The sequence below is a fragment of the Strix aluco genome, chromosome 10 (genome assembly GCF_031877795.1).
Source record: "Strix aluco isolate bStrAlu1 chromosome 10, bStrAlu1.hap1, whole genome shotgun sequence".
Lineage (NCBI taxonomy): Eukaryota > Metazoa > Chordata > Aves > Strigiformes > Strigidae > Strix > Strix aluco.
Genome location: NC_133940.1, coordinates 26,925,662 through 26,993,504, shown reverse-complemented (window position 1 = coordinate 26,993,504; position 67,843 = coordinate 26,925,662). Strand labels below are relative to the sequence as shown.

Genomic DNA, 67,843 nt, shown 5'->3' with positions numbered 1-67,843 from the left:
TTAATTCTTCTCAGTAAGTATTTCAACTGGAAATTAATCACTGTGTCACCATTGTAAAATGATAAATGAATTGGGCTGTTACCTGCTCTGCAGTTTTCCTCTGGTAAGGAAAACTCTTGCACTGTGACTGAGTACAGTTTGACACTCCTGCAGGTCAGGGTTTGCAATTGTGAAATCCAAAATCGAGCAACAAACTCTATTTATATCATTGTAAGCTTTGTGATGCATGCTGATGTGCTAGGTAAATCCTCCTGTTGCGTTCCTCGCTGCGTAGGGGTGGGATGAGTTCTAAAGCAGAGCTTCTCCGTGAAACTTGCTATGAAACAACTACCATAAACCAAAACCTTCATCTTTGAGACACATCTCTTGAACTCTGATGCATAATGTGCATTTTTAAAATCTTTTTCAAGCCTCTAAGAGAATACGAGGGATCTTGTGATCTCTGGGTAATAGTACATCGAATGCGAACATGTTTGTGTTTGTAAATCAAGGCCTTGACATCTGATCAGTCTCTTTGAAGAGATCAGAGTTGTTGGTTGGGTTTTGTTGGGGTGGTTTTGGTTTTTTTTAAAATCCAGTATCTAGTTGTTGGGCTGCTTTTAAAATCACCTCTGAGCTGGCATTGATAATGAGAATATCAGTAGGCTTGAAAGAATGCCTGGGAACATCGAGAGGGTCTGAGCTCACAAGGGATTCACCTTGAAGCTCTTAAGTAATGTAGCTTATTAATTAGTTGCTTTTACTGTAACAGAAACTGTATGCTGGGGCTTAGAGTTAAAATTGTGCCTGTTTTGGCCTATACACAGAAGGAAATTTGCAAAACTGGACTCTTAATAAGCTGGGCTTATGTAAAGTCTGAACCTCTGTGGCACGGGGCTGCTTTTGAAGGAGGAAGAGGAGGACGTGACTGCCTCTGTGGGCGTTATTGTATGTGGCAGCGTGCGAAATGGAAAGGGAACATGTTGCTTAAGATATTTTTCTGATGCCTTGTGATGTCTTTTAGGATTGGTGGAAGTTAATGGCAGCGCGGGGCTCAGTGACTGTGTGCAGGTGGCTGGCGCGTGGCTTTAATGTGGTCTGTATATTGGAATTAAACCTCAAAGGTCTAAAATAAAACGCAGAACAAGTAGTTGGCCAATGAAGCTGCTCGGTCAGATGGATCGTCTGAACGAGCCCATCTGAGCATCGAGCCAATTCGGCATCTGAGCAGAGGGAATACCCCTGGTTTTGAGGTGTTTCCCAGCTTTTTATACACTTTGATCTTGCAGCTGTAGGAAGATGGTCACTCTGCTTCTCTTCACCTGACTCGAGAGCTGGGTATTGATTTCCCTCAGCTGCCTTTGAAAATCCTGTTCCTGCTCTTTGTTTCTTGCCTTGAATGCCCAACTTGCAGTCTTTTATGTTATTTTTGCAGACAGTCTGCAATCTGAGGTAGACTTTTCCATGAGCGCGTTGTGGTAAAATGGGGATTTTCACACGGATGAAGGAAAAGAGAGATTGCTGTCGTTTGGTGACAGGCAGGATTGAGAAGAAGCTGCTCCTGTGTGAAAAGTGATCTGGGTGACCGAAGTAAGAACCTCTCTATCCTGATTAAAATGACAGGCAAAGACAATTCTGGCTGAGTATGTAGGAAATAATTAAATAAAATTGGGCTCATACGTGTCCAAGACCTAGGTGAGTGTTTCTCGCCTGATCAGAACTTCCAGTGACCGTAGTGGTGCAAGGAGGATAAGTGACACTGGAACTAGTCCCTGTTTTCTAAGAGGGTGATGGGAAAGGATGCTTTGCTTTTATGATCGTTGCCCTAATTACACGTGTGTCTCATTAATATGCCCCTCAGCATTCAAAATTGAGTCAGGAGTCCTTTGGAAGAGGCCAGAGGACTTAGTTCAATTCTGGAGGAGTCCAGAGCGGGCAGCGCTCTGAAGTCTTCCCTGACAGCGGTGCAGAGAAGGAGTTAACGGAGGGTGAGAGGGAAAACACTCCAAAGGGCATCAGTAACCAAAGGGTTTGCAATTAACCTTAGAAAAAAGCACTCTGTGGCATTTGTGCTGCCTCGCCCCAGCCTTTGATTTCCCCTGGGATGTATTTATAGTTCAAACCAACATCCTGAAAGAAGTTAATTGCGCAAGGTTCTTCCTCAGGAAATGTGGAAGTCAGAGTTTAAAGCTGAGGTCCAAACTCTGGTCGTTTTTCTGTCCTTCCCAGCCCTGGGAAAAGCGTTAGAGGAGGCCAGTTCTCTCCTGCTATAACCCCAGAACCCAAGCCCTGGCTGTTAAAGCTGGCTGCAGTTTCCACATTGATGTTAACAGAAGCTGCTGAGCATCGTCAGCTGCTACAGTGGGAGAAACCCTGATGGACCTGCTTCTCCCATCACCGTTAAGAGAAACAGAGTGGCAGAAGAGAATATGGAAATTAATATCCAGTATTTGACAGAATTTGAGGTTATCGTGAAGCTGTGCCCATCCCACCCCTTTTCAGGACTGGTTTCAGAGCCCAGAGTTGGTTTTATCAAATATGTGGACAATTTTAGCCAGAATGAAAAGAAAACACAACAAGCAGCATTATGAGCAAAGCTTGTTACCTGTAGCCTTTATGACAATTACAGCCCGTGTTACAGCCTGATGGCGGCGGGGAGCATGCTCTATAATTCAGGATAGCAGCTCCGCTGAAACCAGCCGTATTATGGATGCAGATGAAGCGAGGGTGTGTCTAGCACCTGGAAGGATAATACTCAACTTTACTGCAGGCATGCTTTTGGGTTTCGTTTTTTGAATAGAAAAGCGTAAGATGACTCAGTTTTTAGAATTTTAATAAATGAACAGTTTGGAGGAGGGAAAGGGAAAATGAGTTTTCAGCTAATTTATGTAGCTGCTTAGCGCAATAATGCATGTTTCAGCAACACAAATGATGTAGGTAAATGCACATTGTTAATGTATAGTAGCACAGACTGTATTTTGTTACTGATGCTATGCAGTTTTGCCCATGGAAAAGTATCATCTATATACTTTTTCTACCTAGTATATGTTACTCTGGTTTAATCAAAAATTTAAATAACTTCTCAAAATTAACTTCATAGGAAGAAAGATACCTTGGTGTTGCTACAGAATACATTTTAGGAGCAAAATCTGGTAATTTCTGGAAAGATGAGACAAATACATTTATTGTTAATTCAGATACTATTTTTAGTTCAGTTTTACTTTAATTGACATGTTTCAATCTATGCCATCCTTTGGATTTACTTATATTTGGAAGACACCGAGTCATATTCTGAATTTAAGTGAGGAAAACTCCCATCAGCTGCACTGGAGCTGTGCCCATTTTCACCAGCAGGAGAAATGGCTCAGTGAACTCAAACTACACAGGGAGAATCACTTAAAGGTGTGCTGCTCCAGGCTGCTGGGGGACAGCAGATGTGATTTATTACAAATAAAAGCAGCACCACCTTTAAAGTTCAGACACATACAGCCAAACTCTGGCTGGCAGTTACGTTTATCCATGTGCCATGAAAATCTGAAATGGAAGGAGAAATACCAGCGGGGAATTTTTGCTTTCATTTCCAGTTCTTGTTCCATGTTCGTCAGGTACTGGGACCAGGACCCTGGAGTAAGCTGAGCTCTGAGTTAAACTGAGGCCTGTAGTTTGATGTCATTCCCCAGCCTGATCTCTGGGGGATATGAGCCCCTATAGAAGGTGACTTTACCTGGGTGTGTAATAGGGATTTTTACATGCCAGATCAACATTAACGATTTTTCTGATATCTATTAAATACCAAATGATGGTATCTAGTGGTGGTGTCCTTCAGTACTTTTTAGTTCAGGATTTCCACAGATTAACAACCATTTTGCAAATCTCAAAATCCACCTCTCTTCAGAGGGAGAATTATTTCCAACAAAAAAAGTGACCAGGTGTGCAGAATAAGTGTCCATCAATTGATGTTTTTATATTCTGCAGGTTAAAATCTGGAAAGATGCTAATCTTAGTTTATAAGTTTATACATGAAATTGCACTACTGTGTTTTTTTTCTATTTTGCTCCTGTTTTACATATAGGTTTTCAAAATTTAGCTATTTGATTGTAATTAACCTAATTTTCTTTATCAGAAGAACCTCACCACTTAATTCCTGCCTGCATCTCCTTTGAGTTAATTTACTTGTGATAACCCCATCAATCTACTGGGCATATAAATCAGCTGTGAGATCAGCAGCCACTGGGTAAATGAGTGCCCAGCTGCTAACAAACTTTGCCGTGTGCTACCTCCCAGCTGCCTGCAGGCTTTGAAGTGGAAATAAAAGTGTTTAGTATTGACCTATGAATCCCAAGAGGCCAAAGACCTTCCTCCTTCTCCATCCTGCCCCACGTAGGGATTGCGGATACCCTCCCCTCTCCCCTTCACTTGAGGGCTCTGCTCTGGGGAAGGCAAAAAGGCTGGAGGAATATTTGATGCAGTGGAAGAAGCCAGGGTGTGGGGGGATTTGTGCATCAATCAGCAGCAGAGCTGAATCAATCTAGAGCTGAATTACTGAAATTTGCACAAAATGGGTTGGGGCTTTTTTGTGGACTGTCTGTCAGGACTTTATTTTGCTTGGGATGCTTATTTGGGGCTCTTTCAGGGAGAACGTTTGGCACAATCTTGTTAAATTGCTGTTTCTTGGAAGCAATCTGGCATCTTACCACTTTTCCTGGGGCTGTATTTGTTCACATCTGTTTAAGTGCTGAAAGACAGGTAAGCAGGAGGCTGAGGGACTTCACCTGGCAACTGGTAACTGCAGGAGACCAGAAGATCTGTGTCTAAGACCAGCTGCAGAAGAAGCACTAAGACTTGCAGGGGTTTTCCACGTCTCATTAACGCTGCCCCTCTGTGAGGGTAAGTGGAAACAGCATCTTTCCTAAATATAGCTCCAGTTATGTGAAATTGCAATACGTGGCTCTGAACTCTGTGAGGCTGCAAGTTAACCAGCGCAGGCTTACGTGTTTGTTTTGGTAGTGTCACTGCAGTTGAATTAACCCTGAAGAGGGCTACTGGCTTTAATTTCCCTCTGCTGTTTCCACAGGACTGGAAACACTGGCTTTGCTGTGAATGTGGAGTTTTATTCAATGAAAGCTGAAGTTCTTCACTTTATATTAAGTACATGGTATGGCTCCTAATTCACTTCTCATGCTTTTGTATCAGGCTTTTCTGCAAACTCTCAGGTCCCACTGTACCCAGCTGGAGGGAGCCCCAGACAGGTTTCCCAAGATCTAAGGCACAGCATATGCTTGGAGTTCCCTGTGGTAGAAATGCACCCACAGAACATTGCTGACGGGTAAGCTCTGACTTACTATTTAGGGGTCCTTGACGCTCCTCAAAAAATTTCTTGTTTTGTGCAATAATTTCTTAATATGCTCAGTTGATATTTTTTGTTCTCATTCCCCATCTGTAGTGACCACACACTTCTGCTTTGCGTTTTTAAGACATGCTGAGCATTTATTTACTTGCTCTGCCCATTGCTCAACCATATAAAGTTGGTGTTTCAACAATTAATTACTGCTTTGAGATGTAACAAAAGTTAACGAAGAAGAGTGAGAGAAAACCCAGACTCATGCCTGCTCTCTCACTCTTTTTGTGTACATAAGCTATATTACTCCGTTGTTTCAAATAAATAACATTTGTGAGTTTAATGGAACAGGGAGCATAACTGCAAACTAATTTCCAAAAAATCTTGGCTTGTAGTTTTACATTAACAGATTCTGCTCATTCTTCCTCTTTCCTGTGAGTTGAACTACAAAAAACCTTTCCTGGAACAGAGAATGAAAACTTCAATGTTGCATATGCGAAAATTGTGCGAGTTAGACTGTAAAATAATATACCTGGATATTTGCACAGATGGTGTTTGAATGCTCAGAAAGGAAGCTGGCACAGCTCTGATTCCCTTTGCTAGCCATTTGCCACTCGAGCCCAGCTATTAAACATAAAGTCCAGGTCACTGATCACAGGCAGTGCCATCGCACTGAAATGGCGCTCGGACAAATTTGTTGAATATTTTTATATAACAAATACATCCTAGGAAGTAGCCACCTGCTTGTGTTTGTGCCATGAAAAGAAACCAGAGGCTGCTTTCGGCAGATAAAGGACTTCAGAGGAAGTTCACATCTCCTACGAGTGCCCCTCCAGCCTGCCTCAGGGTACGCTGCAGTACGTGGGACAGTGTGTGCTTGGAGAGCCAATAAATGGGGACTGAGCTCCACACCCTGAATTAAACCATCCATGATATCACTGATAAATATACAAGCTTCAGGAGGCGTAACATGCTCACACCTCTGAGGTGAAGAATTATTGCGCTCATGTATATTGGATCTGCTACAACTTTTTTACAAGACATTTACAGTCACAAGTTTAATGCAGGTGGCACTGCAGCTTGCCTGCTGTAGTCACTTATGCTGATTCCCAGGTTTCGTTTTCCTCGTTGGCTCTTGCTTTATTTTGGGATTATAGAACTATCATGACATCATGCACCATGACAACAGTCATATTCAGCGTTTGGCTTGTCCAGGCTGGTGTGTTTTCCCAGTGGGTGGTTAGCAGTTTGGTCGGGGGACAGGAAGAGTTGAGTAAACTGGCAGAAAATGGTGAATAAAAATAACTTCTTCCATCCTTCTTAGCAACTGAGGCTGTGTGTGAGGGAAAGCACCAAGAGCAGCTGCTATCCCTTGCCCTTCCCAGCAGCCAGACCACAGCTGAAGAAAGGATGGAGGTTTGCAAAGACGTTGACATGACCCATGGGCATGACCTGTGCTCCTCCTGCCAGGGCAGGCTCCTGCAGGAGTTTGTTTCTTGCACCATGAAATACCTTCCAGACTTGTTCTGTCTAATACCCAAGGCCTGAGCAGGAAAAATCTTCAGCTCTGCTGTCATGAGGAGGACTGGAAGGATATGTGGAAGTCATATTGGTTTGGGCCCCTAATTAATGAGAAACAACTCCCATGTCATGGTTGACTCCTCTGGTTGGACTCAGCCTCTGGGTCTCTTAGACTGACCCACTCACTATACAGCACCATGGCCTGGAGATTTTTTGCAGATATTTAAGGACTTTAGTTTGATCATATAAAAAGTAATGGGTATATTAAAAGTATTATTTAATGGAAGAAATCTCATACCGCTGCTTGAATATGAATGCAGTTTGCGATTGTGTGACTTCTGGATGTGTCTCTGGGAATTAAAGGTTTGGAGTTTAAATCAGAAAAATAGTTCCTAGATTACCAAAAAGGACAAATATTAGTTGTTTTATTGAGGCCACAGTTACAGGCTTCTCCAGTTACAGTGATGAAGAAAAATATTAAAGTCCATTTTACAAGTCATTTAAGCAATTGCTCAAAGTGCTCAAGCAAAAGCAGAATCCAAACAGAAGTCAGCCTCAAAATGATTAAAGTGGTACTCAGCCTGGAATTGCCCTACAGGAGTTCTTTAAGACCAGGTTAATTAGGCAGTTGTTAAACGTCCAGCTGTAATGCAGCCGGTTTGCAGATCTGCTGCCTGAATGCTGCGTGGGGGAGCGTGACCAGGTTGTGTTTGCAGTGAGAGCAGTATGGAAACTATATGGGAGCTGTATGGGAAAAAGGTAGGTGCAAGGCAAGGAGAATATGGATCTTTTGGATCTTCCTAATATTGATATGGGAGGGACTATTTGTCAAGCTCGCTCCGTTTAGGCAAGATAAACCCAGCAGTGATAAATCTGCATTTTACAAGTTGGTGAAATGTTAAGCAATGAACCACAAAATTTGCATCTATTGTTGTATACATCCTCTGCAGCTTCCTGATGGTGAGAGTGTGGGCAAAGAGAATGTCTTGTTCTTTTGATTATTCTTCTTTGCTCATTTCTTATTAATATTGCATTCGCTCAATGTCATTTTGTTCAAATTCTTGTTAAAACCAGATTTTTTGAGTGAAGTCACTGATGTTAAATTAAATATACATTCTTGCCTGGGCTCTGTGGGGTGCACATGAGTTCAGCAGCACATCAATTCATCCAGCTCACTGCAACACAAAGTTCATTTCTCAATATATTCATGGCCTGTGATATGCTGAGAAAAACCCTTGCCATGACTTTGAATTTTAGGGGTTTTCCATCCTTGCTGTCCAGAATAACTGCGAGTGCGATCCTTCCTGGCAAGGGAAGTGTGATGAGGGGCTTGGTCTTAATTTCAGTTCCGATTAAATCTTCTTGCTAAACTGCCTGTCTGCTTTACGTGTTTGCTGTGTTTGCTCGCAGGCTTGCGTATGGATGGAAATAACATACTCTTCTGTCCCAGCTTCTTCGGAAAGAAGATCAGTATTTTACACACAGTCTTCACTGTGTGTATTAAAATGTAATGGAAACTGTAGGCAATGTGGAGGAGAAGCTGAAAAATAAGGTGATTATATGTGAAAATATGAGCAGTTTCCATTCTGATGGGGGAAAAAGATTTTGCACATTCTTAAATGAGAATGGCTTTCTCCAAATTTTAGACAATGTATGTAAAGAAACGGCCGTTCTGATGTTCGTGAGAAAAATCATATTTACATACCAAATGTAGATATCATTGACACTTATATTTTATCTTTTCACAATGAGCTGATTCGATGGAGTGACCAGGTAACTTTTTAGGAGCTTTTCTATTTGTGTTCCACAGCTTTTGTCAGAGAGCTGTATCTGTTACAGCACAAAACCAGCTCAAATGAGGATGTATATCTGAATTTTTGCTGGGGGTGGCGGGCGGGGAGGGAACCAAACTGCCATCCTGGTTTAACTTTTTTGGAGATGCTCCTCAGTATTAATTTGCTTGTGGAGCAGAATGCTTTTAATGTAATCTGTTGGCTGCTTTCTGCAAAAAGGTTTTTTAGGGTAAGCTGGAAAAAAGGTTTACTTCAGAAAAAGGAAGAAAATAAAGGTGGTAACACTAAAATGTCATCTGGGTCATCAGCGTTGTCCTTTAAGAGAAAACAAAACCATATTAAGAAAAGACACAATGTATCTGCATTTAAATAATTTCTGGAAATATTAAACTTTCATAGTAATAGAAATAGAAAAAGAAGCCTTAACCTTTCTGAGGTCAGTAAACACCAGCAATATTTATTTGAAAATCTCTTTATTCTTGTCACAGATCACAAAACCGCAGGTAGAACTGCTGTGGCCAAAGGTAGCCCTGTCCCGGCTGGCAGCAGCTGGCCCTGGGGTTCCTGCTTTCCTGGGATGCTGCAGATCTGGCAGTTTCTATGAAATAAGAAATATTTTCTTCTATGAAAGAAGAAATAATTCTACTAGGATTACCTGAATTGCACTGAAAACTGGAAATCAGTGGGAAATCGTGCAGTCCCTTTGCAGTGAGAGAGAGGATGTCCGATGAGTTTTGAGCCGGGCACATCTTTTGGGAGGATTACACTCGGTGATTCTTTGTGCTGGATGTTTCTGGGAGACCCCAATGCAGTGTACGATTTTCACATGTTATAAGCCATAAGCTATGAAACTTTGAGTGCTTGTAGTTGAGTAAATGCTTAAATGATTTCCTGACTTAAGGCCCAAATAATATGGAAAGTCTTTGTGGTACCATAGCTAAAAGGTGCTTTTTTTCTTTCCCCCTATATGAGGCATGAGCTTATTCAAAGTTCTTTTTTATAATTTTCAGCAGCTGATCTATGAATTTCAGGAGGTGATAGAAATTGAGATTTAATTTATAATATTTAGATTTTGTTGTTAAATGATACATGCATTTATGGTGAAAAAGAAGAGTTGGAGTATCCTTAGAAGTAATTACACATCAGGAAGGTAAGATAAAAGATTTCACATCTTTCCTTCTGCTCTCAAAGTAAGTAAAGAAAAATTAATTTACCATAACATTTTCATTGCAGGAGCCTGAATTCCAGTCACTGTTACCATATCACACAATACTCTGTTCTTAGAGTTCTCTTCATTGCAGCAGGAGCAAGGTACCCATCAATACAATTATGGGGATCAGAATCTCGCCTGGAAACCTAAAAATGTGTGAAAGCATGTTACATTAGGAAATAATGCAAGTGTGTCAATAAACATATGATCAAATGGTACTCGTGTTAAAAAGTTGTTCAATAATATCAATAGCCATTACAAGAGGAACAACACGTATTCTGTTATCATAGAACTTTGGAAAAACATTTTGGCTTTGGCTTTTGGTTTATTTATAACCAATATATAATGAACAGGAATACATACAAGAATTTAAGGGAAGTAGCAAGCTCATTTATATAGAACGTCGGGGTAAAACAATGCAAAACAGAAAAATGAGGAGTTTCAAAACTCTAAAGCGAACTTGAAGGTTCTCACTGTAATGAAATATGATGTCCAAAGTATTTTCAAGGAGTCTTTCATTATCCTTGCACAGGTCTAGGTACAGCGAGGCGGTAGTTAGAGGGAGAAGGGAAATGGAGCTTTTAAGGAGATGCTTGAAGCTTTGCAGGAGGAGAGCCAGTTTGCAGAGAGAGGCTGCACTGATGAGTCTGCATGGAGCTTGCTGCAGGGTCATGACCCTTGTCAAAGAAAGGAGCAGAGGAGAAAAAGAGTGAAATAGGTTCGTTAAAAACTCTGCACAGGGTACTGGCTGAGGCTCTTTTCCCCTCTGTTAACATTTGATATCTTTTTTTTTTTTTAAGAACCACAGTGTGTTTTGCTCTGTTCAGAGAGGTTTGGTGAGTAGTTATGGTAAATAAATATGCATGCATGTCTTTTTGCTTCACCTGTTAACCATTGCGTAGTCCTTAAGGTCCTTAACTTATAAATATGGACCATATTTTAATATTATCCTCTCTGTTGACCTTCCTCAGATACTGTCCCAACACTGTTGTTTTTTTCTGGTTCCATTATCAAATAGATATTGATTCTCTGCACTAAAACATTTTCCAGATAGCACTGTTGAACTCCCCGCTGCAGGTCTTTTTTTTTCCCTCCAAGATGCAAACATTTTATTTTTGTCTTAAGGTAGATGTAAGCAAATATTAACTTTCTTGTTCTTTTCCTCAGAGTAGCAAAAATAAAATGGATTGTTTGGGAGTGGAGGGGAATGGGAGGTTGACAAAACTCCTTTTCCTTGCCACCAAATGGAAAGTCTTCAAATTCCCAAATTCAGCACCAAATATTTCAGGAGGAGGAGGAAATATGATGGCTTGGCATGCGAGCCCAGGCTCAGAACTGCTTCCACTGCTCTTAGCTGTAAGTAATTTCTTTCTTACTTCTTAATTGCTGCTAAGAGCACTGTATTCTCCCTCCTTCAGAGTAACAATGGGTCCTGTCTCCTCTCCTCTTCCTCTCCTCCCCATCCCAGACCCTTTGGAATTGAACTATGGAACAAAGATGGAGGAAAACCTTGTGGGATTTCTGTCCTCCAAGTGTCTGTCCTGCAGCTTTCTTTATTTTTTAAACATACAAAGGGCAAAGTGGCACCAAGTTTAAAAAGCTTAGTTTACTAGAAGACGGCTCTAATGAGAGGAGTGTTGCTTTGCTTTCAAGTTAGCAAACATGGTAAAGGCACACTATAAATTCAAATTAACCACGGTAAAGTGGAAAGAAGTCACTCCTTGGGTGTATCACTGCATTTCTCCTATCTTCCAGAGTTTATCCTCCTCCTGCTTTACAAATCCGATCAGAAACAGGGAGCCCACGTGGTACTGAGAAGCCCAGGATCTGTGTCTGCATGAGGTTGGGTTCTGACTTTACAGCAGAAAAGTGGGTCACCGGCTTGTTATTGGCAGCTCAATTCTGGTGTCATTTAGGCAGCTGAAGAGAAACAAATAGGCCATCGATCAATCTAGCAACAGCCCGGGGCCTCTGTATTTTAATTACATGTATTCTTTGGACCAAATTCATCCCTGTTGAAACATTGTCAACTTAAATGAAAGTCCAGAGTGAAGGAATTTGGCCCAGTATGGTTTTTTTCTTCTGTATTACTAATACATCTAACACTGTTGCAAATGACTTTTTATTTTTCTGTCTCTGCAACTTTTCTAAGCACGCTCACTGAGTTTTTGATGCTGCTTTCGAGTAGTGAAGAGAGATGAAGATAACTTTTCCTGTTAGCCCTTATTATAGGAAGAAGCATTAAGCAACTGTTGAAACTTATTCCTCCCGTACAGGTGACCTCTCTCTAGCACAACAGCTCTGTGTTCAGTATGAGAAGGCTGGGTGCTTTGCTTGATTTACCAAGTGGAAACTGGTTATCAGTAGTGTTGCTGCCACGTGTTCTCTCTGTGGGCACTGGAGAAATCCAGTGAAGGCCGCTGTCAGGTGGGTCTATTTCTGTTTTATGTGGGACCTGTTCCATCAAAGCCTGGCTGCTCTAATGGCAGTGAAGATTTTTTTTTTTTTTCTCCACTCCAAGAAGGGTTTCTGAGAGACCAGAAGCCAAAGTATGTCAAGAATTAGGACTAAAATGCAGCTTGTCTCTGTCTCGCATGCACAGATGTGTAGTTGGTCTGAGGGCACACGAGGCATTTCCTCAAGGAAGCATCTGCAGGAGGAGCCTCTGCCTGTTTGTCCACATGGTGCTGAAGGCCACTATTCTCCCACAGGATCTCCCAACTGGAAACTAATGGCCCAGGGAGGAGAGTCAGGGTGAGGCGGGGCGGTTGCTGCTCTCTTTGCAGCTACCCACGCGACGAGGGCGAGCCGAGCTCCCGGCTCTCCAGCAGCACTCCCAACGCTGACCGGGAGCAGACGGCTTCCAGGGCAGAGGCCAGGCTGAAAAGTTACAGCTGCTGTCCCAGCTGGGTCCTTGCTCTCATCCATCCTCCCAGCCACCGGGGTAAGAGCCCTGCGGGGCTCCCCGCCGATGCCGCTGCTGGAGAACATCAGCTGGGCTGCCGAGGAAGCCCAGGGCAACGAATCCTCAGAGCACGCGTTTTTCTCTCTGGATTATCAGCATGTCCAAGTCCCCTTTGAAATCACACTCTGGATTATGCTTGCATCCTTGGCCAAAATAGGTGAGCCCCTGGGAGAGGGTGAGGAAGGCCGGGGGTCTCCGTGGGGTTGGTGTGGGCAGGGGTGGCCTTTGCTTTACCTCTCCTCCACTCTTGGAGCCTGAGATAACACGCCGAGTCCTAAGGATGCACATACTGTGTGCCAGACATACTGCACGCATGGAAAGTCACCACCCAGTTGCATTTTAGGTTGGAAATGAGGGTTTCCCATCTAGAAGTTCACACCTGTGCATGGTGTTGCTGTTAGTAGGAAAATTATCAGGGTTTCCAGGAATTTTATTTAACTGCAGTAGACACCAAGGTGTGCATTCATCTTCATTAGCTTGCCAGCTGCTCTGTGTGCAGGTTGTCCACGGACATCTTCACCTCAAAAGGAAGAGTCCATGGTCTTCAAAAAGGATGTTGCATCTGGCCAGCTGCAAGGAACAATTTAATCCATGTGCAGGGTGTTATACAGCCTAAAATAAAATTTCTCTGCATCAAGGAGGTTGTCTGTGTAATGAGACATAAAATATTACGTTTTGTATAACTTGGTCCTATCTTTTTTTTAATTCCCTGCAAAACTGGGTATAGGAAAGTGGAAATTATATATATATTATTTTTTCTCCAGGAATTGTGATCACTTCTGTTAAATTACTGCTATAAAAGTTATTTTACAGCTTTTTTCTTTTATTTTTTTTCCTTAAAAGGGAGAATTCTCTGAGATTCATTTAGATCAGAACTTCTTTCAGATCAAATGGTCTTTTCATTGTGCTATTCTGTATATTATATGATGAGATCTCAACTCTATTAACATGCTTGAAGAAATGATAATGATTACAGATTTTTTTTTTCTAATTATACCTATTCCAGTTTGGTTTGTTTGAATTTCTTTCTTTCTTTTAATAACTCACCTAGAGTACTTGTAGTGCTCCTCAGCATTTCTCTCTAACATTGGGTGCTGCACAAGGCTGGATTGATTGGTCTTTTTTCAATGTTACCTTTAGCTTTAAGTGTTTATGATTAAATAATATTACAAGTGACATCATTTATAATTAATGATAATGCTTTTTTTGGATGTATGGAATCTGCATTGTGTTTAAAATTAGCAATTGCTATTTATGTTAGTGCTGAAGATGGCATACTAACTAGATTACATCATAAATAATTCCAAAGACTTTTTATTTATGCAGATTTAGTTTTTCTATGTGTGTATTACCTAAAAATATGTCTTTAACCTTATGCTATGATAATGCAACCTGAACCAACAGCAATTTTAGACAGTTTGGTATTTTGAATAATCTTTCAGATTTTCTAGCCAATTTCCTATTGGGTGACTTCACCTTAATTGTGTGCATTTATTACTGCTACTCCACAGCCTGCTAAAGGTGGGAGCATGGGGAACTTCCTCACCCCAGCGAGGAGCTTATTGGTGCTCTTCAGCCGGTTTGGCCTGATGAGATAACGTTGTTTTGTTGTTTTTTTTTTTTTTCTATTCATTCCCTTCCAGGGTTTCATCTGTATAACAAGCTGCCTTCTGTTGTTCCCGAAAGCTGTTTATTGATATTTGTAGGACTCATCATGGGGGGAATCATCTATGGCTTAAATGACAAATCACCACCTGTTATGGACAGCGACATCTTTTTCCTCTACCTCCTGCCACCCATCGTGCTTGACGCAGGTTACTTCATGCCCAGCCGTCCCTTTTTTGAGAACATCGGCACTATCCTCCTCTATGCGGTCGTGGGAACGATCTGGAACGTGTTTGGGATTGGCTTTTCCCTGTACGGGATCTGCCAGGTGAAAGCCTTTCACTTGCAAGATGTGTCGTTGCTCCACAACCTCCTGTTCGGCAGCCTGATCGCCGCCGTGGATCCCGTGGCGGTGTTGGCGGTCTTTGAAGAGATACACGTCAATGAAAAGCTACATATTTTGGTCTTCGGCGAATCGCTCCTGAACGACGCGGTGACAGTGGTAAGGACGAGTCTTTATTTTGAGTATTTAATGTTCAGAGGAAGGATGGGCTGGTGCTGAGGGGTGGGATATGAGATCTGAAGAGGGAAAAGGTATCAACAGCTTCTTCTAGCAGAGGACTTCTGGTCCACTTCTCTGGCCTGAGGTCCTGAGGAGCTTTCAGGTGAACATCTCTTCGTATGTCTGGAGGCAGAAATGCATGTGAGTGCCACAGCACTCCCCTGGTAGGAGCCTGACCTACAGAGAATCGTAGAGTCAGCTTAGAAGGGACCTCAAGGATCATCTGGTCCAACCTTCCTTGGCAAAAGCATGGTCTGGACAAGATGGCCCTGCACTGGCAGAAATCCCAGCAGCATATTTGAGTGTTATTGCTACATATGGCTACGTCTGGTGAATATGTTGTTAATGGTTGTTTTTCTCTTTCATTTTTTCCCCCAGGTGCTCTACAAGCTATTTCGATCTTTCTGTGAAATGCCAACCATCAAAAGTGTGGATGTTTTTGTTGGAGTTGGAAAATTCTTTGTGGTTGGGCTAGGAGGAGTTTTAGTAGGTCTGACTTTTGGGATGACCGCCGCCTTTACCACGCGATTCACCAAGGAAATCCGCGTCATCGAACCGCTCTTTGTCTTCCTGTACAGCTATCTTTCCTACCTCACTGCTGAAATGTTTCACCTTTCGGGGATCATGGCGTAAGTATGTCCCAGCATCTCATCTGTCCAGGAAAGCTTTCTGGCTATATTTAGTGAAAAGTATGAAAAAAAAGTTTTAAAGTCAGTTCGCTTAGATGGAAATCTGTGTGTGGCAGCAGACAGTGAGTATAAAAGCCTGTGGAAGAGCTGAGAGGTGTGACCCTATTTCACACGTTACACAATGACACGTCAGTAGCAATAGCTACAAGTCACAAGCCATCCCGATGGCTACTGCTGGGCAAACTTCCGACGGCTGGTCAGTTTATGTAGGTTATTGAGGCATGTTTATTTGAGCTCCATGGTTTTTGTTTGGAAACCCTTGGACGTTCAAGCAGCAAGGTGTCTAGTTGATTTGACAGAGCCAGAACAGACTTTCTTGGCATATTTTGTTATTTTCTGTGTTCGACCTAGTCAAAACCAACATTTGAAGAGCCGCAAGGAGTATTTAATCAGCTCCTCAGAAAGGTTTGGTCTTGGTTCGCAGCATGTCTGTTGTAGCAGCCTCCTCCTGATCTGCGTGCCCTACGAACCAGTTATCTTTGGGTGGTGGCCCCAGAGGTGTGCTGAGGCAGACATTACACGATGGAGTGGGAGTTGTGTATCCCCCACAGAGCTGAAGCCTGGAAATATTCCTGTTGTTTGGGAGTGGAGGGCTCTAATGGCAACCTCTGCTTCGGAGATTCTGACTTACCACCGGTAGTTCAGACACAGTTTATGAGTTTGGTCTCTGAGTGAGGGTGTCATCCATCATCTCTCTATCTCCAGTAACACTGGAAATCTGCTGACCGATTTCAGCCAAAGATTTCAAAGGTACTAAACCCAAACTGCTTGCAATTTAATACAGCGCAGCCAGGCCTATACACTCTTCAGTCTGAAAACCGCTTCAGAGTACTGGCAGGTTTTCTGTGTGAAGATTTTCTACGAGGGTATAGCAAGATGGAGCAGGCAGGGCCTGCCTGTCTCCGGCGGCTGCGTCCCGCGCTGTACCAGGTACCATCTCATGGATTCCCTTGCAGCTTTTTGGAGCAGCGAAGTGGGAGTCTTTGTTTCTGTAAACTCAGTCATTCACAAATTGTAATTTATAGATGATACAGTTAATTTGTTTTTCTTTTTACGGGGTGTAGGTCTTTCAATAAAAAGAATAATTTTGGGCCAGATCTTTCAGTTTTGAGAGAGGTTATTGAGCTTTGTGCTTACCTCACTGTGCATTTCACTTGCAGAGCAGGTGCTGAGAGAAAAATAGATATAATAATCCCTATGGTCAAAGAAAGCTCACCTTGGAAAGCAGAGACAGATGAAAACCAGTCATTCAGTCCTAGTTTCTGTGAGCTGATATCTGTTGCATTTGGTTCTCCTACCTAAACTAAGCCAGCTGGTGCTGAGGATCATAACCAACTATTTAATATTTCCCAAAAGACTATAAAGTGCACTCAGACTGCATTGATAGCTACAGTGTAAACAACTGTAAATCTGATAATAATGAAGATAAAAAGAAAATAAAAAAATTAAGTCAGGTACCAGCTAGACACAGGAATATCCAGGAGATCTATTTTAAAACTAATGATACTGCTTTGGATATAAACCATTCCTGTATCTTGCAGATTTTGTTTCCTTGAATGGTTAATAGGAACAAAATTCTAGCATTACTGAAAACAATTCTAGCTCTGGGAATAGGTAAGAGAAGGCCTATTTATAGGAGCGTAAGACAGAACAGCGAAATAAATATGCTGCATAATCATCATGGAGCAGAAAACATTCAATCCTAATGGTGTCTACTTCTATCAATCACAATCTACTGTACCCATTATGGAACCCATTTTCTATTCTTTTGAATAATGCATTGTTTCTAAAGCAAAACAATTGCAAAGGCAGCTGATTCCTGCACTGCTGGTCTTGTAATTGCCAAATTATAAATGCCTCTTTTATGTATCTTGATTTCAAACAATTCATTCGTGACCAGGGAATACTGTATTATAAGAAGCAGATCTTGGCAGTTTGTTTCTTTGAAAAATAATTTGATTGCCAAAAAAAATCAATTCTACATAGTCAAAAAAAAAAAAAAATCTGTGAATGCAACCCAATCCGCTAAACAGTTCTGCAAATATTTTTTAGTTTGATTTCCCCCCGCCCCTTGCTCTAGTGCCAGTGTCCCTCTTTGAAGCTGTGACAGGACAGGTCAAGTTTATTCCCTGTCTGTGAATCTGGTGTGAATCCGTTCTCCAATAAATGTTCCCAAACCATGGCTCTGGAAGTCAATTGCCCATAAGTACTTGTTGGGTTTCTTAGTTCCTAACTGGAACTATTTTACTAACTACTTATTGAGGAAGAAACAGAAGAATTTATTATTTTCTTTTTAGCCTGTGGTTCAATCCCTGTTATTCTTTCTGGCTCAGTGCTTTAAGCAAAATGGGTCAGTCTAAAAAGGACAAATCAAAAAAGACCAATTTCAGGATATTTTTAAGAATTGGTACATTTTCTTAGGAGATGAAAGATGTGAACTCAAGCAGCATTAGATGAATTTATAAAAGTGCATTTGAAAAAGTATGGTTTTTTTCTTCTAACTTCTTATTTGCTGTTCCAACCAAATATCTGATAAGTATTTTCCCATAATAGTGTTGCTGATTTTCTTAGTGCTTTAAGTAAAGCAGAAATGAATGTAGCTGCTGTCCATTCCTTTGTCTTGGTCCAGCAATAGATGCCAAGTTGTGGCAGTGAAGATGTTCAAGAGATTCACTGCTGAGCCAGAAGGAAAGTGGCCCTTGCTCTGCCTTTGTTAACAGTGGTGCAGATTAGGAGCAGCAATGCAGTGGTCGACAGTATCTTCCTGAAATAAATAAATAGCTGTGGAGGAGAGAAACGGGGTCTCTGGTTTCATAGAGGTTATAAAACCACAACCAGAGCACAGTCAGCTCGGCCCATCTGCAAACTGTCCTGTTTACTGGGGCCAGGGGGCAACCCTGGGTTTTTTCCACCAAAGCCCAAATAATGCAAAGAATCTCCTTTGTGATATTCTGGGGTTAAATGTGATGTTTTCGCTGCAAAGCAGTAGCTGCATGGCTGTTTTCTGAATAGTTCTTAACTGAGAGGATACATTATGGATAATGTGCTGCAGAGGCCACCACCTATCTTAACACCTATTTGCACCCATATGGGTCACTTACCTGTCCTGGTCACAGCTGGTGTTTAAAGTCAGTCTGCCAGACCCAAGTGTGCTTCTGCAAGCCGAGGATCTGCTTCTCTGTGGGCTTGTCTGTGTGTGATGTAATGGAAAGAGAGTTACCACGATAGCCCCTGTGAAAGGAATTTTGAATGCAATAAAACTCCATGTGGATGGCCTCACCAAATACCAGTGGAAATCAAATCCCAGTAATGTAAAGCTGTTTTGCTCTTGCTGGCACAACATTTAAAACAAAATTTCTGTCCAGGTTAAAATATAAAAAATGGAGCTTTGATTCTTTAAGCATTCAATTGTTTTGACCTTCTAAGATTGCTGGCCTGAAAACGTATTGATTTGAAAAGCTGAATGAATTAGGCTAACCACACGTACCTTGTAACTTGAAGAACCAATTATCCATGAAAAATTGCAAGGCAGAAGTTTTAATTGGTGCTGCACACTTCTGAAGTGACCTTGGATATGCGATACCCGAGGAGGGCAGATGTTCCGACTATAGCAACAGCATTTCTTGGCTCATTGTGCAGCGTGCTTGAGTGTTTTATTGTCTCTTGGTTGCATGGAGTCAATGGCTTCCTAGCTGTGCCCAAAAAACTTACAGTGCAAGCCAGGTCAGGCTTAGAAATACACAGTGTGAGGTATGTTGTATGCTTGAGTCTCTCCAACTTTAGATTAACTTTGGTCCCTTGGGTGAAGAAGCACAGCATCCGGGCTGCTCTTGAACTACACTGATTCTGAGTCCTACAAGAATCTGCTGTAGTGACCAGATATCAGCCGAACTCACAGGAGTCCTATTTACACATTTCTCATGTTGAGAAAAAAGTCTCCTGTTCCCTCTTTCATCCAGGCAAAATAGGTGATGTGGGCTCCGAAACATGAAACTCTTCAGCCCGGGTGGTTAGAATTTGGCAAAGTTAGAGCTGAAGACAATGATGGGAAGAGTTGGGTGTAGTTAGTTAGGTATTGCTTTGTGGCTGTGATAAATACAATAGATGGTGAGCTGTTTATCTGTTAGAAACCAGATTCAGACAGTCTGGTCAACCTATATAGTATCTTATTGGTCCTCCTGATATTATTGGACTGATGTAGGAAGCGAATCGCTACCCAGTGAGATGTCTACAAACCCCTAAGCCTTGATGAAGCTTATTTTTTTACAAACGACAATGTGTTGATTTCATGTGCTTAAGTAGAAAAAATTATTGGTTTGTTTTCATCTTCTCAGCATCATTGTTTGTGCCATGGGCATGAAACGTTACGTGGAGGCCAACATCTCTCTGAAGTCTCACACCACAGTAAAATACTTCATGAAGATGTGGAGCAGTGTTAGCGATACCCTCATCTTCATTTTTCTTGGAGTTTCCACCATTGGAGAAAATCATGAGTGGAACTGGCCATACATTTGCTTCACTGTCATTTTCTGTCTCATTTGGAGAGCACTAGGTATGGTAAAATTATAGATTTTTTAAATATGTATATATTATTCTTTATGGGAGTGAAAAATGTGATTCCTTTAAATGAATGTTCCTGCCCCCCATCATCCTCTCCTGCTCACTCTGTGTGTGCTATCCCAGATGTCAATGCAAGGACTGAAGCGGGACACCCCAGCTGATGCTTCCCTCCTCCTCCACCACTTGCTCAATAGCAACTCTTGCATTTTACTGCAGTTTACTACTCTGTGCACTCACCATAGACAGAACTGGTACTAAATAGAATTTCTCGTGACGTCTATTTTATTGGTATCTCTGTCTTAGACCCTCTGATTGCCATGATCTCCTTTTCCATTTCAGTGTATCTTAGTCCCTTGGTATCTGCACAATAGGAGGGAGATTGTAAGTACATAGCTTGGGTTCAGAGAGCCATGTAAAACCGTGGGGCCTCTGACTGCATGTTCTGCATTGCAGAGATTTAAAGGATTTAATTCATAACGAGTCTGTGTACAGCAGCATCCTTAAATGGGGAACTGGAGGAACCTTCAAACAGCTGTCTCTGGAGAAGCTCTTCTGTAAAGCTTACTGCTGGGTACATGAGAATTAGGAGCTAAAAAGTGGGGATGCTTCTGCTCCTACTTGAGAACTTCAGATCAGGACTGAGAGTGACAGAATTGCACAGTCAGGGAATTGCTGAGGTTGGCAGGGACCTCTCGAGATCATCTGGTCCAACCCCCTGCTTAAGCAGGGTCAGCTAGGCAGGACTGTGTCCAGTTGGCTTTTGATTATCTCCATGGACAGAGACTCTACAACCTCTCTGGGAAACCTATTGCAGTGTTTGACCAACCTCCATTAAAAAAGTGACCAAGACTTAGTGATAACAAGAGGAAGAGAGCTATGAATGAAAATGCTCTCCTGATAATTGTGGCTAAAGTTAATCTTCTTGAGATCAGTTACGATGAAAACCTAAGTCCTGGTCCCAGAATACTCTGAGATCCCATTTTCCTGCATTGTAAATGACCAGAAAAATATAGATGCACTGTTTTACCATGTCCCCAGCTGTATCTTGTGTTGATTTGGTGTTCAGAGGCTGATTCTCCTTTGCCTCTTACAGTGTGCAGTTACTGTCACCTAAGTGAGTGCAAAGTGCCTACCTTCTCATTTATGAATGTTTTTGTATATTAACTGTATCTGCAAATATAACAGAGCACACATTTTGGCAAGGAATTCAAGAGCTAAAAGCATTCAACAGGATTTATGTTTACAAACCACAAAGTCAAACAGAGTGAACTCAAATTTGATAGACACTTCAAGAAATTGCTTAAATAGGATAGGCCATGATTAGCAAAACATGGCAGAGTGGGTTTTATTAGCTGTTAATACATGCCAAGGTTTGTTTTAATAACTATGCACCATAAATCCACTTGGAAACATGTTTTTTAGTCAGTTATGTGTACATTCAAATGTTTTATTACAATTAAGTGGTTTTCTCTTAAATTATTTGCTCAAATGAAAAGAAGTTCTGAGTGTTTGACTTTTTTTTAGTTTAAAAATTCTTCATTGCAAGATGTAAAGAACATAGTAACATTGCAAAAGCACACCAAAAATCCTCTGGCTCTCTAAACACAGCTCGTCTGATTGCATTCTCAAATTATGCAGCATGTTATTAGAGATGGGCTCAGCACTGCAGTGAGGAAAGAAAACCCTCTTTATATTCAACATTTCCCTTGAATGAAATCAGAACATACAAACCAGGGCTGGAAATCATCTTGCACATCTGATCCTGAATGGGGTGTCCCTTTTCTGCAGCTGGGCAGGGTGCTGCACGAAGCCGGGCTGGCAAACTCCAGCCTTGGAGGTGGTGGTTGAGGTCAGACCCTGACCTGCTCAGCCCCCTCCAGCAGCTCTGGATGTGCTCGAGGCACTGAGCCAGAAATGGGAGGCACCCGTGGGGTTTGTTTGCATGGATTGGGGACTTTGGGGTTGACAGTGCTGGGGGTAGTATGTAAAGTGTATTCTGGTCCTTTTACTGGACCCTCCCAGTGCTCTTACATGAGAAATGATTATGCTGAAGCCTGGGGACTGGAATTACTTTGATATGAGAGGTCATCTACAAAGCAAAATGCATTAATTGCATGATAGCACTACTATTCTACTGTTATCTGAGCACTGGGGAGATTTCCTTCTGCTCTTTTTCAAGGTATATCTCCAGAAGAAAATATATTCTGCTCAAAATGATTAATTGTATGTCATGTCTTGGAGCAAACTGGCCTTGAATTAGTTTAGGGAATGCTAATAATAATTTATGACAAAGGATTAAATTAAGACAAAGGCCTCGATATCAGCTCAAGTAAATTTTGTTCTTTTAAATCATCAGCACTGCCTGAGCTTACAGTAGCTGAGCATGTGATCTCAGGTATGCTTTATTTTATTAAGTTACGAAGCACCTTGAAACCAAAGTACTTCCTATCTGCTGGTCTGGGCACCAGCGCCACGGTGCTTTGGGGATGGGGAAGGCATTGCAATGTTCAGTTGATCGAGTTCCCTATTTCTGAACATCCCCACCTTTTTGTTTTCTTCAAGCCGGTCTGATCTCCAATCAGAGTTTGGATATTTTTTGTTGTATGTGTGCAGGAAGATGTTTGATATGTGCATTACAAGTGTACTGTCTTTGAAGTTTATTTCTTCAGTGATGCTTTACAAACACCCCTTAGAAAAACAATAGTGATGTGGATCCTGCTAATTCCTAGGAAAATGACAGTCTGTGGCATCGGTTCTCAAAATGGCCATTAATCTTCAGGAAATAAAATGTTTATCATATCCATTGGTATTAAGATCATGGCTTACTGATTTAAGGCCTGACTTCTTGTACCTTTCTGCATCTGTTTATGTATTTGCAAATGACTATAAATTACATCAATTGCTGCATCACCTTACATAGTCTTAAATTCATACACTATAAATCTTTGAGTGAAAGATTTGTGAAGAAACAAGGTTAATGCTGGCAGAGTATACATCAAATATTTAGAGTGCCTTGGCTACTACTTGGAAACTTTTGGAAGTTGGAGGGTAACTTGTGGATAAATTATTTCTGATGGTTTGTCTTGAGAGAAATTATAATCCAAGTAATTCAATCATTTGTTATCACCAAATAGAATAGATCAATTAATATTTCAGTTCTCAGAATCTGGCTCTGTATCATTATACCAGTTGATGTAAAATTTCAGCTGGCACATGACCACAGAATTGGCCTAAAAACTTTCATTAACTACCATCAAAATGAATGTGCTAATACATTCTATGTTGCCAATAGTTACTGTTTGGTCACTATTTAGCTGATGCTTAACACCAAATCACCAGGTAAATGGTATGTTCTGGGAATCTGCAGGCATGGGACTGGGGTGACACTAAAACTCCCCTGCAGAGCTCAGAGTCTTTCTGAAGGAAACTCTGGTTTCCCAGCTGGACTGCGATGAGCACAAGGCTGAGTCAAAAAACAGGAGAATTTGCTACAAGATGAGCTACCTAAAATTTTACAGTCCTCCAAACCCCCAGAACTGTGGCCAGTCAATGGTGTTTGCAATCCCCCAAATCAGGAATGTGTTGGGGATTAATTTTTATCTGGACAAATCAGATACAAACTTGTTGGACCAGGCTGGAAGAAAAGCGCTTCTCCAGTGGCATGTTGGGGAATATATCACCTTGGGCCCTGGCCAGTTCCTCGTGATTGGTGTTTACCAGTTCAGTGATGTTTTACGTAAGATAATGAGTTTTATCTAATCGCTCTTTTTGTTTGATGTGCTCCCATCTTCTTTCCTGCCTTTCAGGGGTTCTTGTGCTGACTTTCTTTGTGAACAGATTTCACGTGAACACCATCACCAGCAAAGACCAATTCATTATAGCGTACGGGGGTCTCCGCGGAGCCATTTGTTTCTCTTTGGTTTTCTTGCTTCCTGACTTTCACAGAAAGAAGCTCTTCATTGCAGCAACAACTGTTGTCATCCTCTTCACCGTGTTCGTACAGGTAAAAAAACAATCTTGGTGTCACCAGCAGATGTAAAGAATTACCTTGATTTTTTTTTTTTCCAGACGAATAACTAGTACTAGACCATTAGATGGATACAAGGATTTACCAGTCATTAAAACTTTCCCTCCATTGAGTGGTCAGGCATGTAAGAATATAAAATTATTACTGAAAGAGGCAGAAGGTGTGAGAATATATCACACGTTTGTGAGGGCAGCTAGCAGTTACTGGCTTACAACATGTGCTGTAGCATTTTCCATGATAACTTGTCCCTTCTTTGATCTGGTCCATCCATACTGGGGTAGCAGTGGTGAAAATTGTGAAGAATGATGCTGGCATAGGTTTCCTCTCTGAAGTAGTGCTTTTAGGTGTTTTATGCGAGAGCAAAGCCAACACAAATCAACCTCTACAATTAGTTTGCTGTTTGAGCAAGGTAAGAACCATTTGTTATTGTAGGCCTTGTCATGAAATGAAATGCTGCCTGAGCCATGCAGTAATGAAGGTCAGTTTTCCTGATCCCAAAGGTGAGGAGATGGAAGATACTGGAGATACTCCAAACTCTGAACATGGGCAGCAAAAATTTTAAAAGAGGTTTATGGTTTGGTCACCTCAGTTTTGATAGTTCACAAGTGGGACAATTTAAAGGGACCTAATTTTGAGGGAGTGACTACTTAACATTTTCTGAGAAGGAGTTCCATTTTATTGGAACATCCAACAGCTGAAGCAATAACAGTCATTAGTGGTTTATCAAAATATTTTGTATGTATATCTGAGGTGTTTTCACATTCATGCAGCAAAGCAGCTCAGTTATTTTATGATGATGCAGCAGGAACGGGATTGCTTTAACTCTTCCACTGGGGAAAAAAAATGGGTGTGTAACTTGTTAGAAAAGCAAGGAAAATCAGAAGCAGATAAAAAAGTCATAGCACGTTTGATTTATTTGCCTCTAATTTTTCTTTTATAATTGATCCCTAAGCCCTGTTGCTACCTCCTTTCTCTTTCTGCCCTAGTGATTCTTGGGTTGTTTCCTACACAGTGGGGAAGCTTCTGTAAGAGAGTGCAACCTGCCCACGTCCCGGGGTGGCTGCGGACGTGTTCACCCCCGCTGCCAGGGTAGGAGGGGGAGGTGGACCCTCACAGCACTGGTTGCTCTGAGATACTGAGTTTATTGTTTAAAGCATGAATGTACGATTTTTTTTCTTTCTTTTTTAACGACTGATTTCTGCTGCGGGTGTGTTTTTGCAAAGCCTCAATGCTATAGAAATGCTGTAGGAATATCTTCAGCTTGGGCTGTGCTCGGGGAGCATATGGGAGGTGCCACATCTGTCCCCTGCACACAGTGGGCAAGGACCCAGGCTGGTCAGCCTGCAGCTGGAGCAGAACTTGGTGCTGGTACTGCTCTCCTTACTAATATGCTTTTATTTTTCACGGAAGCTTAATTAGCACCCCTTCAGCTGTATGGTGGGGATGGGTTTCCTCTCCCTTAGGCCCAGTCTGAGGTTGTAAGGAGTTATTGTGCTTCAGGGTGCAGCGAAGCTCAGCTCCAGAGGAGCAGGCAGGCAGCAGCTCCCGGCATTGCCGTGACATCTAGTGGTAAAAGCATTCTTGCAGCCTTCTGTGGGATGAAGATTTTGGATGTGTCTCCCTGCTCCTCTCTGCCCAGCAGCAAGTCTCTAAGGGCAACGTTCACCTGGCAAAGGCTGTCGCATTTGAAGGAGGATGTGGTGGAAAAATTGGGGTTGTCCGGTCCTGAAGTGAGCAAGGCTGATGTCTGCCTGGTGTGCTCTGTCCCAAAAAGTTAAAAGTGGGTCTCCATCGGGCTGAAGCAACTGGGATGGGGGTCTGGGAAAGATGCTGTGCAGAAAAGCTCCTGGGGAGCTCCTGCTCAAGGTCATGAGGTCCATAGAGATGCTGACCTGGGGCTGCCCACCTCCTGCCCTCGGATGGAGGGAGCAGAGCAGCTGCTGGAGCTTTGGGAGATGGTGGGTTACAGTGACCCCGTGGCTGAGCATCACCCCATGAGAGCAACTCCCTTCCCCTCGGCCTCCCTGAACCCCTCAGCTGTGGGTGTCAGGCACTTGGGCAATGTGGAGGGTTGGGGGATTGACTCTCTGCTTCCCCACCTCCACCGAATCTACATCATGAGCTGAAAAAATGGTCAACAAGTGTGACGTGCTGATGGGCTCAGAGCTGAGACCCGCAGGGCAGCTGGACCGGGCGCAGTTTTCAGACTGAAAGGAGAGAGCAGGGGCCAGGGGTGGGGGGAGAGCGTACTTAGGTGGAGGTTGACAAGTTTTAAGATGCAAATGTGGGTCAGAAATTGAAAAGATACGGTCACTAGGCACGTCCGCTCATGCAGAGACGCTCTTGAGTCTCAGACAAAGGTTGTTCTAAGGCAGCAGCTCCATTCTGCCGAGGCTTCGGAAAATCCTTCCCAGGACTGGGAAAAGGGCTTTTGTGTAAACGAAAAGCTCAACTGGTGATGTCATCTCCATGCGAAAGGGTGAGAGTTAAACAGGGTCCCCCGTGGGTATGTGTCGGCAGGGCGACCCCTTGACCTTCAGCCATTCAGCAGGAACATGACATCTATAAAGACAGACTTTGCTCAGGCTCCAGATACCTGCAGCATTGTGTAGCTGAGGCCACCACGAGAACGGGGAGGGGAAAAGTAAACTCACTTAAAAGCTGAACCAGAAAGATACTGCTGTAGTTCAGCACAGAAAACATAGGTAAATATAGCAGAGGTAGGTATTAAGATGAAGCTTCAGAAACCTGGGTTTGCACATTTTCTGAAATCTGTGGCACTGCTGCCAGCTACATCGGTAGATGCAGGATTGAAGAGTGAAATCTTTAATATCCTAGCATCTTTCATGGTGCATGTCACTTTGGGTGAAAAGGACAAGTGAAATATTGGCTACAAAACAACTTCTGTGGATAGTAGACTTTTTTTTCCTGTTATTTTGTGCAATAAGCTTTCTTTATATTCACAGTGATATCAGTACAGACTTGGTGGCGATTGTCTGTGTTAAGATAGGACAGGAACTAGGGGAGAGATGATTTGGGCCCTTTCAAGCTGGTGAAGGCCAGCAAGGCATCTTGTTGGAGCACAGTCCCACTTCATTTTCTTGGAAATCCTGACCACGCTGTCTGAAAAGCCTCATGCTACACAGACTAATGACCAACACGTAAGCAGTTAGGCTTGTCCATACATGGGTTCATCAGCACGTTACACAACCCTGTCAACTCGTCTGTTCTGGCCTAACTCAGTTGCATAAGACTCTTCCCACAACAAGCCTGGTTAATAATTTTGAGAAGGTTGACTGATCAATTGTCAAGTCCTCAGTGCTTCCAAGCAGGCCTGGGTACATGTCACGTAGACCAGAAAGTCCTCCAAGGAGCTGTGGGCTTTTCTGGAATGTCACAAAAAGCCCTCATTGTTCTGCCTTTCAGTGTGGTTTAAAAATTAAATACCACGTTCTCCATTTGAAGTTCACTCTCTGAGCCTACTGGCCTCTGACCTCTTCCATCAAATTGTTATAAATACAATAATTGTGAAGAGGCTTTTTTGTTTGTTTGCTGCCTAACTGACCCATTAGCTACTGAATTGCTGGTGGTAGAAAAACTCTGTGTGAGTCATGATAGAGCTGTCAGCATCGGGTCCTGCACTTTAGATGACTTATCCCTGGTGGGTGGAGGAACATCACAGGGGACCTACAGGTGTGTTGTGAAATGACTCCTGGGATTCCCATAGTGCTCCCAAGGTCAGGAAGGACCAAAGGAATCCAGATGTTTCTAAATTTGGGACTCCTGGTCACACAACTCCAAAATGTCACTTTAAGATGAAAACAAATGGAGCTGATTATCCAGTGAAGGCAAGAGACTGAATTGTGTAGTCTCTACTTAATTTTTTAATATCTGTTATTTCTAAATTAGTGAGTTTTATGTTATTTACTCTGAATAGCAATGCATTTTTTATTGCTATTAGCTATTAAAATGACATATTAATTGTTTCTGCAATTAAAAATGTGTTCAACTCTCCTCTGTGCCAGCATTCGTGACATTCAGAAGTCATAAACATCAACTACTCCATCATTTTTGCTGTAAACATGTCCTAGAAAAGTCATTTCATACCAAACCCAGACTATGAAATGCAACACAAAAGCATTTTGGAAGTTCTCTCACGAGGCTTAAAGGACATTAAAACTCTTCCCTTGACCTTTCCCACCAGGTAGATACTTTGATTAGTAAACTTAGCCACCAACTGACCATCAAAGATCATTCGAGTAATGATCTATGACATATAATACTCAAAAAGTTAGCAGACAAATTGTGGCAGAGGCTGCATGCTGTGAAGTCTCCAGGACTATTATCATTTCAGGCATTTGAACTTCGAATGTTTCAAGCCCCTTTCCATCTGGTAGGCTACAAGCCAAGAGCACGCCACAGGCTTGACCTTGAAAATATTGGTTGACTTTTTGTGGTCTTTGAGATGCCAGATGAGGAGAGCAAAGCATTTCCCCTCTTTGCCTACCCCCATCCTAAAGCCTGCATGTGAGCTCCTGTTGACAGGCTACTACCACAAGTGAAGAAAATGTTTGGCCTACAGGTGGGAGAACAGAATTTCTAGCATGTTGAAGCTTCGCAGATTTTATCTTGCTAATAAAACCAAGTGGATGAGAGGGGCCTAGCTCAAACAGCAGGTCTTGTTCTGACAAGGAACAAAGGTAGATGTGGTTCATACCCACGCTGGTGATTTTTGTTCCAGCGCAGGTACCACTAGGAACATTTGATGCGAAGAAAGGTTGATTTTTGTCTTTGTGGTTATGCTGCAGGGAATGACCATCCGTCCTCTTGTTGACTTGTTGGCTGTCAAGAGGAAAAGAGAGAGTGCTCCCACAGTGGGAGAGCAGATCCATATTCGGGTAAGTGATGTATCCATCAACACATAGTCAGAGCTTTCCAAATATGCTTCGCCAATGTGGTGTGCTTCTACAGCCCCACAATTTTACCTGAATCCTTTGCAGGTCAGTCCCTTTCCAGGTTTGAAGTCTTCCTAACCATGAGTTATTATTTGCATTGGAATAGCAGCCACCAACTCAGTCAGGCTGGTGTTGCATTAGGTGGTGCACAAACGTGACAGAAAAGGGTGATCACTCACCCTAAAGTTTATGCTCTAAACTAATTGCAACTTTTCTGCTTCTCTGGAAGGAGTGAAGGAAAGAAAATGAGACTTGGTTGTTTTCAGGGTTGGGATCTTCCATGTATTCACCAGTCACATCACCACCACCAGTTTGGATATTTTTGCAAAAAAATTTAGAAAAGGGAGAGTAAGGTTAGCACTAGATTGGAGGAAACCACTGAAGTGCCCCCTCCCTGGAAGGGTTCAAGGCCAGGTTGGGCTTTGAGCAATCTGGGCTAGTGGAAGGTGTCCCTGCCTGGGGCAGGGCGGGTGAGGCAAGATGGGCTTTAAGGTCCCTTCCCACCCAAACCATCCGATGATTCCAAGACCTTAACCTAAAGGTGGGCTTTAGTTCACCTCGCTCCCGCCATCCAAATTTTGGCCTTTCTAGTTACAGAGGATTTTTTCAGAGAGGATGCAGGGTATTCTGTACACCTAGCTGAGGCTTTGCCTCTGCATCTGCGTCCAATGTAAAATTATGTTTCTGAATCTAATTCTTTATGCCCGCCACATTTCTGTGGGTATGGCTCCTTCAGGAATATTTTTGTCTTCTTTTCGGGTAGCTAGAAATAAAGACATTAGGTCTAAGGACGTTTATAAAAACTGTTTGGCATTCTCACAATTAGGTTGTATTACAGGGCTTTGTTTGAGGTTAACAGAAGAGTTCAATAGGCTGAAGAGCCTTTTCCTATCGTGAACAGAGAATACTTTCTTCTTTTGTTAGTGTGTGAATAGTAAATCATCTCTGGAAATGTGTTTATTAGGAAATGTGAGCTGAAAATGGCTATGTACCAATTAAGTTGAGAAGGTAACAATACAGATAGTTGGAAATCAGGGACGCAGAAGCAGCTTTCTTCCTCAAATTTATTTCTCTGTCCTGATAGTCAGGATGTTCTTGCTGGCAAGAGTGATGATCAGTGTGTGTGTGGGGTCATTTGCTGGTGTTCAGACCATACAGCTGCTGATAGCAATGTGAGGACTCTAAACCTGTACCGGGCTTCAGGGCTGAGGGAATTGCTCTGAAATTCTTCCGTCTCTGACCCTACAAAAAATATTTTTTTAAAAAATTCAAGCTGGAAGAAGCTCCAGAGGTATCGATACCTGAGTGTGGAGGGGCATTGACTCATGGTAGAGCAGAGCCCTCCCCCAGTTTAGGGATGCCAGTAGGAGGGAAAAGAATTTAGGAAATTACAGAGATTTAACTTCTAGGTGGAAAAATCAACCTGTCTGGGATTTTTAATATAATTTTAAATAATAATAATGTTTTTGTATAAGGCACGATATAGCCAATGATTTAATTTAGTGGGAAGTGTCTGAGGGAAGGCAGTATTTATTATTCAAGTGAAAGCATCATTTGTACCTTATCTACATCTATATCCTGAAGATACTGATCTCCTGAGACAAATTGTCCTCAAAAACCTCAATATGAGCATTTCCTGCTTATCAAGGCCCAATATGCAGGACATGCAAGCCATCAGCCATCCTGTATGTATCTTAAAGAGCAGATCCACGTCCCTCAGCGACCTGAGAGCAAGCAGCCAAACCACTTCTGCCCCCCAGAACTGAGGGGTACACGGGGATGCCTGGATGGGGAATTAGCCTGACAGCCCCTCTTCTTGTTTACTGCTGCTGTGTACTGAGCTGAAAGTGTCTCCCGTTTTGTCTGCTGGCTTTTGATGTTTGCTAACTGAGTTCATCACATATGCAACTGGTGTATAGCAAAATCCTCTCTTCTGTTTAGTTCTTGGATCATTTGCTGGCTGGCATTGAAGATATATCTGGACACTGGGGACAGTATTACTGGAAAGACAAGTAAGGATTTACTAAAATACAACCACGTACACGTGTAGAAAAAAATGAGTCTGGTTTCTATTCCCTAAGTTTCCACTGTGGGCAGCTGAGCCTTGTTCATCCTTGCGGCACAAGGCAGGTGACAGTGGGGCAGCTTTTCCTTGTCCAAGGTGAGACCAGGTTCTCAGGGGTCTCCCGGCTTGCAGGTCACATGTACTTCACCCTAAGACGACTCCTTTCTCCTCTTCTATTGTGTTTGTCCCTTCTTGTCCAAAGAAGAAATGAAAAACACACACCTTGTGTGGCTTCAGCCTGTCCCTGCCTGCCTGGTGCTGCCCGTGCCCTCCTCCCATGTGGGAGCTGAGGACTCCAACCCAGCGTGTGCACAATTAACAGTACAAAGATGAGTTTGCAGCACTTGGAGGGGGGTCTGCTTGTTGAGGACGGACAAATTATAGAGAATCTCTACAGATTTCTGTAGCAAAGTGCTCCAATTTCATTAAGTTCTGGTAGATTGTGCACATAGAAGATTTTTTTAATTTTAAAAATACAAATAACATAAAATATACTTAATAGAAATCTACCAGGTTTAATTCCTTGGCTGTGCAGACACAGATGCAGCTAACTTGATGGTAAGAACTCATTAACGCAGCTGGCAGGGATTTTCTTACGAATGCCAGTGCTTGAAGTGCCACTAGAGGGTATGGGAATCGCTGCTGCTGCAGAGTGTCCAGGCTCCTTGCGAGCAGGTTTCTGTACAGCAAACAACAGCCAGACTTGAGCATCAGTATTTGATACCAGCTCGATCTTTCCCAAAGGTTGTGCTGCATTTGAGCAGAAAGCAAGAGGAAATGGCTCAGGAGGGAACCTGGAAGCATTTAAATCTGTTCCGTCCCTTGGGGCTACTGCATGTACTTGTAGCATTTATAGTGGAGTTTGTGATAAATCTGGCACTTTGGGGAGTTTTTGTTTTGTTTGGCAAAGTTTTAATATCTTAGCTCATGTACTGTAGTGCAGAAATAATTAGGGACTGACCTCTGGGACACTGATTTCTGGAAAGAAGGTAATGGGATATAATGGAATATGGGGCAATCGCGGACTATGAACTGGCTGGCTTGCTCAGATCCATTTAGGTGCTGGGGGGTCATGGGAGGAGGCTAAGCATGTCTTGTTTTGTTCTCAAACAGATTAGAGTATTTCAACAGCAAATACCTGCAGAAGATCCTGCTTCGAGAATACGACCAGCCAAAATCAAGTATCGTGCTTCTCTATGAAAAGCTGGAGCGGAAACATGCCATTGAGCTGGCGGAGGCAGGGCAGCTGGGTCATGCCCCATCTCACCCATCCTTGATGTAAGTTGTCCCCGTTCTGTCACTCCTCCCAACCCTCCCACCGGAGGGAACAGTAACGAAAAGCTTTTGCACACTTCTCTGCCTTCTCTGCTCTTCCCTGCTGGGCTATCCCATGGGAAAGAGCAACATAGCTTAGAAAAATGTGAAGTAAACGCTATGTAAAGATTAGTAGGTGGGTGTTGAAAATGATCGGGTGGATGAGCAGTCTACTGGCATTGATGGACACAGTTTCTGATCTTGTACGTGGAGGCTCACCTGTATCCCCCCCCCCCCCCCGACTTGCATAGAAAGGGTGCTCCGAAGAGGAGGCTCTTGCACCATTTTTTGATGGTTCTGCACCATTACATGTAGTGAAGGAGCCGGCAGCGAGAATGAACATTGGCTGAGACCGCAGGGTCAAATATTTGCTTGTTGGAATGACCATCTCATCTCTCACAGGCGATTCTGCTCTGCCACAGGTCCCCACAGCCCTTTTATCTCCCAGAGAGCGCATGGATGGCTCAGCTCTGACGCAAATACCAAATGCCCCTTCTGCAGTGAGCTCCATCTGCAAGGATTAGCTGTTGGCCATGTCTGCTGGTGGTGGGATCCGAAAGGGCTTCTGGGAACACTGGGCTTTGGGGATGCACTGGTTGTGCTGCTGTGCATCTTCCAAAATAAGGCGTTCTGGTTTTCTTTGCAGCAACAACGACAGGACTGTCATAACAGATAAAAAATTGGAGGTTACTCTGAATCCGGATGTCCTGGAAAATATACAGGAAATATTGGCAAGGAACCTGTACCGAATAAGGAGAACGGTATAACTCTTCCCTCAATCTGTATTTTAGATGTCCAATAACAAAAGTTATCTCAGTTATCCTAACAGCCTGAGCAGATGTTATGAATATTTACATAATTACTAATGATGTCTCTTTGTGAGCAGAGAATAGTTGGCTGTGTGAAGCCAGATCCAGTTTCCAAGTCAGTGGCACATTTCTGTTTGCAGCATGACAGCTTTTGAAAGGTTCACCCAGTCAGCCTATAATTTCATGAAGTATTTTAGGCATCAGTACCCAGAACCAGAAAGGAGAAAGGAGGAGCACATGGATCTTCAGGCATCAGGTTAGCAGATCCAGCATTGCAACAGCTCCTGGTTACCTACAGGGCAGAGCGGGGATGGGGTTATCCTCATGTTGCATTTTTTCCCACAGAAGGGAGCACAGTCAGTGAGCTGCGAGTGAGAATTAATCTGTAGAGGTTTTAAAGCCGCTTGGCAGTTTTGCCATGAAACTGGTACAACTGGTAAATAGCACAGAAACCACTTGCTGTTTACAGAATAACTCATGAATAATCTGTCTGAGGTTTTACACAGCACCTAGGACTTCACGTTGTAATTGCTGTTCACATGGTGATACATGGAGCCTTATCCTTAAAATCCACCTAAGCCTTTGTTTTACGGATTATGCATGAAATACTGAGTCCCTGGGGATGCAGCTGGTGTGGGCAGCTCAGCACAGAGGGATCAACCACCCCCTCCTGTCCGCTTGCTGAGCCGAGAGACTCAACTAGATAAGGCTGGGAGGAAACCTATAGAAATGGTGAATGGGATGTAGGTGAAGGCCTACCTCCTGTTTGTGCTTCTTCCTGCCTAAATCCAGCCTCACCCCCTGTAGGGACAGAGTTATCCCAACTCCCGCTGATGTTAGTGGGAGGTTTAACTTTGGTTTATGGCTTGGGAAGCAGGATGTATGGTTCCTGTTGACTGCATGATTTATATAGGAAGGTGGGGCTGATGTGGAATATTGGAGGGCTGGGCAGAGGCGCTGAGGCTGGAGGCACCTCGAGCAGGGTGGTTGCACTAGGTTGTGTGTCACCTGGACTCCCAGAGATGCATCTCAGTCTTGTCAGTGTTTGCTTGGGCAATTTTGCACAAAGAAACAGAGTTTGGAGTCCCACCTTTCCTCCTTTGGCTCTTTCCCTCCATCCCCACGTCTCATACTTGAGTGGGTCAGTTTACCCCCAGAACTAGGCAGGTGGTTACGGGGGGGGTGAAGGACCCTGGAAGACGCGGGCAGGAGGGATGGGATGGTCCCACCTCCAGCAGCGGTCTCTCTGGTGCAGGGGCCGGCATACAACAGGCACACCCTTCCCGGGGAGACTGAGCACGCCGAGCACGCCAAGGAGATCCTGATCCTCCGGCACAAGAGCCTGCGGGTGGAACTGAGCGGAGGCGACGCGGCCAGCCCCAGGAAGGAGGTAGGAGGGACCTGCAGAGACCACGCGTGGGCTGCAGTCCCTGTGCAGGTATAACAAGCACTAGGAATGGTGCTGTTTATTGCTGGTGGTGTTTCGTTTTAAAGACAAATCCTGTTGCCTTAAATTAAAAAAAGTGTCTCTCAACCCTAAATTGCATTCCAGTGAGTAGGAAATACTGAGAAAAAAAATTACAACCCAACCCCTGACAAACAAATGAGCCATCTTGCGTGCAGCACTGTTCAGTGCTTTGTGAACACAGGCTTCCGTCCATGTTAGGGAAGTTATTTACTGAGCAAATGTTATTAATTGGGCTTCAGTCTGTAGATTCAGAGGGCTGCTTTTCCCATGTTTTCTTTTCTGGGAGATTTTGTCGAAGGCGGGAATTTGGTTCACCCATTGTCAGCGGTCCAGATGGACTGTAAATATTTGAAACTGTTCAGTGTTTTTTTTCCCCCCAACCCTTTTGAAAGGACAGAAGCATTATTGTGAGCTTTCTTATTTATTCTGGAGGTGAGTTTTTTGGTTTTAAAATCAGTTCTGGGCAGACTTGAACAAAGTAAAATAGAGGGAAGTGTTGCATACTGGATTCTTGGGAGAACCACTCTGAGTCCAAATTTACTGCTGGCACAGCTCCACATTGGTTCATGTTCTGAATTAAAGAAGAAACAAGGTAAATACAATGTCTGTGGCTGGTGAAGACTTTTGCTGACTTCTTTGGAAATCAGTGAGAGAAGCTGGGCCAACATTTCCCCATGGAAAGACGAAATGGTCCAAGAATGGTGCACGAGGAGCAGGCTTGGTCTTTTCAATTCCTCCCATCCTCTGTAACACTTGGTTTAGAGCAAAAGAAATTATACACACACACACACACATATGCCCCTGTATTTTTCTCCTAAGCCCCAGGTCAGCAGCAGTAATTTCTGAGCCATCCCTAAATTTCACCCACTTCTCCGAATCTTAGGTTTTGATGGCTTGAGCTAGAGCACTGTCCAAGTGCAAACTGTGGTCTCTAATCCGGGCAGCAAGACTCCATCACTAAGGAGAACAGAATGACCTTTTAAAAAGAAATAATTTATCTTTCTTTATTTAGATAGTAATTTTCCACGACAGCACAAGAACTCGGGACTGCCGCAGGCTTTCTTCCACTCTGATTTCTTTGTTCAAATGCCAGTCATTGAAGAGCCCACCGAGAACGGCAGTAACACACCAAATGCCGCTGCTTCTCAGCCCTTCATTCACAGAAAGGTGTTCCGGCTCTTGCAAACAACTTAAAAGATTTAATTTGATCATTTACATGCTGATTGGTACTTACAATTCAAAATAGATAGGCAAGAACATGGCATGTTCCTGTAGAACATTTGGTATAATTAAACTTCAAAAGAACAACATCAAACTCGGGCTGATTTTGAGCACGACGTTACATACTTTCAGGACATTTGATTGTTAACCCTTGTGCTCCTGCTTTCCCCTTCACCGTTGCTCCCATTAGATACTGCGGTGCATTTGGTAGGAAATTTAGCACCTTTGGGATGACTGTTTCTCCTGTTACTTTGAATGCTGACAGCTGGCCTGTCAGAGAACAGAATATTTTGGGGGGAGTTGCAAAAGCAGTAGAATTCACTCTGTCTTTATACTGACTCATGGATGGTGGCTGATGCCCTACGGGGGTGGCGAATGCTCCTATGGATTATGCAAAATGCCAGTTTGATGCTGAATACTGCTGTCTCATAGGAGTCATCAGTTCTAATCACACCTCTTTACAGCAGCTACCTTTAGTCTAAGCGAAGCAGATGTAAATACTGAGATGATTCCAGTGACATCTGTAAGGGTGACTCTAGGTCCAAGAAGTGTCCCTCTGCACCCAAAAGGAAAAGTCAGGCGTGTTTTGTGTGATCAGCACCTTATCTGCTAATGTTTTAGAATAGCTGCCTCATTTTACTGCAAATAGAAATAAGGCGATACCCAAAAGGGGTGGGATAATGTTCTAAAAGAGCCCTGGAATATTAACACAAGGTGGGAGGGTGGGTGAATGCTGTTACTTCGTGCTGTAGGAGGACAGATTGCAGAATTTGTCAGCAGAAAGAAGGAATGCTGTGCTAAAAAGTAGGTTTCAGCCCATTAAAAGCAGCTCAAAATTTTAAATTTGGGGAAAAATAAAGCACTGAGTTTTAGTTTTGTGCCAAGTTGACAAGCAAATGACATTTTCCTGTTTAAAAAAGAGATGAATGGAAAATACAGCTAGTTAGTGTTTGAGATTTTTCTAATTGTCAGATACTCCATCTTTCATAGTCCCAAAGGGAAGAGTTTGGCCTTCCAGGTTTTGAGTCAGCAAGAAAAAATGAGATGCTCTCATGCCACTCATTTTTCTATTCTGCATTTCACCACGAGATGGAAGCATTACAACTGTGTTTGCAAACCCAACTGGAAATCAAGGAACTGTGAAACAAACTTCAAGCAAAGGGCCACTGAAAACCCTCTGGTGCTGGTGAAACGCCTGCATGTCTTCTGTTGCCAGTCTTTTTGAAAAAAGCTTTGGCCATACATTCAGTCAGATGTTATGAGCTGAGTGAATAATTAAAAAATCCCTTTAGGTTCAGTAGAAGCACTGCTTTTTCTGCTCGCAGGCTGTCTGCATATATATTTTTCTTTTTTTAGTGAAGTCAGTCCTTTGCTATTAAAATACGAAGCTGTTGTAGCTCGGTTAGATTCCTCTCATAATTTATTAGGTGCTGGTTGGTCTTCTCCCCCTGTATCAGTCACCACAAAAATAAGGTAGGTATGGAAGAGCATCTTTCTACAGGTCTGTGGCTCCATCAGGCTGGGGAGGAGCCAAGAGTGAAGTTCATCTCACCTGATGGAAAATCCATCTCCTTCCACAGTCAGTGTGGAGAAACCAGTGCCCTCACCAGGACAGGCACCAGTCCGTGGCCAACGCCAGGCTTCAGCCAGGAGGAATCACCTCTTCTCTCTAACCTGGGTGGCTTTAGGTGCCTTAGGGATCTGCTGCACTTTAGGTGTCTACCTTTGCTTTTAAAAGAGTGCGAGGTGACTCTTAGGCTGTGTTAGAAGCCCCTGCCAAGGAGAGGGTGAAGAGTGAATAGGGAAGGCAAAGAGAAATAAGAAAAGAACAATCCTCATCCCTCCCGAGCCAACGGTGCAGGTTAAATGATTTACAACAGGCAGAAAACCCTTGGCAAGACTACGAGGTGACTTCAGATCTGAATCGTAGCCCAGAGGATTAACTCCAAGACTATCTATTTCCAGCAGAAAGTTCGCCTTCCTCTGCCTAAGGACAAAATTCCTGCTGAAGGCTTCTGCTTCCTGGAGCTGTGCATCATGCTGGCTCTGAGCGCTGTCCGGATTTGGACTTGCCTTATTTTAGGCAAGGATCCAGCACAGAGTATGCTGGCAGGGCGGTTTCTGAGACCCAGGATGGCTTTTATTTACCACCGAGCACCCAGAAAATCCTTGCACCTGTAGCCAGGCAACTTCGTCCTCTTTTCTTCTGCCAAAACATGAGTACACTCCCCCAGAAGGAGCTTATTTGGAGCTGCCTGTAAGCCATGTGCGTAAATGACATACTGCCTTTGGTAATTATGTCGGAACCCTTTCATGGAGCATGCTCTGAGAATCGTTAAATGCCCCTGGGAATGGCTTTCCAGGGAGCCAGGCGCTGCTGCTGGAGCCGGGAAGGCATTGTTATTAAAATGGTCAATAAAAGTGTGAACAAGGGATGGAGGGCATCGGTCCTCGTTAGGGGAGGGAGGAGAACGAACCGAAACAAAACAGAAAACCAGGCTGGGAGGTGTCCAGAGTTATTTTGGCAGTCTGGGCTTCTGGACTGAGGTGCCAAATCACAGCTGCGCAAGAGACTTATTCCCAGTTTACAGAAGCACTGAACAATTCAGGCAGCATTATGCTACCTGATTTTTTTTTTTTTTTTTTTTTTTTTCCTGAAGGGTGGAGATTAGCATTGGAGTGAAAGAACAGGGAGCTCGTTAGTGCAAGCTCGTTACCTGCCTCCTTGGGCTGCAGCCAAGGTGGGGAACAGCCAAGGTGAGAAACGTCCATGTCCTGGGGATGGGCTTTGCCTCACTCGCCTGCCCCGTCCTCCCCGCTCCAGGGCTGCTCCTTCCCATCCAATCTGCCGAATCACTCCTGGAGTGCTCAGACCTCTTCCACCAACTCGAAACAAATCAGCATCTGTAAATATTTCCTGCCATCTATTCGGTCTATTTTTAGCAATAGTTCTTTTTGTTTTTCTTGGCAAAAGTAAAACAAATGGAAACAGAGTCCTTGGGGATCGCAAATGGCTTGTTTATGAAGCAGGAGTGTCATTAACAGACTTGCTAGCAATCTTCATAAATGCATTAAAGTACTTTTCTTCCTTAATCACAGAAAGATGACTCCTCCTCGGCGCAGGGCGACTCCAGCACGCAGCCCAAGCTGTGCCGCTCCCTCACTGGTAAGCTGGGGAGCTGGTGGGTGCCGGCAGTGATTTCCCACCTCCCCTCCTCGTCCTTTCCATCCCCAGGGATGGCCCAGCAGGTGACAGGGAGGATGTGCTGAGGTCCATGGCATGTCCGCTGCAGAGCTGGGATTTGGGAGACAGCCAAGGCAAAGCCTGCCTGCCCTCCCTACCTCGCTGCAGGCAGCAGCGGCAAGACCTGGGCTGCGTGGTGCAGGCAGGGCAGCAGCAGGCGGGGCAGACAGGGGCATCGCTTCAGCCTGGGGGACAAAATGGGGCTCCTTAAATGAGCATCATGAGTGAGCAAGCAGAGCCAAGAGGCTTCCCAGCCCCAGTGCCCCATCTCAGCCCCGCACAAGACAGGATTCCTCATGTGTGGGGATGCACTGCTGGCAGCAAAGGCAGTGGTGCTGGGAAGCACAACAGTGAGAATTGGGTCCCAATCCAGGTGTTTGACCTCCTTATTACCTGTCTGCTGCAAGGGGGTGCGTGAATTTACACAGAATTTTTTCGTCTCCTGTGTCCAGCCAGACAAGCATTTAAAGCTGGTACTGTTCTTCATATTCCACCAAGCACTAAGATGTTTGGCAGTAATTGCAGATCATTCAGCCTATGGTGACGCTAATGCATAAACTAAAACCTTGTAAAAATGAATGATACTTCAAAACATGAAGTTTGTGCACAAATGCTTTCCAAAAATTAAGATCTATTTTTTTGCTCGCTAAGTATTTTTAAAATGCGTTCCAAGTGCCCCATTAGCAGCAATGTCTGTTTTGAATATCTGTTACAGAAAGATCAGTGGCTCAAGACCTCATGTTTTCATAAGCCCAAGCTCAGTTTTTAGATAACTGAAAGCTTAGGTTTCACACTTAAAAAAAAAAAAAAAAAAGCTTAGTATCAATGAAGCCTCACACACAGTATAGCCAGTCAAAACTGTAGACAGAGTAATTTTAGCCTCTGAACCACAATGAGATGTTCAGTGGGAAACTGAGCACTGAATTTTTACAGTACTTGGCACAGCACCTTTCAGCACAATCATGTCTGTAAAAGTGATGACTGAAAAGATTCAATATTTGTTGAAAATTACAAAAAAAATAATGTTGCCTCCCAATATGGCCTGAGAGCGGTTAAAGAGCTGGGTCTAACATTAGCATACAGAATATTCTTTATTACATATGCACTGGAAAAATATTTAAGAAGCAAGAAAGTTTCCTTTCAACCTTTTTGTGTCCTATTTCTAATGTTTTCTTCCATTGTGATTTTCTTTAAGCAAATAACTAAAAGCTTGCTAAATAAAGAGCTGCAGAATATGATGTAGAACGTATGTAGAATATAGGTAGAATGATGATATTGATCCAGATACGTAACATATTTCAAAGTATAAAATAGGGTTTAAATTGTCTTTTTTTTTTTCTTCCATTGAAGCACTGATCTTTGTCTTCTGTTTTATAATTGAAAAGCAATCCTTGCAGTGGAATAGCTCATCCCCGGTGAGCAAATGGCCACCTCAGTAGCTCCTGGTATTTCTTCATTCCTGTTGATCCACACAGAACATTTCTCATACGAGTTGGTGTTTTTTCTCTTCCTGCAGTGGGGAATGCGGAAAAGGTTCAGGAAGTGAAAGAGAACCGGTCGAAGTCGGTGTGTGTCATCCCACAGTCACAGCCCAGCGATACAGCCTGGGGGGAGAAGAAAGAAGTGGAGAAAGAGCTGACTTTGGAGATGTAAAAGCACAAGTGATGCTGCTGGCTTCCCATGGGGGGGCTGACTCTGCTTCATGGATGGCTACTATACATGTAGATAATGTAAATAAGATGCATATGGAAAAGGACAGTATGGACAGGGCAAATGGTTATTGCACAATGCTGGATTTTTAACGGGAACCAAGGGAAGAGATGCACAGCTGAGCACTAGCAATGCAAGGTAACGGGTGAGAGAGAATTTCTAAGAAATGTCTAGGAAAAATTAGTCTGTTCAGTCTGGGAAAATTGCTGAAACTGTCTACAGCTGCAAGAAAGGATGTTTTAATAAGGTGAGATATCAGATCTTCTCATTAGTCAGCAGGGATAGACTAAACAGCAGGGAGCATTTAGAGTCTATGTTAGGAAAAACTTTATAATCTCAAGCAAGGTTTTATTAGGTGATGGAGCATGCCACCAGGAAAGACAGCAGAAACAGCGAAAGATCTCTTCTGCTCCTCAGGAACTCATCGGTCCTGACTATGAACATTAATCATGTAAAGTCCAAAGTTAAATCGTATCATTAAATAAGGTGGTGTGTCTTACCAGAGGAACTGTCCCACACCTAGACACAGTTGTTTTAATGAGAATTTATTACATCTGTGTTAAAAGGGGAAAATATATTCTTAACGATTTTTAAAAAATCATTTAAGGAATGGTTCACCTCAAAAAATAAAATGGGGAAGCTCCAAATCCAGTGGTGATACCAGGAGGTGAGTGTGCCAGCCCGTAAATAGATGGGCAAGCCTTGAGCTGTGGTTGGTTGGTTGCAGCACGTCTGCAAAGACTCTCTCAGATGATTTCTGCTGCCATGGCCGAGAGCTGCAGGGGCAGAGAAGGTTTGAATGCATCTCCTTAAAAGACACACCAGGGAAAGGGCCCTAAAACCTGGCTGCTGTGGAGTGCTTCTGCCAATAAAGGTGCAGAGCAGATGCAGGTAAAGTTGAAGGATAGCACCTGAGGAAGACAGCTACCTCCACATCTGGGTAATTTTCTTTGAAACTTCAGGTAAGTGTTTAAGCCTTCAAATTCTTGTCCTTAGCTGAACCCAATAGGGTAAGTTTTAGCACTGCAAACATTGACATTTTTCTTTCTCTTCCCCTTCCTCTGCATTGGAGGATCCATGAGTATTTAATCAGAACAAGTGGCTCTGAAATAAAAATAAAAGAAACTGTAGGAATTCACATACTCTCCTCCATGATATTTTTGGACTTCCAGAGCCAATCTCCTGTGTGCAGAAATACTCTATTAGGAGACCACTGCCTGGTGCACTGACGCTTTCATTTTAAATTAAAGACACAAAATTGTGTGTATTTGCTTTGCAATGACGTAGGGGGGGTCTCATTTTCATTTCAACAAACTCCTTTACGGTGTCCTGACATAAGTTGATGTAGTTCATTTTGACTTGAAAGCCACTCTTCACTGCCCCATCCCTGGAAATTCACCTCATTACAAATTAAAATTGGACCTTTTAGCCTTATATGTGTATTTTGTGTGTGTGTGTATATATAAACGTACTTACTGATTTTAGTATAAGTACATTGTCGTCTTCAGTTACTTTATTCAAATTTTGGTTTGTTTCTTAGTTTAATCCATCTTGCATGGGAGTCATGGATTTGTCTGTTTTGTTTAGAAAACTGCCCATCTTTGAATATGTAATTTTAAACACATTTGAGTATGTTGTAACATACTGGGTTTCTATTTCAATTAAATATGCGGTGTTATGCAATCATCTAAGAGTTATTACCTCCTTGCATCCGCAACACGCTCACGGTGACATCAGTGGTAGCTGGTGACACGCGGGGGTGTCTCTCCGGGTGTCATCGGTCCGGCACAGCGAGTCTGGCAGATCCGCTTCGAACAGTGGCACATTCAGCTCTGCCCCGTGCAGCCCTTGGTCAGCGATTGCAGGATCATGAGCCAGGCGAGTGATTGTAACGAGTGAGAAAAATGGGCTGTTTGTTGGCGCAAGCGATTGCATACAAGTTAGAGGGAAAAAAATACTGAATCTGAAGGTGCTCGGCTATCTGGGGTTGACATGTCTGCTGTTCACCTGCAGTTTAATGACCACAGTGTTTAAAATTTTTCTTTAAGTTCTGCACAATAAATAGCTGTAGAAAGCTTTACTAAAGATAGGTCCTTTTTATTCTGTAGCTGGAGAGCAAAAAGGAAAATAAATCAACTTGCTTGCCGAAGAGTTTTTAATCAAGTTTTTTTAAAAGCTTTAGAAACTTTGTAAATCCCTTGGACAATTCTTGCTTGGTGTTTTTTTCTTTTTTTTTTTTTTCATTCTTACTTACTTTTGGCTTCTGAACTGTCTTGCTTTTTCTGAAATACCTGGGTGCCTGTACCATCTTTTTCTTGTACAGCATCCATCATGTTTCTCGGCATTGGGTAGTTAAGTAATGATCTTTTTCTGTTTGAGTTTCCCATCATATAAAATGATTTCTCTGCAATATTGTTATGGGCTACCAAGGACCTTATCAAATGGTGGCTGTTCTGGCATGTGTAGATTTCTTTGTAATACTGTAGTGGGCGACACAAATGCTTGACAAAATCCGGACACTTCCAGGAAACGGAACTAAAATTTTGTCTGATGTGGAAAAAAAGAAACATTTTGCATGCGTTTTTCAAAATTGTATATTTTCAACTCACTTTAGCACAACAAGAGACACTCTGATGCTAGGATCTCCCAGCTTCTAGCAATTACAGATGTTGCTCAGCTCCAGGTGTGGGGCTGGGTGGCTCGTGGCTGCAGAGGCTGCTCCAGCCGGCCCCGCGTCCCTGTACACATGCTCTGGCCGGATCCTGTGCAGATCCCATCCCTTTAATCCCTTTCAACCCTGCTTCGTAGTGCTGGGACCATAAATACCTCTCTGATGTATTAACAATTTGCTTGATCTGCAGAGAAGACAATATTCTGTGCAGTACATACTTTCCCAGTGAGTCACTCTGCCCCAAATTTAACCTTCTAGATACTATGGATTTTTTCTTAAAGTTTCTTTACAAAATATAATAGCACAGCTAAAGCTTTCATGAAGTATTTTCCAGTTGCTTAGTGGCCAAGCCCTCTGACTAGTATGTATTTCAGCCCAGAATACCTTTGATAATCTTTGCCAGTATCCAGTGTTGGTGGTCTTAAAATTCTACAACTGAGTGGAAAACTGTTAAATGCTCAGGCTTCAGAGCATGCCTAATTAATTCTTTCCAGGGTTTTAGTCCTTTAAAAAGTGTTAAAAACATGGATTCAGTGTATCATTGAATATTGCATGGTTCTGTGAAAATAAATTGCATCAGTTTGATTCCTTTAGTAGTTCAGAGAGTTATTGCTCTGTGCTTACTCTGGAAGTTTACAGGAGTCTTTTGAAAGTTAAGGTTAAAATAGCCAAAAGTTGCTAATGATGGGGAGTAGCTCAATGGCAAAGTGAGAGCCCAAAAACTACATCAGAAGAGTCCGGGCTCATAGATCAAGCAGCTGCATTTAAAAATCAGGCTATAAATCTTCCTTGCTCTTGCAACTCCAGAAAGTATGTGTGTTCAGCACGTGGACTTCTTTTAATTTTTATTTTAACCAGAAAATCACACTTCTGTTTATTTTATTTCATGACTGCTTAAGGAGATCATAATGGCTTAATCCTGGAAAGTACTGGCAACACTTAAGAAGCAGGTGAGGCAAATTTGAGCTTTTTTCTTTTCAGACATCAAGCACTGGGGGGTATTCAACCTCATAAGAAACATTAAGAATCTTTCAACATCCAGGCTTAAGTGCTTCTTCCAAGAGACATGTAGACGGGAGAGATGAAAAAGGAGCATGTGATGGAGATGAACCAGTGATTATAATTTTAATGCGGAATTAAAGGGGCAAATGTCAATATGGATATCTATTCCCCTCCCTTCCCGTGCAGTTCATACTGGGGGGTTGCTCTTTGCAAAACCATCCAGGAATGTTGGTGGCATTTTCAAGGCAAAGTTGGTACCATTTGGGTAGCACTTGTTGTGGTCTTGATGGCTTTTCTCTCCTCAGTGGTTTCTTGTCCTGAGGTTTGCAGAGCCAACATTAAAGGCAGAGACCTACGAGAGAGATTCATTCCACCTACCTAAGAAAACACTACATGGAACGTCTTTCGGGACCTGACAGATCATCAGGGTAAGCTCCAAGGCAGAAAGGTATGCAGCTCTCCAAAGGGGCTCGGGGAAGTCTCTGAAGGCAGCCCTGATATCACATCTGTTTGTAAAATTGCAAGAAATTCTCTGCTTTCAGCATGAGAGAGTGAAAATATGTTGATCTGTCTACGTAATATACAATTTTTCTGTGAGCATGGATCAAAACACAAAAGTTAACGATAACTCAGACTGTGCTGATGGAGTCTTTGATCATTCAAAAGGTAAAGCACTGATTCTGTGAAAAATCTGAATTGACTAGCCCCAAGTCTGTATATTCTGGAGGTTCACAATTTCAGTTTAAAAGCTTAAGGGTAAAAAAAAAAAGTCATCAGGGTCAATTATGAAATAAAGGTCAATAAAATGCCCAGGATATGACTTTCCTTTCCTTACAGGTGGGTCCTAGTGCTGTCTGTGGTGGCACCCTCGTTCAACCTCGCTGGGTAAGAGGACCCCAGTGCAGCTCCCCACTGGCACCAGAAGAGGTAAGGGAGGAAAGGGAGGGTTGTTTTCCTTGGTAATTAAATGGTGTTTGTGTCTGACTTTTGCACGGATGGTGACGATGGTCAGTAAATACACCTGCCTAGCTTTGGTGTAGCACCTCAGAGATCCCAACACAAGCTGCAAAGGACAACCAACATCATCACCAGTTTCTATACGCTGAGAAAATCGGTCAGGATGTTACTTTTTTGGGTTTGGTGGTTGGGTTTTTTTTGTGTTTTTTTTTTTTTTTTTTAGGGTGGGAGTCCTAAGCCTGTAGCTGTAGCGCTCCAGGAGTGTTCTATTAACTCAGGCAGCAGCTAGTGATGAGAGGAGGTTGTAGACTAGTTTTGGATGATTGTTCCCCTCCCCAGCTACCCCCACAAACATCTACCTTCAGGCTGGGGAGGCAGGCAGAGGAGTTCCTGGTCTGCCTACCGCCTGGGAATAAGGTTTGACATGCAGAGACTTGCTTTGTAGGAGGAAATAAGTGTGGTCCTAAGGGCCAACCAGGAGCTGCATCACCTTCTGGGGGTGCCTCTTGGACCCCGTGCTGAGGGGTGGGATGGACTGGGCAGAGCATTGGCAGGACCTGGGGCCAGTGGGGTGAGTGTTGGTACCAGGGCTTGCTCTTTCTGACTGGCAGATCATTTATTTTCTTCTCTAAATTAAAGATCATCTCTTCTGGAAGAGTAAAATCAGGGCTCCTTGAGCCCTTGGTGAGACTGAGAGATGGAGAGTGAAATCCCGTTATCGTAGGGAAATCGAAAATCTATGGATTTCAGGATTTATTTTACGGTATTTATGTATAGGAAAAGCACTTTTATTCCTGTTTCTCCCCCCTATCCTACAACATGTTGCAAACACACAAAGGGTTGTGGAGCTCGGGCTGGGCAGATACTGGTCCATCCTTATGCCCCCACTGTGCTTTTTTATGGCCCCCCAATAACAAGTGCTGGATGTTGGATGTTAATAGTGTGGCCCCAGGTCTGCAGTCCGACCCTCAACACTACACATTTTCCACAGGGGCAACATTTCCACACAGAGTTCAGGTGCAAAGGCAACATCATAAAGCAGCCCAGGAAACGATAAGATGAAAAAATATGGATGAGTCAATCATAATTTAAAAAAAAAAATTAAGCATTTTACATCAATTTACATATTTAATAATTGCATTCATTCTTTGATAGATATCAAAAGGTGTTCTGCCCTCCAGAATGGAACTTTTTCTCTGAAAATGTTGAAATGAAACATTCAAAATTAAAAAATGCATTTCTTAAAATTTTTCCAGAGGTACTCGCTCACCCCAGCCCTTCCTGAAAAATTATGTGTTTTTTAAACACCACATTTTCTGATTAGTTCATCAGAAAATCCCCAGCCCTTTCTAACTGCAGAGGGAGAGGGGGGCTGGAATGATTTATTGGTGGCTTTCTTGCCATTTCTTTTTTTTTTTTTTTCCCCTTTCTTCTAGTATATGTGTGTCCTGTCTATTAACAAGGCTGTCTATTGCATTGTATAAAATCTATATGAACAAAATGCTTGCACAAAAGAAAACCAAAAAAACTAATTTACAATTCAAAACCAGAATGGGTCGAATCTTATAATTAATAAAGATGTTTTTTTCTGAAGAGTAAAAGAACTATTTTTTTTCTATTAGTCTTACGAAAAAACATTCCTATTATAAGAATTTTAATTTTATCTATTTTTCTCCCCAAGCAAAATAGAGAAATAGAGAAGCAAGGGGAGTGCAGAGGTTAGATGAACTCTGGCTGAGCGGGGCTGAAGGACTTTGCTCCTCTGGTGTGAGGAGCCAGCACCTTCTGGGCTGGCTGGATGCAATGGCGTTGATATCTAATTAAAAAAAAATAATCAAGCTGAATGGAAGGAGGCATAAGGGGGCTGTAGCCCCATTGTGGGCATTAGCCATCCCCTGCAAGCATGGGTGCTCCCACCCCGTGCTGCTGGAGCAGCTGCCCTGTCCCCGTCCCTGCCAGTGCCCCTGGAATGGTCTCATTGTCCATCATGTCCAGGAATTTTTCAGATCCTAATGGTGATGAGCATGTGTGTTGGGGTGTGCCAGGGAGAAGGGAGAGCTCGTTGCATGGAGAGATGTTTTGACCTTGTAAACTCAGTTCCTATTCCACGGCCCAAGAATTTGGAAAATGTTTGGTTGGGCACATAGCAGCCCGTGAGGAGCCAAGGCTGGGCACCAGCAATGCTCAGCCACGCAGGGGTTTTTCTGCCAGTGGGACTGAGAATTGCTGAGGACACCTTCCAAATGGCAAACAGCACTCACTTGCGAATATGCATTAGCATACATAGAGCAATGCCAGATACAGCTGACTAAAAAGCACACACATAGATGTGGAAGTGTGCATTAATCCCTTTTTTAAAAATACACAAGTGCCCACTTTGCATTTTAATTTTATGCAATTGCAGTGCAATCGGCAAAAAAAGTCCTCACTTCTGGTGTGCAAACCCTTGTCTTCACCGAGCTCCTTCAAGCATCGCCAAAGCTCCCCCGTCAGTTGTGTTCAGCTTTGAGATATAGATCACAAGAATAGATGGCAACCGATTTTCTTTGTCGCTTCAGACAGGTTTAACCAGTATTACACATTAGTTAAATGGCAACTGATTGAAACTACACTTATTGAAGATTATTTAGGTGATAGATATGTTGGATTTTGTATTTAATTAATCATTTTATGTTCAATACAAAGAGGTCATCTTGTGGCAGTAATTGTTGCTTGTGAAGTAACCAGATGGCTGTGAGGTGGCTATGTTACTGCAGTTCAACACTATGGAAAAAGAGTGGATATACTGGGCTGGGAGAGGGTTAAAATGTGTAGGAATGGGACAAGTGAAGGTGTAGGGAGGGTTGGACACAAGCACCTACGTGCAAACCTATCGCAGTGGCAGGGATTTCTTCTAGTGGAGAAAGCAGCTAAATGTGGGAGGGCGAGTAAGTGGCTGAGGAGGGACAGTGTGTGTTTATTGCTGTGGAATTGCAGGGCTGAGGAGGGCTCGTTTCCCAGGCAGCACTGCTGAGAGAGCGCAGGAGGAGCAGAGCTGCTCGCTGCTCCCCCATGGGCACGCCGAGGGTTTTCGGTGGGAGGCTCTATTTTGTCAAAATGATTTCTCCTCTCCCTTAGCTGACTAAACATTTTCTTGGAAGAAAAGGGATGGTTAATCAGGCCAGAGACATGATGTATATTTTCACTTCCCTGAAATCGGCCTTTGTACCACAGCTCTCCCGCCAGAGGCACATCCACTGCTCCCTGTTTGAATGCCCCACAATGATGTCTCTACCTGCCAAGAGCAGCATTCAACCCTGCCGTGGGGACTTCCATCTCGTTATACTAACACCAGAAGCCATTCTTCCATTTCAGTGACCAACCAAGAGGTAAACCTAACCTTTGAGGTGACCCGCTGGCCCTGTCCTGCAGCTCCCTGTTGCCTTGCTCACCCACTGTCTGCTCCATCATACCAGATGCAACGACTTCTTCTGCCCTCCTTGCACTCTTGCCCCTTGCAGTCCCGCTCTAGCTCTAATTAACAGGGCTGTGGGGACTGTGGCCGAGTTTTGTCCTTGCATGACAGGTCTGCAACCTGTCCCACCATTTTTTTTCCTCCACGTGTCAGCGCGGGGACTCCTTTGGGCAGGGACCTCTTTCCTGGATCCGATGGGATGCCTCACGTGCTTGCAGTCAAGTTAAACAAACAGCAGCTCTGCCACTGTGACAGTGAGGAAGAGAGGTCTAATGTATTATTTAAAAGCTATCCCTGCAATATTTAAGAAAGAACAATGCAGAGGATAAAGTAAATTATTATAATTTAAAGTCTATTGTGCTCATAGAAGAACGAGCATATTCATCAGTCCATATGCCTCAACAGTTGGCTAGAAGTGTAGTCAAAATTTTACCCAACCCTCTCCAGTTTCCCTAACCAGTGTGCAGTTTCTCTGAGATACCCATATGTTCACAGTTATCTTTAACTATTAAATTGATTTGGAAATTAATTTGGCAACACAAAATCCCATAGGATAAGGAAGTCAATGTCTTCATCTATCCCCCTCTTTAGAACAGGTCATGATTTAGGCTAAGGTTAGAAAACCAGAACTTGAATTTTCACTGTAATTTAAATTTCCTCCTTCAGCCTCCTGGCATGTTACAGGAATATAGTTATTGCTCTACAGAAATTATAATTTTCCTAGTCTGGCATCCCATTCCTGGCAGTGATCTACAGCAGATGCTTCAGCAGAAGACAAAAACATTAGGAACCAAATGGCAATGAAATTCCATGCAGGAATGTCCTCGTCCCTCTGAGACACTTCTTCCACAGCAGGCTTGGGCGGTGGGAGGGGTGTGGATGCTATATAGTCTGCTCTTCTATGGCAGGAGGGAGAACATCTCTCTACAGCTGCAGAGCAAGGCACTCCAGGTATGTTGGTATGTACACCTGATTTTAATGCTTCATGTCTACCTAGATGTGGACCTGCCAGATCTAAAGGTGTTTGCATGGGTTGGTTGCACCACTTCTGAGAGTGCCAAGGTGTTTAAGATATCACCAATGTTTTAATGTTATTGCTTGGATCTCTGGGGTTATTTTGTGTGAAAGCTGCATGAGCATTTTGTTGAGAGGAAACAGGAGCTGAAGGAGATGCATATTGCAGAAGTGCCACTTCTACACTGCACTTGTGAGGATGTGGCAAATGGGGTTTTAAAAACTCTCCAGTGTCCTGGGCAGTTCTGCATCGTAACCACTCGTGACCTACAGACGCTCCTGACGGGCCAAGGCTGAGGGCTCTCTGCACTGCTCTTCTGAAATGAACGGCCATGTGTTTATTTGGAAATCTTCCTGCTCTGTCTCAATAGCTATTTGTCATGTTCCTTAACGCCACAGCTGTTTGGTTACGCCAGGTCAGCTGCTTTTATTAGTCCTGTTCCCACCACCCACTGAAACTCTCACCAGCCAGGAGAGGATTATTATCCATGTCCAAAAATAGCACTTCTCTCGTTCCACTCTTCCAGTGACCCTGGAAACTTCAGTGTTTTTCTTCTTTTCTAATTTCCAACTCTGCTGCCTACCTGCTTCCCCATGAAGGCTGGAGTAGCCGCCCTCACAGCCGGGATCCTCGGCGGCACCGGCGTGTTGCTCTTTCTCATCGCTTTTGGGACGGATTACTGGCTTCTAGCTACAGAGACCTGCGGTGTCTTCGAGCGTGGGAATAGCACTCTGCAAACTGGGGAGGTAAACTCTGAAATATTGTCTTATTTTGGAAAAACTGATTTATTTAAATAATTTTAAATTTTAAATTTTTAAAGTTTTAAATCTGCAATATTTATGCTCATTGAAAGCAACCTGCTAAAACGTCAGCCTGAGCTACCTTTGCAATCCAAGGCAGCTTTTCCATAGTATCTAGCATTTTGACTGAAGTAAAATGTGTCTAGGAAACATTAAGACAGCACCCCTGTAATCTGGCAGATATGAACATTAGGGAATGAAAGGTAAAAATGTAAGAGCTTTACTTGTTGACAGCATTTGCCTCTAAAGACAAAAGATATCTCCTGATATTTGCCATTAAAAGATTTCTCCCTCTGTAGTTTCTTCATTTAAAAATAGTTCATATTTTAAAGTGTAGGACTTGGCAATCATTTACATCTGAAGTGATACGACTACAGCACAGACAGAAAACAAAAGCAAACATCAGACGCAGAACAGAGTAGACAAAGAGTTCCTGCCCATCTGACAAGAAAAGGCCTATATATTTTTAAAATTAAGATTTATATAGGATTTTAGTTAGCAGGAAATGTAACTTTCTAAGGACAATTTGGTATTTTAGTGCTAACTGCTAGTATCATGCATTTATAGATCCTTTTGAAAGTTTGATTTTTAGCTGCACTTGCTATTGTCTAACTTTTCAATGAACTAACAACCAGATCAGTTCCTTGAGCCACCCACTCTTCAGAAATGTTTTTGTGCCGATCAATGTGTGGTTTCAATTACAAAATGACAGGAAGATCCTTGTTGTGTGCAGACTTTTTGTTACTTCAAAGTTCAATCCAATTAGGTTTGATTTTTTTCTGGTGTGGTGAGTCACACTGGGTAAGCATCATGATGCCAGCAAGAAATATTTTCTTTCATTTTAGAATCCCATAATCAAATGTAGGACACTGTTCACTTGAGTCATGTTTCCAAATGACTTTCTCTATTGAAAAAAAAAAAAAGATAGAAAAACTGCGAGGCAGAAGACACTGTCTTTACTGTTTAAAGCAGCACAGTAAAGCCCCAGAGATGTCAGAAAGTCACGAACAGAGGAGCGCCGCTCAGTTTTTGTGCACTTGGGAAATGACAATGTTAATTGTTTCAGATTTTTGTTTGTGCTGTTGTCTTTTAAAGGGGAGAGACTAGAGACATTGCACTGCACGACATGAATAAGCATCTCAAACATTTAAGATACACTCTTGGCCAAAGTCTTAGTGTGCCTGTCACTAAGGCAGAGCGACTTCAAAAGCACCAGGCAGAAATAGGAACTGCTCTTACTCTTCCTCTGAGCTATTTTATTTCTATTTCAGACACTGTTTCTATTATTTCTATTTCAGTTACCAGTTGTGTACAGCAGGCTGTGTTTTTACCTTCTCTGCCCTTTCTTAAACTGGCAAATTCTGTCCCTTACAGATAAGGATGGTCTTGAGTATCTGCCAGAGAGCGATTAAATGTGCCGTAGATGCACAAAGTCAGCAGCCATCCAGCTGATGAAGTTTGAGGGCTGTTACCATTGTCATAGCTGGTCTTTTCTCCTGAAAGTAAAAGGAGAATCAGGTCAGAGCTCTGGAATTGGTCATAACTTGACGCATAAAACTCTCGAGGCGAGGGAAGTATCTCTAGCACCTCCCTGTTGAGTCTTGTCTGCTTTCTCTAGTTCACAGGGTTCAATCCCGTATGGAGTTTCTCCATCCTCCGCAAAATGTAATTTTGTAGCAGTCATGTCTCCTTTACTAAACGGTGTGTGATAAAGATAAAATTGCTTTTGGCTATAGTTTTAATAAGTTTTTTGGTAAATAGTCCAATGCTCAACTTTGCAATATCCTCCCTTCTGAGAAGACCTAAACCTTGTGCTCACAGGTCTGGTCACGGGGTTGAAATAGACTCATAAAAAAGGAAAAATTCTCAACATCGCTATCGTAGTCTATGAGAAGACTGGTGTGAGCAGGGTAATTTGTGTCTCACCTAAATTTAGCATAACTTCTACTGGGCTCAGCAGAGGGAGAGAAAGAAGGAAACCGTTGGGCTGATGATTGGAAGAGGCTCACTGGGAGTGTTAGAGTTGGGCTTCTGGGGTTAAACCAGACCATACATGGATCCTGCAGAGTAGCAAGGACATCAGAACTGTTGCATTGGGTCACACCTAAAATCGTTCACCTGGTAATCAACCTGCTTCCTACTGGTTACAACAGCAATAACATTTATTTAAGGAAAGTGTCTAAGAAGTAGAATACACCCAGAATACTTTGCTCCCCAACATATGTGTCCAGCTCTGGCAATCAGTGGTTTAAAGATATTAAAGAAAGAAAATCTGTCCTGTGAAGGTCTGGAGGACGATTTGTTATCAGAATATGTTGTAGCTGTGATATGGCAGAAAGTCAAGGACAGTAGTTGCCTCTGTGTTCCCCATCCCCTCCAAAACCAACTCAAACAACAACAAATGAAAACCCCAACAAAAAAGGAAACCAGCAACTCTCTAAGCAAAAAATACACACTTTCCACCTTTCTACCATGATCATCCCTGTATCAGCTTGGGCTTTCATTTCTTCACAGGCTGAAACACCAGCAGAGGCCAGGAAGGAGATCCTCACTTTCCATCATGAGGGCTTCTTCTGGCGGTGCTGGTTCTTTGGCGAGGGCTACCCAGAGACCATCTGGACCTTCTGGTACAGTGAGTACAATGCCACCGCACCACATCCACAGCATTTGCTCAGTGTTTGAATTGCAAACAAGCACAAAAGGGCTCCCAGGGATGAGGAGGCAGTTGACCTTTTTTCATTTTTTTTTTCATTCTCATTGTCTCTCTATCAAAAGCAAACTTGGCTCACCCTTTCTATGCTCTTTTTTTTGACTTGGATTTTGTTCTCAGAGGATTGTTCACAGAAATATAGGAAACTCTTGATGCCATTTAATATATCACTTACTTTTGGAGAGGTGGCTTCCACCAGCAAGGACAACTCTCCCCTCCCCACCTCATACCTCCTGATGTTTGTTTTCAGCTAAGGGCTGCTAAATTTGAGCCCATGTCTTTCCTGGCCGTTAGCACTGCTCTTCTGTCAGCGTTTTCAGCCATTGGGATGCTGAGCATTCCCACCTCCCACTCATTTCAGCACGGGGAAGGCTGGACGTGCACGAGTGTGCTCTCCCTGGGTGCTCAGGACCTCTAGCAGTGGGCAGTGGTGGGCCACGGAGAGCCGTAACCACATGTCTTTATGCTCTTAAGCACACAAGACCTGTATTGTAAGATCTTGCCTGTTTTGCTTTTAAAGGTCATCAAAATTACGCGTGTGAATAAACAGAGATTATGCAAAATCATGTTTTTTTCTGAAAGCACATTCACTCTTCAAAAAAAAAAAAATTGAAGGAGAAGGTGAAACCTGTTCTGAGACACCAGTTGGTGCTGCCTGGTGGCCCACGTGCAGTGAAGTGTGGGGTCTTGGTCCAGTGAACCAGGTGCTCCCACCAGAAAGAGCAAAGGAGTGAGACCACCCCACAGCAGGCCTGGCACCAGCCCCGCCGGCGGCCAAGCCAGCAGCCGGCTCGCCCGCGTTAGCGCGCAGTGGGGAATTAGAGGACAGCCTTTCCCTGGGATGCTGCAACCCTAGAGGAGTATTGGGGATGGAAAAAAGAGATTTTAAACAGTTCTGCAAAGGTTTTAAATGCTGCAAAAGCCTTGACCCTGTGCTTGCTGGGGTTTCAGTCTGCTCAAAGATACTTACGTGCCTGTGAAGCAGCGTGATCGTCTCGTAGGGCATTTGGCTGCAGATAATGCAGATTCCCACAATAAATTTACTCTGCAGTGATTAAAATTTCAGATGACTTTGCTGTCCACCAGTCCCTGACCTGTGTTTCCTCTAAAATCTTGCAGGAACAGTTACTGCCACTGTTCAGCTGAACAACATGAGATTTTTCATACAGAAATTTTTTGATAAAAAAGGACAGGCTTGAGAGAGTGAGTTTGCTATCTAATTACATTATATGGAAATGCATGATATAATATAATGTTACCTGAAGTAAAATGACTCTTACTGATAACTGGCAAATTTGTGTTACTTCTTTAGGTATTTATTATAATAGGATTGATCATGGCAAATTAATTTGCTGCTCTTATGAATGTAATAATTAATTCAATAGGTACTCCATAGTCAATTTAGCATGAACTAATGTCCACCTATTATAAAGTGTTCCTTTGAGCTGGGGAACATATTTAAATAAGTGGCCAACCATTAATTAATTCATTTAACATTCATTCTATTACCGTTAATCATGATAAGCCTCAATGGTATTAATATTGATGGGGCACTTCCATTCTAATTGTGCTTTCCCTTCTCACAAACTGGAGGTCTTGTGAGGGAGCTTGTTCTGGTACCCAAATACTTTTGTCCCTTCCAGACCGTCTGACACATTTTCTGGAGGAAAAGAGCAATGGGAATATTTACACTGATTTCAGTTGCTCCATCTTTCATTATTTATGTCCACCTCAGACTCAGGTTATGAAGATGAGAAGATGTAAGGGTAGCAGTCTCAGATCCTCTTATATTTCCTTTCTCTCATCATTCTTCTTTTTCTTTTTTCTTTCTGACCAGGATTTACTATCTGTCTTTACTCCCCAGCTTTCTGATTTCAGTGAGGGTTTTGTAGGTTTTGCAGAATAATACCTTGCCATCTGAATGCTATAACTGTGATTTTGCAAAAAAAGAAAAGCAAATAGGGATTAATTTTTTTTGTTGTTCTTTTTCAGCCAGCCAAGCACACCCCAAGTTCTGCATGCATGGCTACCTCTTTCCCATGCCCATTGCTCTTGGACCTTTCCCCCACCCTTCCTATGACACAACTGCAGGTGGGTTTCTTGCCTCCTCCCCCCGGAGCTCCTTTCCCAAGCGATCGGGCAGAGATTTACAATGTGTGTCAGTGCTGTGGTTCTCCCATTGTAAATGCATGTGGCCAAGTGTGACCAAGACTTTTGGAAAACGGCCTTGCTTAGTTGACTGCCCCAGGCTATAAGCACATCGAGATGTTCTCCCACATCTTCTCTCCTCCAGACCCAGCCATGCCTGGCCATGAGCCATGCACCCTCCCACTGGGTGCTCAGCACCTACTCCTACGAGCAAGGGAGGATGCTAAATCCACTCCCTCCCACCTCATCACTCACTGGGAGGAGCTGGAGACAAAGGGCTTCAACCCCATGGCCAAATCCAGACTCTGTGGGCAAGCAAGAAAAGTAATTTCTCCTGGGCTGCAGGTTTGTGGCAGCCCAGTGCTGATTTGTTTCCAGTCTGGCTTCCTGGGAGAGCTCTGGTGTTGATTTGTTGCAAGGCAAAATAAACAAACACTGGAAAATCAGTTAAAGACCGAGTTGTTAGAAGATCCATGTAGGTGACTGGCTTATTTTTAACACACCGAATATGGCACAGTTGGAGAGCTCTCCTTTCAACTGGTTCCCTTTTTATTTATGTTTCTCTATATTTTCAGAGTTCTTTAATGAATCAGCTGCTGTTAGGAATTTTAATTTGCTAAATTGGTGGCAGCAGCTAGAATTAATGCCATGATCTTTTTTGAAATGAATTGATTTCTTTAAATAGTGTGCATCACTCTGCATTGCCTCCGGGGATCTGGGGCAGGCATACTGCACAAACAAACATCTTGACCTTTTCCTTAGCCTTTAGCAGTACCTTTTTTATTTTTATTTTTTATTTTTTTTATGAGGAATTAATTAAAAAAAAAGAAACATTTGTCAGTAGGAGCATGTGAGGGAGAGCAGCTAGTTTCTTGTGCTGTGCAGGATTCCTGCCTCAGGGAACACGCCGTAGCGTCAGTTGGATACGAGGGACCTGTCGGCAGGCGGAGGAGGAGCCCGTTGCAGGCTGTGTGCAGCAAACATGTGGGTTAACCGGTGGGATTTTTTCAGCTTAGGAGAGGCAGGCATGACGTCTAGTTTCTGAATGATCCTGCTGATAAACGCACTATGTTTTCCATACTAAATAAAGGGCCATGGAAGCATCTGTCCCTGCCCGTCAGCCCTTGCTATGAAACCCTCTTCAGCTGCCTCACAGAAATGCCTGTTGGGACGGGTCCCAGGAGGGTGCTGGGGGCAGGCTCTGCGCAGGGGCTGCACCCTGGGGTGCTGCAGGGCTCTGCCAATTCACCTCGGTGCTACGATCCCTGGGGAGATGAGGATATCTCAGCACCCACATTTATAGGGCAGTGGGAGTGTTGGGCTCTTCTGCTGCACCAACCCCACTGCAAAGCCCTCAGACATCTGCAGAGAGCAGGTACTTCTGTTGTTAACATTCATTTTATTTCAAGCCAGTCCGTCCTCATATGCAAATGATGACAAAACAGGAGGCCGTCCAAGAAGAGGGGTCCTCCAGCTATTACCTGCTCCAGAGATAATTCTGGCTTATCTGCATCCTCTTAGGCTCCCTGAGAGAAACGGGTGACGGGAGGTTAAACATGAAAATGAATTCTGTGGTTTTGGAGAGTTCAAGATACTTATCTTTCCCTAAGTGGCTCTCCTGACAAAATGGTTTAAAATGAGTAAAACGCATCTTTTCTGTATCATTTTTCTTTCAAGTGTGAATCATTTCAGCATTACCGACTTGCTTGCGCTCAGCTTAAATCTCTCTAACTAGCGCTTCTGAAAAACAAGAGGCAGAGCGAGATGTAGCAGTTTGAGGGGATCAGATAAATCAGGGGAACGGGGAGCAGGGTATCGGAGAGTCTCTGCCTGAAGACCACCACCTTTGGCCAAGGTTTATGGCAGTGGCTGGAAGAGACTTGGCTACTGGGAGACTGAAATTAGTGTGCTGCATCCCATCCTGTGGGATGTGAGGGACGCAGGCTTGCTCGGCTCTGGCTGGTGTGACTACATGAAGTCACAGCAAACCCCCCAAATTCAGTGGATGAAGAGGCAGCTGTTCTCTTGCCTTGTTCTCTTACTTGGAGTCAAGCATGGTCATTAATGGGGGAAATCATGAGCTCCCGTTTTCCCTGCAGTCCTGCTAACAAAAACTGCCTTTATTTTAAACTAGGAACCTGGCACCTTCTGTAAGTGTTAATTAAAATGGAACAAAGATGTGGTCTGATTCCATCTCCCCAAATGTTGCTATTTTCTTTCCTTTCTTGCCAAGCTCTTCCATTCCCCACAGGCACAGCTAAGCACGGTGTCCTTTACTCTCACCCCCTTTTGTGGCGTGCTTCCCTGGCAAGCCCTTCCAACCCCTTGTACTCATTCCAATCCCATTATGTAGGGCACGACATTCAACCTGAACTTACACCGCTTCCAGGCACATCGCACCCATGCCGCAGCAGGGACTTAGCAAAGCAGGAGCTCCAGCTCTGCCTAACGTGAGCAGCTTTACAGGTTACTGCTTTTGCTGAAGCAGGAGTTAAGCATGGACTGAAGAAAACTGCTTTTCCTCTCCTTTCCCTGACTTTACTGTTTTTGACCGTGCAGTGTACAGAGGCTTCTGGACGGCGTTCATCATGCTGGCGGTCGCCGCCGGGCTGGTGGGAGGGCTGCTGCTGGTGTGCGGCGTGCCCTTCGTCAGCCCCCGGTCCTACAAAGTGGGAGGTGGATTCCTCCTCGCCTCGGGTAAGCGGCGGCACCGGGATATGGCTGGGGCAGGAACGCAGCGGCCGAGCTCCGCTTGGTGTGTGCAGGGGACCGGGAGGCAGCCGGGGTGAGGCACTGGCGGGGGAGATGGGGGCTCTGATGGGAGCTGCGCTGACTTGGAGTAAATGATTTCCCTCTTCCCCCACTGCAATTAAACCTCTATGCTCAGTCAAGCTTTAGCAAGATAGTCCTTAGTCCTAGGGAGGCTGGGTTTTGGGAAAAATTTTTTATTTTTTTTTTTTCCTACTCTTCTATGCAACCCAGAGGAGCAGAGCCTTTTATTTTAATAAAGTCCGTAGCTGCGTTAACCCTGGGCAGCAGTCAGCCACGCTCTGTTCCCCTAAGTCAGTCTTTGCATTTGGGCCTCTCCTGTCTCTGCTGCTAACATCCGTTAGAGCTGGAAACCCACTGAGTGATGAAAGGCGTACCCAGCGACTCAAAATGGGAGGGCTGGCTTAATAAAACCTGAAAAGATATAGCGGTGGCACAGCAGGAAAATGAATTAAAAATAGGCATTTATTCGTTATTCCCACTGCCATTACAAATGATTCCACTGAATTATCACATGGGCTTTTTCCTTTTCTGTATTTGAGAAGGAATAACTGGCTTAACTAGTAGAAATACTTGACTTATAACAGTGACTCAAACTCAGAAAAAAGCTTTTTTGTGACTCAAGCAGCTAAGGGCTGGAGCTCAGCTGAGCCATGCCAAGTGAAGAACTTCATAATGAAGTCAGGCCTTTCTCTGAAAAACCACTGCTTATTTATGGATAGCACACCAGGTCCTGCTTCCTCATATACAGCATGAATCAAACACAAGCCAGCATCTTTCCTCCAGTCTGGGCTTTGAGTATGACCAAGTTTTTGGGGGTTGAAAACATTCATCAAAATATTTAACAAGGAAGGTCCCAACACTGACCCTGGAGGAACTTCCAATCTCACCATGCCCTGCTATTATTACCTTTTACTCTTTTCCCCCATTATTTAGATCCCTATCCATTTTATAGCTTCTTTCCTAATTTCTATCTCCTCCAACATGAAGGAAGATGACATCTATCTATTTGTCTAAAAAATTGGGAAGGCGCTAAACCAATTTGACCCTATGTGCCTTTGCTAATTCACTTTGCATTTTATCCAATTTTCCATTTGCCTCCAGGTCTTCAGTTACTGAAGGGAGGGCAGCAAGCCTGGGGGTATCTGCTTATTTCTTTCTTATATAGTTTAATAAATACTTGGTTGGGTTTAATTATTCTAAAGGCAAATTTCATGTGGTTTTCACGCACGGATTTCCTGTGGGAGTGCAACGGTCTTGTTATCAGATCTCCATCAGGTACCAATGCCTTCTACTGAGTAGTGTTGGCCACTTGACATGTGTGTACATTGAAGTCATCTCTTCTTGTGAGACTAGGGCCGAATATTTGAATTCCCTCACATGTGACACTCTGGCTACCTCAGTTAAAGCCCTATTTCTTCAAAACACTCAACTTTCAGCCCAAATAGAAAACCTGAGATCAATCACCTTCTGACACTGGCCAGATAAATAAAATATCACACAGAAAAGGGTGTCAAGTAATACTGAATCACTGTATTCATTTTTTTTTTTTCATTGTTTCTGCACTTTATTTGACTACTTCTTGATTAAAAAGCTAGGGCATAGAATGTGACACTTTTTAGAAGAGCTGATTATGCATCACATAAACCTCTTGGCATTAGACAAAGATGCTGCTGTTTAAATTGAAGTTTGTATTAAAGCCGTTTCAATCTGAACAGCAATCATTGTTATTAACTGTCATTAGGAGGAATGAGTTCAGCTGAAATAGAATTCCTGCTGTATTTTCAATCTAAATGATAGCTAGGAGAATGAAATAGTATTTCAGCATTTTCAGCAAAGTTTGCTTAGAGTTTCAACTGATCCTTTTTTGGGGGGTGGGGGTATCCTGAACTCAAACCTCTGGATCCTGCTTGACACTGACTTCCTGATGGATTCAGGATGCCTGCCTCCATGGTTATTTTCTTGCTATCCCTTCTAAAAATATTTTGCATAATTGCACTAAGCAGTAGGAACAATAGATTTAACACAGCTTCAACTCCCTAGCCATCCCTTTCCTTCAGATAGCGGGATGGAGAGAGACAACGCAGGAGAAAGCGCGTCTTGTCTTCTAATCATGGCCTATGGGTCAGTGTTAATTAACCTCCCTTGCAGAAATGATCTCTCCTTGAGGAAGTGTGAAAATGCTGGCAATGTGTAGAGTAGGAACGTGGTCTGGTAGTCAGATGGTGAGATGGGGCACCATGGCTGAAAGATGCCCCAGCCTCTCAGGGCATCCTTTAGATGCAGCTTTATTCTGTCCGTAAACTCCCTCTGCCCCTTTTGGCAGCAGCCCATGCTGAGGTCGTGACATCACAGCCCTGGTTAATCATTGCAAAATGATGCAACATTTGCCACCGAAAGCCTCTGAAGATATTACCGGTGCAAATGCACTCCCAAGCACATTTATGGATAACCAGCCTGACATGATCTGGAGGAGTTACGTGTGCCCCTCTGTCACGAAGGGGGAATTCAACGCCTAAGGGTGAAGATTGTTATCGCTCAATTAGGTCTCCTTGGGTTACCTCTCCAAGATGCCTTTTATTTACTGTACTTTCAAGAGGACAAATCTGACTGTCTGCCAGCTACCGTAACAAATGTAGTGCTCGGTGGGTGGCATTTCTGAGAGCCCTTTCAAAGGACTGGAGCCATCCCCCTTGATTTCCTCTTCTGGGTGACTTGGGAAATACAGCCGGAGCCCATCTGACATTTGCTGCTGCTTGCATTTGCACATCTACCTCTCCAGCTGAGCAGTTATCCTTGCCAGCCTGCTCCCAAAAGCACCCCAACTGCACGAGCAAATAGCCAGCGTGCTGCTTTCCTTCTAACGTTTGCCATCGCAGACTTAGCTTCGGTGCTTGCAAGGGGGAGGCAGATCTGCCTGGTGACTAATTGTCCCCTTGTTTCAATAGTCAGATGACAATATGATTAATTATCACTACAATGTCACCGAGAGGGCCGAGTGAACGCTGCACTGCAGCTTCTGGAAATGGTTTGAATTACTGAGACAGCTTTGCTTGTGCTCCTTGGTTTTCTGTACTTGTGCTCCTCAGTTTTCTGTGCTTGTGCTCCTGGGTTTTCATTTCTTTGGGGATTTTAGAGACCAAGCTTAGAAGTGAGCCCACGCTTCATCCAGACCTAGGGCAATTACTGAGCTCCTAGTGCTGCCTTAATACGTTTGGACCAGCTGCATAGCTGTAGGCTTCAGTGGAAAAATGACCTGAGCTCTACCTGGTGGCTTGCTCAGGGGGGAGGAAGCTGCTCTGGAGGGAGCGGACAGGCAAAGCGTGAGCGTACGGTGAGTTTTCAAAGCAAGCAATAATGATGCGTAACACAGGTAGTGTTAAGCAACCCAAAGAGGAGCTTATTATAAGCTTGCCTTACACTGGAAAGCACAGATACAGGATGAACCATGTACACTCCACACTTCTTCAGCCGCTGCGGTGCCGGTGCTGTTTCTCCACCATCCCCACTTACATGGCACGCACAGGCATGCTCGCACCATCCCGCAGCCCCGAGATCGCTGAGGCCGTGAGCACAAAGCCTTTCCTGAGCTTTTGGAGTCGTGTTGTGGTCATGCTCTTCAGCATGAGCTGACTGCATTAAAAAAAAAAGGCACCTTTGCCAGTCCTGTGAGTTAAAGTGCTGAGTTTTGTGCTCAGATTCCACTTCCCAAATCAAGCATCTCCATTTTGGCAATCTCAGGCTCCCCACATGCAGTAAAGACTGACAGTTATGGAAGGGCAGCTGAAGGTCACCCCTCCATTTCCTTGTTATTAACATCCTTAAGAGGCAACTAGTGAGAAAGGCGAATGAGTCAAAGTTCATTATTCTCATAATTAGCAGATTACACGAAAGTTCAGTAGCTTCCACAGAATAAGAGTTAAAGATTGAGTTCACTCACCTGTCCCTACAATTAGCAGCTATAAAGGTGTCACAAGGATATAAAGTGCGAGAAAGAAAAAGCCCGACTCCAATTTACTCACAACGAAGGTGCAGCCCTCCTGGGAGGGGGAGATGAAGCACCAGGGTTTGTTGTCCTGCAGTTAGCAGTGTACGAAGGAGAAAGATTTAATACCCCACTTCAATTTTCTTGCAATTAGTCCCTCCCCAGAAGATGCCATTGACCTCATCAGCATTGAGACGGAGTTTCGCAGTTAATTTTTTTTCCGTACCATCCTAATGAACAGAGGCAGAAGGAAAGGGAGAGAAAGAGATCACTTGGCTAATTTTCCAGTGATAGAAACCATAGGGATGCTGAGAGGAGCGTGGGGTTGGTCTTGTTTATTGAGGTCCTCACTTATACTTACCCAAACCCAACACACGTCCTGTGTCTCAGGTGTATGCACCAATGCCAGGCTCACTTCTTGGACAGAAAACTAGGTTTTTTTTCAGTTTTTCATTCTGCTGCCCAAGGCAGGAAGAAGTCTGTCTCTGTACAAAGTGATTTGGGGCTGACAGGAAATGAAGATATCGTTCTGCTGCGGCCAAGACTAAAAGCCCCAAAAAGGAGGTGGTAAAGTAAGACCTGTTCAAAAGATGAAAAATCCAAAATAAAATGCCAAACACTTACTTTGGTCACATGGGAGTGAAACATCCTGATTTTCTCATTGTGAAGAGTCTACTAATGTTTGAAAGCGTGACAAATTTTAGGCAGTTTCATGAATACTTGTGATTGTTCCAAGTAAGCAATTTTTTGCTGAACAGTTTTCAGTGAGCTGCCCTTTCTGCGCTTGCACCGTCCTTCTTCGCCTTCACCTGCCCTTTTGATTTTCTTTTCTCGCCGAGGAGATGGTGTAAATCCCAGGGACTCCTCACCACTCAGCTGTAATTATTCCAGGGAAGAAGGCTGCTTACTTTACATTTTCTTGTCATTTTTCCAGAGTGTGAAAATGTTCTTAATTTAGATGCTGTGGCCATGCCATCACCTCCAGTACCTGTTTAATAATAAATCCTTCCATACCCAGACTGGCACTTCTCCTGGGGTGAGGGGAGGGACCATTTCCCCATCCTTAGCTCCTGGTGCACTCAGGGATGGTGCCACCCTCTCACGGGGCTTCCCCACACCCTCCTCAGTAAGAATTGGTAGGTTTTAATCTGATTGCTTCAATAAATGAGGCTGGGACAATTCAACGCAAACCCCCTGGTTATTTAAAGAAAAGTAGGAGAATTCAGAAGTATGCTACTGTGCCCGTAACCTCTGTCCCACTGGGGCTACGTTTTCATTTGCATCTCTTACGGTAGGTATTATAAGTTAATGAAATAGAAATTGATCTTTAAAAGAGCACTTTTCAAGGTTCAGTTGCTATCTAATTAATTTAATTTTAAATTACATCAGTAATAAAGACTTAATTGCCTTCTTATCAATATATTGTATTTTGTAAAGGACATGTGACTATTTAAACATGCAATTGTTTTCTTATAGTAGAATAATTGGTATTTTAAGCATACAACTATCATATTAAGTGTAAAATATTTATTTGTGCACTTAATTTCAAGTGGTATCAAAATCTCAATGAACATGCAAATGTTACAACAGCTGCTGTTTAACTCCTAGCCTGCCTCTCCAGCAACCATAAGGACTTTTCCGTGTAAGGGAGAATGGCTTGAAATAGCACTGTGTGGTGATGTAAAGTATATTCATATGGTTACACCAAGTTTTGATCATTAAGATGCAATTTGCAGTCTTAGGGTATAGGAGGCTGTTTAATAGTCATGACAGCTTAGGCTGGGTAGCTTCAACTTCTATATAATACCTAGAGAGGACTTTGAACGCTCTGTACCTTCACGGAAGTCTCATTTTTGGCTGCAAGATGTGAAGCGGAGGTTTGTAGCAGCAGATGCGCTTATATCTATTATAAGCAGAAACACAGTTAAACACTGACCTGTTTTCTCTGACCAAGGTTTCAGTAACTACCATTGCTAAGCAGATATATCAATGTCAAGCTTTACCCACTCCTTTGCTTAGCATGGGAGTTGGATTTTGTAGTGTATAAGCTGCCAAGAAGAATAATTAAAGATAGTACAAGCTACCTCTGATTTAAAAATTTCAAGGGGAAAAGTTAAATCCAACAGAAGCCACAACACATCCAGAAAACTGTGTGGTAACTTGTCAAGTAAATTAGTTTTGAGCTGTTTACTTCTACTATAAAAATATTGTAATCTGTGATGTATTTCTTTCATATATGTGTGTGTGTGTGTGTGTATATCTATATGTTATATGGCACCATTTAAAAATAGGAAGCTTCTAGCTGTGAAGTAGCAAGATCAGATATTATTGAAGTGCTTTCAGATCTGTCATCACACCGCCACTATTTAGTTTTAATATATGTTGACTTTAAAGTGCACTGTACATATTCTTTAATGCGACACAGTAAATAATATTGGGGCCACGCTAGTTTTTTGTCATCTGCTTCACACGGGGGAGCTAGACCTGCAGCCTCCGACCTCCATCACTTTGAATTATGGGGAAAGGAGGTTCCTATTAAGTCACCGAAGCCCCCAAACCCACCGGGGACTGTACCGGGCCCGGGAGGTGCCTGTTTGCCACGTGCTTTTCAGATGTGACCGAGCTCTTCCTGTAGACGCTGACCTTCGACGGGTATGCATCTGGAAATAAGAGATGGCGAGGTCTCACGGGAGATCTGCTATTTGGGTCGCAGGCATCCTGCAAGGCTTGGGAGGCTCCGAGGAGAGAGAACCCTTGCTAAGCAAGGTGCTGACCTTGCACTCGTTGCTCAGGCTGGAGTGTGGCCTTGGCTCTCCTCCCGCCTGGCTCCAGGGGAGGTCAAAGGAGGTCTCACTTGCCAATGAAAAGACTTTCTAGCCTCATGGTATAAGCTGTTTATTATTCTTTTTATTATTCTGTTATTTAGTAACCCATCTGAGATTAATACCTCATGGCTACATGCCTTTTCCCCTCTATTATGTGTTATTTCTCTGCAAAACAGCAGCATCTATACTCCTTGCCATGTGTTTTAATACTTGCTTGCGAAGCTCAGTTTAAGGAGGGGTAACACCAGGCGTGAAGGGGAGCTGCCACGAGCTGCAGCAGCTGCTCAGTGTCTGCACGGGCTCTGCTTGCACCGGTGCCAGGGGTAGCAGGTCCGATGCTGGAGAACGCTTGTCATCAGCAGGACTGATCTCTGTATCTTTGCTTTTCTGGTGGAGTGTGGATCTGACACTACTTGGAAGGGTAGACAAAAAAAGAAAAAAGTCTTAGTCTCGCCTTCCCACTCAGACAAATTAAAAATAAAAAGGGCAAACTGACCCACCTTTAAGACAGGAATGCAGAGCTAGCCTCATGCAGATCCCTGCTGGGAATATCAGCCGTGTTCATGATGGTTTCTCCGTGGCCGTATCCAGCTGTAACGGAGCCCTCGGTAGCGGTTAAAGCATGAGGTGTCAGTGTGCCTGCGGCTGGGCAGGAGCTGGTTGCGGTGGTGTGGGTCTCTCCTGTGGTGAGCTTGGCTTTCACAGGAGCCTGCAGAGCAATGTCATGAACAATAATTCTGCAACACTAGGCTTTGATGCAAAGGACCTGCAAGAATAAATGGAAATCTGTTGTGATCTTTTCTCAGTTTCATTCCTGTGTTTCACATGCAGAGAATAACTCATCTTTGTCTCTCTTTCCAGGAGGCTTATTTCTCCTGCTCATATTTCTCTTTGTGATCTGGAAGGAGTTTGCCGCTGATTTTCAGAAGTACATCCTTCTGGAGAGAAGTGAGAAGTGCACGGACGATGTACCCGTGCACGTGTATTATGGGTGGTCGTTCATGTTCGCCGCAGCGGGAGTGCCCCTGGTTTTACTTTCTGGACTCCTCTTCTACCTGATCGGCAGAGACATTATGAAGTCCCTGGAGTAAGACAAATTTGCCACGCTGAGAAAGCCTTTTGAGAAAATTGGTGATGCTCCTTGTAATGAAACGTTCACAAGTTTTGAGGACTAGATCGTTTTGTAGCTGCAATTGTTGGTATAGGTGCATGATTACACTCACACTTACGTGGAGGCAGGGGTGGAGCACTGAGCATCCAACCACTGTCCATCCAAAGCCAGCCAGCTGAACATCCCCCTTCAGCATTTTTATACAATTTTGAGAAATTTAGATGTGTCTATGGGTTTTTCTCTGCAGCCCAAGGAAGTGCCGCCGCTGTGGAAAGCAGCTCCCCCAGCTCCTGTTTCTGTCAGCAGAGCCCCGCATCCATATTCAGCAGAGCTGGAGTTTTATAGCATTCCCAGCATCCTTGTTTCTTGTAAAAGGTAATCAAATCTGGCTGTGGCGGTGTATGCTATAATGTCTATTTCTGAAAAGCAATTAAGGATGATTTTTTTTTTTTTTAGCTGGCTCTAATTGATGTCAAAGGACAACCATTTTAATGGGATGTCGGGAAACATGAGAAACTTTTTTTTTTCCTTAAAAGCCCTGATTCTGATGATACAAATGTACCTGGACCTAACCTAACTTTCAATGAGTGAATAAACCAATTTCTGTGGCATGAAACCTAACATGAATTAATTAGCATTTCTTTACAGCACCACATTACTGTGCTTTTAATATTTTCCCTGGATGCAGTGTTGTGGGGATTCGCAACCCAAAAAATGGAAGATGGTCAGAGTTGGGGGAAAGGAAGTAGGAACAATCACAGTTATTTTTTATTTTGTTTGTTATGGTAGACCCTGTCAGCCAGCTCAGCGTGGGACCTTGTTATATTCTACAGGTGCAGCTCCGAAAAGACAAATTATATACCATTTAGATATTTTTAAATTCTTGCAATTGCTCAGGTATACGTTGTCTGACAGATTGCAGTGGTCCTACGGAGAGTAATGCATGTTAATTCTACACCAAACTGTCGAGGTACTGGAGGTGAAGTAATTTATACTCTATATGCAGAGGTTTGCAAAGACACTTGAGAAATGACAAAGATTTGATCTTGTCATGTTTTTCAGGCTGGATTTTGATGCTTTGAAGTAGTTTGTTGGGCCCTTGCTTGCTGAACTCATTTGCATAAATTTGAAATCAAACTTCCTAAAAATGCATGCCGTTCTCACGAATGTCATACTTTTGTGCTAGACATATATCTCCCGAGCTTTATGTCATACTATTGATTCAGTATAGTTAATTAATAATGTAATGTAAATCTCTTCTAGAAAGATTGTTGGCAGTATAAAAATGTTTGTTAATGCTCATCGTAAAATATTATTCAAGGCTGGCATTTCTTTCCTTTTGGAGCAAGTTCTAATTATTC

At 43.3% G+C, this 67,843-nt stretch overlaps 2 protein-coding genes across 3 annotated transcripts; both read left to right on the top strand.

The window, feature by feature from the left end:
• Nucleotides 1-12,597: 12,597 nt before the first annotated feature.
• On the top strand, nucleotides 12,598-42,721 carry LOC141927762 (sodium/hydrogen exchanger 2-like). 2 transcript variants are annotated; one of them, XM_074835025.1, is made up of 13 exons: nucleotides 12,598-12,963; nucleotides 14,450-14,913; nucleotides 15,352-15,602; nucleotides 19,997-20,214; nucleotides 22,579-22,617; nucleotides 24,029-24,225; nucleotides 29,058-29,147; nucleotides 31,146-31,216; nucleotides 32,383-32,547; nucleotides 33,230-33,344; nucleotides 34,648-34,830; nucleotides 39,181-39,247; nucleotides 40,842-42,721. In XM_074835025.1, the coding sequence occupies exons 1-13, from the start codon at nucleotides 12,813-12,815 to the stop codon at nucleotides 40,976-40,978; spliced, it is 2,148 nt and encodes a 715-aa protein (XP_074691126.1). In that variant the 5' UTR covers nucleotides 12,598-12,812; the 3' UTR covers nucleotides 40,979-42,721. The 2 variants fall into 2 exon arrangements, with proteins under 2 accessions (XP_074691126.1, XP_074691127.1); XM_074835026.1 differs by lacking the exon at nucleotides 22,579-22,617.
• A 7,952-nt stretch (nucleotides 42,722-50,673) lies between these two features.
• Nucleotides 50,674-67,103, top strand: LOC141927761 (transmembrane protein 182-like). Its single transcript, XM_074835023.1, has 5 exons — nucleotides 50,674-50,880; nucleotides 53,449-53,566; nucleotides 55,637-55,735; nucleotides 58,352-58,489; nucleotides 66,233-67,103. The coding sequence occupies exons 1-5, from the start codon at nucleotides 50,728-50,730 to the stop codon at nucleotides 66,460-66,462; spliced, it is 738 nt and encodes a 245-aa protein (XP_074691124.1). The 5' UTR covers nucleotides 50,674-50,727; the 3' UTR covers nucleotides 66,463-67,103.
• Nucleotides 67,104-67,843: the final 740 nt, after the last annotated feature.

Coding starts and splice junctions, on each gene's coding strand:
- LOC141927762 (XM_074835025.1), top strand. CDS start 12,813: ATGCCGCTGCTGGAGAACATCAGCTGGGCTGCCGAGGAAGCCCAGGGC. Junction 24,226..29,057: donor TCTTCACCGTGTTCGTACAG/GTAAAAAAACAA, acceptor GTTATGCTGCAG/GGAATGACCATCCGTCCTCT. Junction 34,831..39,180: donor GGGCTGCAGTCCCTGTGCAG/GTATAACAAGCA, acceptor CCTTAATCACAG/AAAGATGACTCCTCCTCGGC.
- LOC141927761 (XM_074835023.1), top strand. CDS start 50,728: ATGAAGGCTGGAGTAGCCGCCCTCACAGCCGGGATCCTCGGCGGCACC. Junction 50,881..53,448: donor GCACTCTGCAAACTGGGGAG/GTAAACTCTGAA, acceptor ATTTCTTCACAG/GCTGAAACACCAGCAGAGGC. Junction 53,567..55,636: donor CATCTGGACCTTCTGGTACA/GTGAGTACAATG, acceptor GTTCTTTTTCAG/CCAGCCAAGCACACCCCAAG.